Genomic DNA, 51,462 nt, shown 5'->3' on the forward strand with positions numbered 1-51,462 from the left:
GGCCGAAGGAAGACGGCGCCGGCTCACACCGAACGAAAGACCATGTTTGAACTATTATAACCTCTTGCGAAGCTTTTCCTTTTTTTTGACTGTGTGACTACCGGGTCGTTCGACGAATTACCCCATCACTGGCCGAGTGGGAGAGCCCTGCCTCTTTTCTCATTGGACTGCGCGGCCCGGCCAAGCTGTCAGCCCATTGGGCGTGGCTAGGCACAATGTGTGACATTTAAATTCATCCGAGGAAGAAAAAAAAAAAACCCAGCTCAAGTACGGATGCTGCAGTTAACCTCGTAGTCACACGCAGTCATTCCGTTTACATCGAACGGCACCGTCACCGGGCGGCGAAAGGGGCTGAGAAGGCAAACGCTAAGTGGCATATTTGCTAGCATCTCCTCGAGTGGATCGAGCTGTACACATTCGGGAAGAAGCCGGTGGAAGCAGCGCAGGTACGAAACGCTAATGCTAACCGTTGCTAGCCGGGGCTATGTCGTCACTGAAATGATGCATGTCGCGATGCCTTAAGCTAAACCGTCAAACGCAGTTTAAAGAAATGAATCGGCGTGTGACCTTTTTTTCTTAATTCTTATCGCTGCCTGCGCTCTTCGCTGTACATGGGGCTGTTCTCACTCATTTATGTGTTAAGGTGTTGATTCGGAACTTCCACCGATAAGGTACTGATAACGAGATGCAATAAAAGCACCTGGAAAGCTGCTAACCGGAGCTTGCGCCCCTTCCCATAAACTCACAAACACAAAAGGAATTGGAAAGTTCCTACGAAATGAACACGAATTGTGATTATTTTTTAAATATACACCATAATTGTTAAGGGTATACACTTTGCATACATCTTACACAATTGTATATTTCCAGACATTTTTAATTTTTTTTTTTTTTTTTTTTTTAAGAAAGGTGCCTGTCATGCTACCTCATTTTATGCATGGGGGGGGTTATGCAGGTTTAAAGTGCATTTTGTCATATTTACTGTCTGAAAACTTGTTCCTCTGTACGATTAAATTCTTATTTTGCTGTCCACAGTGAAGCCACATTGGTATCAAAACATGTTACACGTGTATGGAAACGTCTCCGAATTTTTTTTTGAATTATAGAAATAAAGCAATAAAATAAAGCATTCTAATGTTCAGTCATATGGAAATCTATTTTAAGTATGTCTCTCCATTACATGGCATGCCATAACTTGAGAAAAATTAAAATTGTTAAATGAGTGAATGTAAGAAACCACTCCCTTCAAAAAAAAAAGAAATTGAGTCAGACCAAAATCCTTCATATATCCCTGGACATTTTTTTAAATGATGTATAGCATGAATTTGTGCAATGTTTCCCCTCACATGCACCTAGCATAGTTCTTCAGAAATTTACACTGAAATTAAACAGTAGCATATCTAGCAATGTTTAAAAAGATACAAAAAATTTGCATTGCAACATGATGAACAGTAATTGTGATTTGGATTTTTTGAAAATATTCACCACATTAAATTTGCCTAGAAGTGATGGCAATGCAAAACAACTTTAAATCATGTTTTAAAAATGCAAGGTCATACTTTGACTGAGCATCTCACTAGAAATATTTCAGCGATTTTTGTTTCTTGCTATTATGCCAGCTAATATTCCTTGTGAAATGAATGAGCTTGTAAGCTATGAACTGTCGTGCAATTTTCAAATTCTACATTACACCTGAAAATATAATGTATCTTAGTATGGCTAATAACTTGAAAATAGATTGAAATTAATATTCATGTACTTTTTACTTGGTGACCTATAAAATGCTCTAATAGATGATTGATCTCCTAGTAGTTGCTAGAAGTTAGGAGATGCTCTTGTGCCTCCGGTGCATTACAATACCCCAGCATTTTCCTGGACTGAAGTATGCAACATTTGTGGAAGTGTTTTTGAGACAGGCCTTTTCTCGTGAATCCTATTCTTTCATCATATTTCTAGCATTTGTTCTTTATGGCTGTAGGGTCCCCTTTTTGTAATGCTGGTTTCCACTTGTTTCGATTATGGGTGACGTCCGGGATGACATTTGCAAATCGCATGTCTTCTTTAAGGTGATCAAGCCATCGTCTGTTGGGATTAGGCACAGGGCAGTCCTGCCTATTGGCATCTCGTCCCTTCAAAGCACGTGGCAATGTGACTCTATGTGGGCCACATGTATTTTTTGTGTTTAGTGACGTGATCTAACCGTATTAGGCCAAGTGCCCGCCGAATGATGCACGTCTTCATTGCCTTGTATTGTTCATGTATGGTAATTTGTTTTTCAAATGTTTTAAGAATTAGGTTTCTCTCAGTACAATCCAGTATATGTCAATAGTGTCCAAGTTAAAAATAAAAATCTTTGTCAACTAGATGAATTGGTACACAAGTTTAAATTCCCATTTACTTTCCAATCAGTGAAAAAAATTGTCCCAAGTTTCAACTGTATTGCACACTGCAATTGTTCACAGTCTTTGTAAACAGGTTTTTCTACCAATTTAGAAAAATAAGACCCCCATTCTCACGTTAAGACAATTCATTGTAGTTTTTGAATCCTTTTTCATTCACATGTTGTTGGTAATTATCGGCCATTTTAGTTTGTTTTGAGCGGTTTACTTGTTTGTTTCAACATCTTGTGATCTTAAGCGTTATGCATCCAAAAAATTGCCAGGTTTAGAAAGGAAAAAAAAGAAGCTTAACACTATGTTTTATGCTGGCTCTCTTGTCAGTTTCACCATCATCTGGTATGGAGTAAATGAGATGGAAGTGGTTTGTAATTATATAAAATGGTGGCTATGCTGTGTCATGCTGTTGGTTGAGCAGTGGAGTTGTTTGGCTGCTTGGGGGGGGAATGGTAATGAAAAGGCCTGTGTCCAGCATGGCACCCCACAGATCTCTGAGGTTGTTTACCCCTCATGTTCTAATCCCAAAATTCAGGTGCTCAGAGAGTGACTTGGGGATTAAAGAACAGTGGAGAGAGACACAGCAGAGCTACTTGATTTACATCTATTGGGGGAAGAGGGGATGAAATTCCCTCACTGTATGAGGTATGCGTTGTGTGCCACTGGAATTTGGGAGGTGGTAAAGGGGAGAGGAAAAAAAGCGTCTGGCAGCCCACCACCTTCCTCTGCAGCCACATGGCCAACTTTGCTCAGTAAGAGTCCAACTGTACTGGACTTAAGGAACCAATGTCGGCACGCTAAATAGAAAATTCTTTTTCACAATTAAAGTCTGTCATGTCAGTTTCATATTATGGGAATTAACAGAGACCACACAGACGACAGGACTATCCCCACAGTATCATAGAGAAATAATTCACTGCATAATGTTATTGCACATCTTTCAGTAATAAGGCAGTTGATTTCCAGCTACGGTAGTCTGATCCAACCAAAATTTCAAAGACACAAACATAGTTACAGAAAATGTATTTTACATGAAAAATATTAACCCTTGAAATTTTCTTTTTCTTACTATTACTGATTTGGATGTATCAGACTTATATCAGCAAAGATCAATCGTGCGTGTGTGCGTGTGTGCGTGCGTGCGCGCGTGCGTGTGTGCGCGCGCCTTCTTTACCTTTACAGAAGGCAAACCGGACATCTGCCCTTCCAGCAATGGCGGAATCCAAACATGAACTGGTTAGTCCTCCTCGGTAGGAACGAGAGCATCACAAACCCTGCTGGCTGATGATGCATTTTTGTTTGCACGTCAGTGACATGTTGTGTGGTTTTGTTAAATAAGCTAACACTGTCCTGGATGAGATGATAGAGCATAGGACATAAATGGTAATGCAATTTTTTTTAGAATACTCATATTCATGATAATACCCACCCAGGTGTGGAAAATCACATTAGCTGTGCTTATAAATAAAGTTTGCTTAAAGTCTTCCTTTAATATCAAGTTGATAATCTAAATCATGAATGACCTCCTGTGATAATCACATGATTCTTGCAAAGGCTTTATCCTATAACTCACAAATTACTTGTTGATCGTTATCTATTCTTTTAAAAGTAACACATTTTCAGCTCTCCCTTTTTTTTTTTTTTTTTAATAGCAAAATTTACATACATTTATATCTTTATTTCTAAAGTAGATTGCTGATTAATATTGATGAACAAAACCTTGAGATGTCAGAACCAAAGGCAATCATAATCAGCAATGATTATGATTATCAATATATAAGCACTTTTAACACAGAGAATTTCCTAAGAATTGACAAAAATTAAAGATAATTCTCTATGCCAGACAATGATTTGCCCTACTGTAGAAAAAGTATCACTTTTTTTTTGAGAAAGAGTTGTGATTGTTTTACAAACCTATGCAAAGAATTGACCGTGAAAGATTGAATTGTTAACTATAGTTAGGAACACAATACTATATGAAAATATTTTTGACATTTTGGAATGTATAAAAAAATCCACATAGCACTGTCTCAGCTCTTGATCTTTTATCCTTCTGGTGGTTATCTTCAAAGAGATTGCAAAATTTGGTCAGTGTTTGTTTAGTAACAATATTACCAAGTAATATGCTGCAAAAATTAAAACTGGTCTTTATCACGTGAACAGTGGCTCTCTCCTCAATGTGGACCTCGCCTGTAAATTGCTAACAAAGCATGGCTGAGACATGCATTGTTAGAGAGGCTAAGGCTGTTGGCTGGCAAAGCAAGAATGTTGTGGTTTTATTGACGAAAGATGGAAAAGATTTAGATTTACAGGAATTTTGTTTTTATGTTGATAAAGAAATACACTATCAATAAACATTAAAGCAAAAAAGTAATCAAAGCCCATTAAAGTTGGTTTTCAGTTCCACTTTGACTTCATTATGATTATAGGTCTTAAAGAATGTATTAATGAAGGATGAATCACTAAATTCAAGTAGTGTTTTTATATTGTAGTCTGCTGTGTTAGAATCTGATATAATTTACTTGTGAATGGCAAATATTGATTGACGGGCTAATTTTGGCTAATCTGTAATATTTCCAGATGCACATGATGACTTCCATTTTCAGTTGGCATTTCTTTATAGTGTGAATATTGTCAAAAATTAAATAATGATATGTAGGACTTTATAGGCAAGTCAAGGGTTTTAAAAAAAAAAGCAAGTTGCCTCTTATAGGTATCTGACTGAATATTATCATATCAAAATAGCTGAAGTAAAATAACAATCATCCCATGAGTGATATTGAATGTATTTATCTTGGTCTGTCTTTTAATGTTTCTGTTACTGTTTTGTGATTTTCATAGTTAACTACAGTCACATGTGTAAAGGTCTAGGAGGTTGTGAGGTTCCTCATTAGTGACAAAAGAATCCTTCAGTTCCTTTCAAAATAGTAATTTTCATCTGAGCTTTTTATTTCCATAGATTTTGTTCTTCATTTACTGCATTTAGTAGGTCATGCAACTATGATCTAAAATGGCTAATTTTAGGGTGGAGGATGTTGCTAGTATTGTTGTTTTTGGTGTGTTTTTATGATTTGTTTATCTGCATTGATTTTACATTTTCATTTGATTATGATTTTAATTTTCAAATAATTGAGTTATGAATTTTAAAACAATCAAGTCATCGCTTTTGAAGTTAGTATTAATATTGTAACTTTAAAGCATGCATTGGCCGTAATATTCCTAATGGAGAGAAAAAAAACGGAATATGGTTTTCAATAACACACGAAGCAGTTAAATTGCAATTAGAATAGAGTTTGATTATAAAAAGTGAAAGGCATGACACAGCAGTATAGCTTGCATCTGCAGTGAGCTCTGTGTGTTTCTACCCTGGTAGCTTGCCCTTCCTGCTGTAGTGTCTTGGGTGCTGGTTTGCGATCTAGGTCAGGGGAGGCTACATAAGGTCCTGAAGGTGTTCTTCTAATCCAATGCACAGCCTCCTGGAAGCTTAATCTCCTTGCAGAAGCACAAGACACCTGGATGCCTCTCTGCCCAATCATTACAAATCATGCCAAGTCATCGAGCAGTAATGTTCAGCACACGTCATCACTTTTCTTATGTGAAGAAGAGAAATTAATCATCTTGAGTGTTTAGCCTAAACACTCAAGATGCTAAATCAACCGTATCATAGATTTTATTTTTTCAAAGGGTCCACATTGAAATCATTGTAGTTCTTTATGTGAATTAATTTCAAATTCACCGGTGCAACTAGCCAAATTCTAAAATGCAAAACTTTTATTGGAAAGAAATCACCATAAAAATAAAGAAAGATACTAAAAGATGGCTAAAAATTCTCAAGAAATTGGCCAAGAACCACCATGGCATGATATCAAGTCTGGCCAAAAAAAATTAAGTTACCTTTAAATGCCTGATTCTAAACAACTGAGTTTCTTATTCTTATGTTTGTAACATTTATATATATTTACACACATGCTATATTGCACGACATAATTATACTAAGAGGGCACACTAAAACTGATTGCAACTCTGTGGTCAGGTCTCAAGCTGCTAGCTCATTGGTGGACCAAAGCACCTGGCCCTGCTGACACAAAAAGGCTTGGCCTAGAAATGAGGAACAAAGACCAAGACACACACACACAATGAGACATGGATTTGTGCGGTGGTGTAGACGGTCTACATTGTGTGCAGTAATTGTGCGTTCATGCGTGCCAGAGAGACTCATCATGTCCAAAGCTCCCTGTCACTGCTAACACCATTACACATGCTTAAACACTGGAATATCTCACTGTGTCCGTTCATTCATATCTACTGCCATCATTTAGAAATCAAGGTAAGTGATTGTTTTTGCATCAGCTGATCGCACAATATTTTTAAGCAAAAAAGAATGTAGCTATTTTGTTGGAGGACCTTTTGAGTGGCATTCAAAAGAACTGAAAAGTAGTCTTAATTCATCAGCAATGTACAAGGACATTGTTCTACAAAGTCATTTTGTAGAAACAATTAAAACTATCTGAGCTCTGCAAAAGATAAAACAAGTTGTTTGCATAGATTTAAATTTGTTCAACATCATCACCAATCAGGTACCCATTATACGGTGAGATAATGTGGGGGAAAATAAAACTATCGCACAACACTGAAAACATCTGCTTAACTCTGGAAAATCAAATGGCTTACAAAACACTAACGCTGCAGTCCTTAATTACATGCTGAGATTCACAGCTGACAACAGTTTAAGAATGTAGACAAATGTGCCATGACTTTTTTTCAGTCATCCCACATCCTCCTATATGTCCCAACTTTTCTAACCACGTATCAATGAGAATCATATGTGCACATTAAGTTTCAAGCAGAAATACAGGGAACTCTATAAATATATTATTTTAGCACAACCTGAGTGTTCACCGCTACCCCTCAATACTTTTGTTGCTGTTCAGTGTTCTCTTACTACAACCAGAAACATGTACTGTCTTCATCCAAATGTATACTGTCCTTTTCATTGGTATGATCACAGACACCCCATTTATTGGTTTGTTTTATTACTGCCATGTATCATTTTTGGTGCAGTTAAGTATGCATTGTGAGACCCTCTGTGCTGTCTGCCCCCTAATTCAACTTGTATCCTGATGTTGGAGATGATCTGAAAACTGCAGTGTCACACATAGTTACAAAAATACTGTTGCTTTTCAGTACAGCAAAAGGAGATGTGTATGGGTCACACTCATGTCAGTATTTTATTTAGTAATTGATTAATTCAATGAAAGCTTCATTCATATTTTTCTGTATTCTGACAAACTGAATTTGTCACTTTTCTATTTATTAGGATGCATCAGTCATTGTTCCTTTTTTCATTAAATTTCTGGTGAACTAGATGGACACTATTCGCAAATAGAAGCATGCTCGATAATTCGCATGTAGTGCAGGAGAGACAGATCTGGGCACATAAAAAGGACAGGCTTTATGTGTGAACTTCTGATTAAGATAACAGAGACTAATGAACCGTAAAACTATTTTACAGCATTGTTTGCTTACACAAGCCCCTTAGTTAACTTTGTGTTTGTTAAAACAGCCACGTGTTCCCAGTGCTGTGCATTCTGTTCGTATGTTTCACATCTAAGAACTGAGAAGGTAACTTGCTGAACATCATCAGTGTTAAAATGTCTTGTACTCTCCTGTCTCTGCCCTCAGTAAATCAACATGGAAGAAATAGTCATAGCAGGAATATCAGGCCGCTTTCCCGAGTCCAGCAACCTAGAGGAGTTCTGGGAAAACCTCATCAATGGCGTGGACATGGTGACAGAGGATGACCGCAGGTGGACTCCAGGTGAGGAAGCTGAATTAGTTTGTTTGTGGGTTAGGAGTACAACTAATGACTCAATTGTCCTCTATTTATTTATTCATTTATTTTTGGAAGATTTTTTTGTTACTCTATTTGGCGTTCATGCAAATTTTTTAGCTTGTTTCCTTGATCCTGTGGTTTGGTAATACAGTAAAACAAGTTGCAGTGCATTTTATTGCGCTAACACTAGTGGGCATCTGTGGTCTGCAGCTGGGCACTGCAGCCTCTACGGTGTGTTTCTACTTAACATCGCTGGAGAACAGGAAATGAAGGGGGAGAGAGAAATAAGGAATGGTTTCCTCGTGGACTACAGTAGGAGATGTTGCACTTCCTGGTTAGCATTTTGGGATTCTAGTCAGGCAGGGTTCCCTAGAGTGTTCCACTCAAAGGTACACTCCATTACAGTAATATAGTGTCAAATGTCCAGATGCTTACTAGACTGACCAGTATCTGTGCAGAGCTTAAGAAAGAAGAATATTTTTCAAAGAATAATTCTTTCTTTATTTCTTTAAATACATTATTAATCTTTCGCAGGAATTCTGTTTCTGCATTTTTACCCATCATGCATGAGTCATTTGCAGTGGGCAGACCCTTTGGTAGTGTCCAGTGTTTGCTTATCAACACTGGAACAGGGGACTAGGCACTTTGGTTAAGAGACAATGGCTCTTACCTCCTAGGCCTGCCCCTGCAGACCCTTTCTATGCCTCTTTCTAAAATTAGAGACCTGTACTAGTACAGCAGACCAAACACAAAGTTAATTGGCTTAATGATCTCAGGGACCAAAATTGGGCCTTAGGTTGTCATTTCCTCCACTTCAGTACTTGTGTCATTAGTTTGGTGCCCATCAAAATTATTTTAGTATTCGCAACTTACTAATGAAGCCAAGAAAAACACATGATTAATATTTGTTCATTGTCTGTACTGCGTATCCTGCACTTAATCATAGAGGTGCTGTAGCCAATCCCAGCTGTCATTGGCAACCCATTATAACGATCCTATTTTCAAAATATATAGGACATTGTCCTGTGATTCTCTGTTCTCTTTTCCCAGTTCGTCCAGATTCGTCATGTTTTGAAAACCGAATTCAGTCTCAAGTTTCTAAATGCTCCAAGTTTTTTGCCATACATTTAAAGGGAACAATCGGGAATGGAGAGAAGTCTCATCCCCTGTGCTCCCCTTGCAAAAATGTGAATTCTTTATTCAAATTTTGATTGCATTTTAGAAAAAATGGCAGCCACTCTGACCTTATTTGTGCAAAATAGCATACGGTAGCCTCTGCTCAGACAGGGTCCTGAAATTTCTCTATACACTTGAGACTGAAAGTACAGCACAGGAAGTTTAAAAACTTTTTTTTCTATTGCTTTACATGATTTTCATTTATATTGCATTGGCTGCCACATTGATCAGAGAATTCTTGTCAGTTTTATTTCATTGTGTGAATGAGCTTACTTTCTTGTTCTGCTATACAAGTTGTTTCGAAAAGATGGTACGTATCGGAAGTTATTGGTAATGCTGAATTAAACCCGGTTTAACCACTAGGAAATGTTGTGGAAAAAAAGGCATGATGACCTATTATTGGTGTTATCGGTCTCATTGATAAGATGAATCTCACTGATTTGACATGACAGTTGCCCCACTGTGGTTTATTAAGTCAACATGTCAGGCTGGAATGTATGACATTATGATTGGTCTTTACAATTCTGAGACTCAGCTTTTGCTTAGTTGCTCATATTTTTTTTGGCCCTCTGTAAATATCATGGGAAAAAGAAAGTGAATAATAAGCAGGAAAATTGCCCAAACATCTAGAAGTAAGTAAAAATGAGCTTAAATAGGCAAGAGCATTCAAATTTGCCAAACAATAGTAAACAAGACATTTGTAAATATTGAAATTGTGTAGACACTCAACACATCCATGCTGAATAACATGTTCAAGACCTTTACCAAGAGTTCTTTGTCAGATATTTATCTGACATATTTTAAATACCAAGCCCTTGTCATGATATTTTTTCATATTGTAGTTATTATTGAGATTTTATCTATATTTTTATACCATTCTAATCCTTATTTCAGCAATTTAAATGCTTTTTATTGCAGCTTCATTATTCATTCTTTATTATTGCAGCCAACACCTATCCTTTTTGTTTCTCTCTAGTCATTTTTTTTCCCTTGCTTTCTCTGAATAAAAGATGCGTCTCTGAATCACTGGCAGCCTTGTCAAGCTCACACTTGATAAGCTGAAAGGGTTGTTGAAGGTGACTGACACAGCAGAGACCACACACACCAGGCATCATGGGAAAGTAGGGAGACTGAATGGGAAAGCCTCAACGGGTTCATGTGAGGTCTAAGTGAGAAAAGAGACTAAGATCATTATTGGACATTGCTCCTTCAATAAGTTTTTTTTTTTTATAATCAAGGTTAACTAAGCTTTAATGGCTTCAGACTGGTACCCTTGTAGATTTGGCATTAGGTAGACATGTAACAGAATGACAAGCAGTGTTGAAGATGCTGAACACGCTGTTCATGATCCCTTCTTAATTCCATATATCCTACTTCCATGTCAGAAAAGCAAAACTAATGAGCTTGTATTTTTCAATAGAAAATATTGGGCTTTGAGGGAGTTCACTAGGAATCTATATCAGGTGAACATCCAAAAATGCAGGTTATTGCTGCCCCATTTTGGTTGGTCTCTATTCAAGCAGTGGCCTTTGAACAACTGCGACTCTGTCCAGTAGCCCAATGTCTGTGAATCTCACTGCATCTGTTATTTACAGTACTTTTTCCCAGCTGACAGAAAACCTGACCTCTTTCTTTTACCAGAAGGGGTTGGAAGAACTTGTCTTCATGTAGATTGCTGCATCTCCGTATCCGGGATTCATTTGGATCAATTTTTGGTTCAACCTGCCTCGAATACTTTCATCATGATGTTGCTTCTTTGTAAATACCAATTTTAAACAAGTATTTGTATCACCTTGCAAACAAACCAAGGTTTTCTTCCTGAGTCACCTGTGAGCTTATATTTTGGCGGCTAAAAAGAAGTAGCTTATGTAATGTTCTGCATGACAGGAGTAAAGGCTACTCAGCTCAATGTGTGATAGTCATGTTGTGAAGGTGGAAGTTATCACATGCACACTTGTTTAAAAAAGTGAGCTCTTTTGTATCATTTCTAGTATTATGTCAGGGCAAATTTTCTAGAATTGTGATTTTTTTTTGATATCACATTTTTTGTCTCTGAGGCTCATCATAAATACCAAAAGATATTGATAAATATGTCAAAGATTAAAACCTCATTTGGAATGATTGTTTCTGAGCCTCTCCTCCCACTCTCTATACTGCAGGCCTATATGGTCTTCCAAAAAGGAACGGTAAGCTGAAGGACATCAGCCACTTTGATGCAGCCTTCTTCGGGGTCCATCCAAAACAGGCCGACACCATGGACCCCCAGCTGCGCCTCATGCTCGAGATCAGCTATGAGGCCATTGTAGACGGAGGTGAGTAGCAGCATCACACCACTACGGTAGAGTGTCACCTTGTTATTGTTATTAAAACAATGCTGTTGTGATGCAGGACTGAACCCAACTGCTCTGCGTAGCAGCAAGACAGGGGTCTTCATCGGGGTCAGTGGCTCAGAGGCTGGCGAGGCATTCAGCAGAGACTCAGAGAAGCTGCTGGGCTACAGCATGACTGGCTGCCAGCGCGCCATGCTGGCCAACAGAATTTCTTACTTTTTTGACTTTAACGGTACTCCACACTCTACTTCATTCTTTTATGTTAATTTAATGATCCTTCATAGCAGTGCTGAAACATACGAATAGTTAGCCAGGAGATTAAGCTATTAGTATATTCAAACCTTTTCATACTGATATGGGAAAGCATTATGAGACTGAGAAGAACACACATTTTTAAACATTTCCTTCCTGTTTGACCTCTATATTGGGCTGTCCAGAATGCATTTATAGAACTGTTAAGCTATGCTATTCTCCATGAACACATGAACACAACCCTTTTAACTAGAGTAAGTCTAAGTGTTCAGCAAATAAATGATTCCTTAGGAGAAAGTTTAAAGATCCCATGTATATAGCCTGTGCTTGTCATGAATCAGAACATTATGAAAGGCATTTTCAAATCATAGCATGTACTAGCATGTAGGATTTTATTCTTGCTCACTATCACACGGCCACACCTAAATGTAGTGAAGATACATGTACTCTATGAAGCATCATCAGCCATATATGATATCATTATGCAACTCTATTTTTCCATACAATTCAGTTTGTAAAATTACAGCACTGTGGATAATGTGACCGAAGACTCAGTGTGATGTCAGTTAAGAGAATGCCTTCTCCAGTCACTTGACACTTTTGTGGTTGCAAAAAGTTTGAAAATTGCATTGAGATGATTGTGCAGCAGACTGAACCCTTTTAAAAATTGTCATTGGGTCTTCTTGTCCAGGCCCCAGCACTGCCATTGACACCGCCTGCTCCTCCAGCTTGTTGGCCTTGGAAAACGCCTTCCATTCAATTCGGCTGGGCCAATGTGATGCCGCCCTGGTGGGGGGAGTCAACCTGCTGCTGAAGCCAAATACCTCTGTTCAGTTCATGAAGCTGGGGATGCTTAGTCCTGAGGGGACCTGCAAGTCCTTTGACTCCTCAGGTAAAACAAAGATACATACATGAGTGACACATATGTAAACAAAAAATCTAAATGGGTCTGTGGCTCTAAAACTTCATAGTAGATTCATTGTTGTTTTTTATATCAGTGTTATTAAGATCTCATTTTTATTGTTGCTGTCTGCTACAATCATGCCTTCATATATATATATATATATAATTTTTTTTTGGATGCTGTATTTTGTTTGTTTTTTTATTTACTATTTTGTTATTTTTGTTAATTCTATTATGATGCCAATGTCTTTTATTCGACTCAGGAAACGGATACTGTCGCTCTGAAGCAGCAGTGGCGGTGCTACTAACTAAACAGTCCGTGGCTAAAAGGATCTATGCCACAGTGGTCAATGCTGGCAACAACACAGATGGATACAAAGAGCAGGGTGAGGGGGAATATTGCCATACACGTCCAGCTGAGATTGAGCAGATGATCCACTGTGATGACCCCTAATTGGGAAGAGGCTTAAAGATAATTACAATTTTTGATGCCATTGTGAAAAATCATAGTCATGGCATCTTTTGATTATAGCCTGTCCTGTTAACTTTGGAAGGGTCATTGAAGTATGAGTACCAGGGCAATTAATGAGTTTGGGTGTTTGTTTTCCCCAGTGCTGACTGACACACTTCTCTTTCACTGTCTGTGTTCCCCAATCCTTTCTCTTAGGTGTAACATTTCCATCAGGTGATATGCAAAGGATGCTGGTTCAATCTCTGTACAAGGAGGTGAACATTCGTCCAGAGGAGGTGGAGTATGTGGAAGCTCATGGTACAGGGACAAAGGTCAGTGCACCAAATAGTGTGTCACATTCTTTCTTTTGTATTGACAAATAATTTTTTTTCTGATTCCCTTGTGACTGCGGGGAGATTCCAGTCTGTTAAGTGCTCTAGTAGAGAGTGGGCACTAGTTTAGGTTGATTGGGGTTCATTATGTTAATGGCCATGTAATTGGGCAACAAATGGGTTCAATAGGGTTGCGTTATTGTAGGTGTCATTCTGTTTATCTTCAGTTGTTAAGAAGCAAAGGTAAGAATTAAGGCTGTTCATCTGAGTGGGATTTTGAATAGATACATCCCTTACGGTAACTCTTAAAGTATATACTGGAATCTCCCAATAGTGTCTTCAAACTGAAGAAGCCCCTTGGATAAGTGATGAAATGGCGTCAAGAATCTAATAAAGTCCAGATGCAATGACAAGCTTTGTTAACAATATTCCATCTAGATAGTGATTGCAGCACTTTCCAATTTAAAGTTTTTTTTTTTTGGTTTTTTTTTTCAAATTTGTTCTATTGCACCAGGATTATATTTAAGTTAGGATAGATATGCATATTTTGTATTGTACTTTTCTGTTTTGTTTGTTTGTTTGTTTCTGATTTCTACATGGTCAGGTTGTTTAGGCCAGCTCACTCTTTCATGTTGTTTCTGTTTTCTCAGTTATTTATAGATTTTTATTTTATTTTTTTTATTGCAATTTTTTTTTTACTTCCCAGCATCTTTGCATATCCATTTTGAATCAGTTGTGCATGTTGCTACTGTATTTATCTCCTTGGGAAAATTAGTTTCTGTAAAAATCTATCAAATGTATTCAACAGCCTCTTAGCATCATACCCTCTGTGTATCGATAATCCACCCCCATTGAAGTATTTTTGTAAACTGGAAAGAAATAGTAATACCCCCTTCATAAGCACATCCAGATGTCTCATTTCAGTTTCTCTGCTCTCCAACTGCAGGTTGGCGACCCTCAAGAAGTGAATGGCATTGTCAGTGTGTTCTGCCAATCGACCCGCAAGCCACTGCTTATAGGTTCTACTAAGTCAAACATGGGCCACCCAGAACCAGCCTCAGGTCTAGCTGCCATGGCAAAGGTGAGGGGCTGTAATCAAGTAATGTGCTGCTCAAATGAGAGAAGCTCATCTGTAAACAAAGGGTAGTATTTCATTCAAGCTGCTAAAATTGAGCTGTTCATCTCTTATAATGTAATCCTTTATGTAGGTGTTGCTCTCTCTGGAGAAAGGAACCTGGGCTCCCAACCTGCACTTCAACAATCCTAACCCAGATATTCCTGCCCTCACTGACGGACGGGTGCAAGTTGTTGATCGACCCACTCCAATACAAGGTGGAATCATAGGCATAAATTCCTTTGGGTTCGGAGGTTCAAATGTTCATGTGATCCTTCGTCCAGCTGAGAGAAGCTGCCCGAAAGCACCCGATACGTCTTCCCTACCCAGGCTGCTTCAGGCCTGTGGCCGTACGGAGGCCGCAGTGACCGAATTATTCAAAAAAGCGAAGGAACACAGTGATGATAACTTGTTTTCATTGCTAAACGAGGTGTCTGGAGCTCCCACTGCTGGCATGCCCTTCAGAGGGTACACTCTGGTTGGCTCTCAAACCGACATCGAAGAGGTGCAGCCGGTGCAGGCCAACCCAAGGCCGCTTTGGTACGTCTGCTCTGGTGAGTCAAATTAATCAATAAATTAATTCCCTGAAGTAAATTGAAAATGAAACCAGTGTCAACTTTTGATTATGGTTTTTGAGGACAATTGAATGTTTGGTGCCGCTTGATTTATTTATTTATAAATACTTTTTGTTTATTATCAGTGAAAAATTAAAAACCACAACCTTTCTTCTTTTCAATGAGTTCATCCATACTTTTAGCTTTGATACTCTAAGATACAGATATAAGGTTTTCACATTTTACTAATTTCTGTAAATTATAATAAAAATTATATCATTCATATAAGCAAAAATCTGTACTGCTAAATCCAGGTATGCTCGTGCTTTCAAAATACTAAAAGAGGTCTAAACGATGTTGGTGTATATGACCTTTCTTTTTTGCCCTCCTTCTTAAAACCCTTTTGTGTAATTGACTGATATTTTTGTCTTGGAAACTATTTGGTCGAAGTTTTTTTTTTTTTTTCATATATTCACCGGCAATACCCTCTCAGGTATGGGATCACAGTGGGAAGGAATGGGCCGCAGTCTGATGCAGTTGCCAGACTTCAGAGATTCCATCCTGAGATCAGACTCAGCCCTGAAGGAAACTGGTTTGGTTGTGTCTAGCCTGCTCATGGAGGCAGACAGCACGACATTCGAAGACACCGTTCACGCCTTTGTTGCACTTGCAGCCATTCAGGTACAGTCAAGATGGCATGCTAAATGTCTTGTTTTTTGTAATATTCTCATTGTTATAATAAGTTGTAATATTTAGTTATTATTTTCTAAAAAGTAGACCTATTAATTTTTTATATTGATTTATTTCAGCATACAAAATATATTCAGGCTCATATTCATTGTATTACAATGTAATCTCAATCAATTTTTGATAATTTCAGTCTCTAAACTGCAATCAAGAAAACAAACTAAACAAGCTAATGTACCCTACATTTCATTTATAACAAGCTATATCTCTGAATGAAAGAAGACGCAAGAACTCACAAACTTCACATGTAAATCTACAATAGAATTATGGGGGGGGTCACCTTTTTTTTTGGCGGGCGGGGAGGAAGTGATACGTTAACACCAATAACAAGGTGATTCTGGTCAGTAATGTCCCATTATTAAGTACTTTGCTTGTCATCTTGTGTTAGTATATATGTATCAAAGCAAGAACCGTCACCAACATTACATTGTTACAGCTGCACCCGGCATCTTTTCAACTAAGTTCCTGTGTAATTTGCTGTGAAAATTGCAATGTCTTTGAATTTAACAATTCTTATTTCATAATATAGTGAATGACACAACGTGAGCATTAGTTTTGGCAGGGAACCGGTACCATTGATTACCATTTATCAGTCTTTTAACTCCATGACGTAATACAAATCTAAATAATGAGATGAGCATTTTATGTGTATTGTTGGGCCCAATTTGTTCCAGATTGCTCAGATCGACATGCTCACCAAGATGGGCCTGAAACCTGATGGTATTGTAGGACACTCCGTGGGAGAGCTGGCCTGTGGCTATGCTGACGGTTCAATGAGCCACAGCGAGGCCATCCTGGCTGCCTACTGGAGGGGTCGTTGTATCAGAGAGGCCAACCTGCCCCCTGGGGGCATGGCTGTAGTGGGTGAGAAAGCACATTGTCTGTGGCACTTCAACTTAGCTTAATAAGAACACTTTCTACAAAAACAGTTATTTTTGCTGCTTCCATTTACTATAAAATCCAAGTGATGAGTTTTTTTTTGTTTTGTACAATTTCTCAGTGAATCAGATAGTATAGCAGCAATATGTAAGTATGAAATGTGTCGTGTACAAAATAAAGCGAGATTATTTATATTTGGATAACCACAAGCAAATGTGAACCACATCTTAAGCGCATAACAAATGTAGAAATAAGGTAATTTTCTATCAAAACAAAGGCTAAAATAGACTGACAATTTAAGATTCAAAGTGGTTGTTACATACACAGTGAGGAAATGGGTCTCCCTGTATAATGAAATTCTTTGTTGGCAGTCAATGCCTGATCGTAGTACATAAGTATTTGTAACTTAGTAACAGAAGTATAATGTATAATGAATAATAGTACAATCAATGCCAGAGTATGAAATATACAGAAGAAATGTGATCTTTACAGAAAGGTAAACCATGTAGTTTTGACTGTATTTCAGTCTCTTGGCTATTGTGTCAAGGTCAACACTGGTTGTGCAAAGGTAAACAGTCAAGTGCAAGTTGTACATGAAGATTCTGAGGATATGACAATGGTGCAAAGCATTCCATTTTGAATTTGTACTTTATTTAAAAGGACGAAGCATTTGATGAGTAAAACGAGAGAGGAGAGTCAAGAGACAACATGATTTGCTTTTACAATAACCAATGAATGGAAAGAACACATTTAGTATATAGAGATAAAAAGGTAAACTTTGCTAACAACCATAGCCATATCTATGACTATATCATTAAAATTGCATTTGATTGTTGAACATTGTCTTGAGATACCTAAACCGTGATTAGGAACCCCAACCTTGGTGACCAATGTATTGGTGAAGACAACACAGTTCTTTGGTTTAGAATAAAAATCTGTTTCAAATTTATTTGATAAATCCTTAAATCCTATTTGTCACGGTGTCGGGGAACAAAATGAAATTTTGGACCCAATACTTACAGCGTACAGTTCTCTGAAACCCCAATTCAGATATTGTGGATGTCAGTTTTATATGATAAGTATTTTAAAATATAGATGTCAGCAAACTACTCAATGTGAAGAACCTCCTGGATATCTTGTATCTGCAGGGCTCACCTGGAAAGAGTGCATGGCCCAGTGTCCACAAGGAGTGGTCCCAGCCTGCCATAATGCTAAGAACATTGTCACTGTCTCAGGCCCACGGGTAAGACACTAAGACTGTTGGCCAACAGAAGTTGGTTTGCAAACTGAACACTTAAATCTCTTCAGTAGATAGTCCTTTGGCCTCTGTTGTTTCCATGTTGTGATCTAAGCACATAAGACATTGGCATTGGTGACTGCCAATTGGTGGGGGAGCTTTGAATAGGAAAAACCTCAGCTGTAAACAATATTAATGTGAGACTTGTGTGAAGCATATGATAAATGCTAACTATTGCGTTTTTCTTCTCAGGATGCAGTCAGTAAGTATGTGTCTGAGTTAAAGGAGAAGGGAGTTTTTGTAAGGGAAGTTCGCAGTGCTGGTGTGGCTTTCCACTCGTACTACATGGCCTCCACCGCACCAGCCCTCCTTGCTGCCCTGAAGAAGGTGAGTCTTCTGTGTTTTAGTGACAGGTAGTACTAACAATACAATTGGGACCCATATAAATATTAATCATATTTGGGGAATTCAATTGTATTTTCACAGATACAAAACTCAACTGCCAATTTGTTTTCCAAACACTATTTTAAAGTGGGGTGTGCAACAGACAGGGCATGATGAAATGTTTTCTCTCAGGCAAATGCCCAAATCCCAGTATTCATAAAGCTCTCTTAAATTCTGTTTTGTGTGCAGGTGATCAAAGAGCCACGGAAACGTTCACCTCGCTGGGTTAGCACCAGTATCCCACAGTCTGAGTGGGACTCACCTTTGGCTCTGTACAGCTCGGCAGACTATCATGTTAACAACCTGGTGAGCCCTGTGCTCTTCCAAGAGTGCCTCAGCCTGGTACCTGACAACGCTGTGGTGGTTGAGATTGCACCTCATGCTTTGCTGCAGGTATGTTAAGCACCTTTTCGGTTCCCTTCTATATTGACATAAGCATGATCTGTCCAGTGTTCGTGGACAGTGTCCCCACAGCAATCTGGAAAATTGGCTGGAACATAAGGATGCCAGCTGGAGTTTATAAGAAAGCAAAATGCTGAGCTGTGCATTAATCTTATTCAAGAAGGAACAGAATAATTTATTCAAAAAAAAAAAAAGGACAGTAATCAATGTATCACTTTTAATCAATTTGTGTATGGTTGCATTTTTTATTTTTAATTGATTCATTTAAGTACATATGTATGAAATAATTAATAATATAGATGTTTTCTTCTGGTTCATTCAGCCCATCCTGATGCGAAACCTGAAGCAGACCTGCACTGTGGTACCCCTGATGAAGAGAGGCCACGCTAACAACCTGGAGTTTTTCCTCTCACACATTGGCAAAATCTACATGAATGGGTGCGTAAACGTTTCTCTGTGCACATTAGTCTTTTGTGCCCATTTAATCTGAGAGCATTATGTACTGGTGTTTTGTTATTAATTCCCTGTGCCCTTCTACAGAATCAATGTGGAAAGTAACGGCCTTTGCTCGGATGTAAAGTACCCTGTCCCAGTTGGAACCCCTATGATTTCCCCCTTGGTGCAGTGGGACCATAGCCAGACCTGGGATGTACCTAAGGTGGAGGATTTCGCTTCTGGCACTGGAGGATCCAATTCTGCAGCTGTCTACAATATCAGTAAAAAATGCATATCTTCTCTGCTGAGTTTCATAGTTCAAATGTAACTATTGTTTATAATTTAATTGACTGTGGACCCACCTGATTTACCATCAACAGACATAAACCCAGAGTCTCCAGACTACTATCTGCTGGGACACTGCATCGATGGGCGTGTCCTGTACCCTGCCACTGGCTACTTGGTGCTGGCCTGGCATACATTAACGAGAAGTCTTGGGGCTGTCATGGAAAGCACCCCTGTAACCTTTGAGGATGTCACCATTCACAGGGCAACCATCCTACCGAAGAATGGTGAGATGTGTGTTTGCATTTGTGCATCCTGAACACAAGTAGTAAAATTACCCATCTGGCATTTTTTAAAACAAGTTTTGAACAATCTGTTCATTCATAATGCCATTTCATTTGTCAATTATAATCTTTAATTGAGGAAATGGAAAGAAAATGTGAGCAGGACAGACACCTACTTTACTCATTCTTACTCTGGAGGGGAATCTGATATGTCATGAGACTTGGAACAGGGAAAACCTGCTCAGATGATTAGCCCAACCTAAGCAACCAGCATTCACAACAGCGAATGCTTTCTCTCCTCACAGGTTCAGTCCAGTTGGAGGTGCGACTCATGCCTGCCACCAGCAAGTTTGAGGTTTCAGAAAATGGGAACCTTGCTGTCAGTGGTAGGTGGTTCTGAATGCTGCTTTTTATATTAATCCAATCTGAGTTTTGTATCTACTCACAAATACCCACTCTTCAATCTTAAATCCATGAAATACCTGGAGTTGTCTTGGCATTGTGAAAAGCAGCTGCAGATGTTTTGAAACCTGTATGGAAATTTGCTTCACTAGCATAACACAGTTGCTCAATTTAAGCTTGACTAACAAAAGCTCCATCTTGCCTAATCCGGTTAATTTTGCATGAAACAACAGTTGCAGTGGAAAACTGCAGTATGACTTTTATATTTTTAATTTCATATTTAATATGAATTTTATATTTTAATTTCAGATAATGTTCAGTCAGCATATATGTGTGCTCCAAAGTCTGTATGTGTTTGATCAATGTTTCCAGGTAAAGTGAGCATTCTGGAGGATGTGGCCCTTGATGCCCTTCACAGTCAGGTTAAGCAACAACCTGCCTGTGACAATGGTGACCCTAAGATCAAGCTGATGACAAACGACATTTACAAGGAGCTGCGGCTGCGTGGCTATGATTATGCCAATACGTTCCGAGGCATCTTGGAGTCTAACAATGCAGGTAAAAAGAATCCTAACATTTATTACATTGCAAACACAAAATACTATGTGTTGCACCATTTTTATCATATTGATCTTGCTATAAATTCAGTACATAAGTTACCACATCACACATCACAAAACGAAATTCTGGACAGCGAAAACCAAGGAAGAATTGACTGAAGATGTCGGACGAAATTATTATTTAGTGATCGGAAGAAGAGACTGTCGCAGAGAAAATCGAAATGTTCATTTTCACTAAAGAGGATTATGGAATAGACAAAATCCGTTCCTTGCGGTCTCCCCAATAAATCCCACGAACTCGAGTTCCTCCAGAATTCTGAAACCCAAATCATAAGTCTGACCCCCTTCGGAGATCACATCACCCCAGTCCTTCTACTGCTCAACTGGCTGCCAATATAATCAAGGATCAACTTCAAAATGTAGAATATAATAGTCTTTATTGTCATTGCAGAGCACAAATTGTGAAATGTGATTTCGTTAACAGCTCTATAATATGGTCAGTATGAGAAGAAAAACAATATATACATTGAAACAGAACAAAATATAATATAAGTCTATCAGATTATTGAATATTGCTGTTACTTAACGTGCTCCCTTTGCCTGCCAAAGTCTGTCTGCCCCCCAGCTCTGGAACACATTCCGCGCTGACATTAGAAATTCTGACTTGCCTTCAGTTTAAGTCAAAACCTACTTGGTCTGTATAATCTTCCATTCCATTTGTTGCAGGTCCTTTTTTTCTTTTTACATTTTTTTTGATGAGATGAGATGAGAACAACTTTATTAATCCCGAAGGAAATTGTTTTGCCAGAGTTTCAAGTAAAAAACATAACAGTAATAGATAATAGTAGAAAGGAGGAAGAACAAGAAATATAATGAAATATGAATTGTCTTAACTGTTAGCAGTAACTACAAAGATTGAAGATTCCCTGCGGCTGAGGGAAGAAACATGATTTGGGGTTTTGGAAAGCAACCACAAATAACATTTATTATTATAATCTTATGCTCTTATTTTTCCAGGAGACAGTGGGAAACTGGAGTGGACAGGTAACTGGGTGACTTTTCTGGATACCATGCTGCAGATGATGGTGGTTGGGTTGTCGGGTCGCAGTCTGCGACTGCCCACTCGGATCCGCTCAGTTTGCGTTGATCCTGCTCTTCATCTGGAAAAGGTCTGCGAGTATGCTGATGGAAAGCAAGGTTTGTGTTACAGCTTTATTTCATGAAGAGTTTGTCGTGTTTCTATGTGGAAACTGATATGTCGCATACCAGATGTGTGTGTTGGCAAGTCTGTTAAATGATTATAAAAAAATTGAAGTAAAATTAGAAAAGTAAAAGTAAGCAATTAAACAAATCGAACACAGCATAACTGATCTGACGTTTCAGTTGCCTCTTAAAGAATTTTGGATTTCTACGTTTGTAATTGTAAACTTGCTGTTTTCTGCAAATTTTGCTTATTGTAAATATTTGCATTATTTATTTTTAATTTTAGGTGACTAATCACCTCATGGTAACGTCCTTTACAGTTTTATCAAGCAACTTATGTCTAAATATGAAAGCACTCTCATTTCTGCAGCCGTGCCTGTCCATGTCAACCGCTGCCTTGACAAGATTGTTGCGGGAGGTGTGCAAATCAGTGGTCTTCATGCAACTGTGGCACCCCGTCGCCAGCAGCAGCAGAGCCCCCCCACCCTTGAGGAGTTCCTCTTCGTTCCCTACATGCAGACAGACTGCCTAACAGACAGCGGGAAACTGGCAGAGGAACTCAGGCTCTGCAAAGGTATGAACTTAAGAAAGAGCCTTTCTCACGAAATTTCGGAAAGAGCCCAAGAGTCAAAGCATACTCATTAACTTTTAGCACTGACTATTCTCATTTATTATGTTATTTAATGGCTTATTTTGTAAAGAAGACATTAGGAACAAGGGTAGGAAAACCTCTCCTAAAATGCAAAGAATATGGAGTTTATTTTTGACCTGTGTTCCTCATCGTACCTGCATCTAAATGTTCTTCCCTTACAGGTTTAATCCACAGACTGCAACAAAAGTTAGCCTCCCATGGTGTCAAGCTTTCTATCCCTGGACTCCAGGGATTGTCAGATGGGCCTGTTCCCAGCCCCAAGGGGTCTGAGCCGGGTCTAGTGCGACTACTGGCCCTGCTATGTGACCTGGAGCTGAACGGGAACCTTCGCTCTGAGCTTGAGCAAACCGTGGAGAAGGAGCGGGCATGTCTGCTGCAAGATGGCCTGCTACAGGGTCTCCTTGATGGACAAGCGCTGCGGCACTGCTTGGACACGGCCATGGAAAATAGCAAGCCTGGCAAGATCAAAGTTCTGGAGGTGAGATGAGGAAAACAAGCATATATTATCCAGATCCAGAAATAGTAGGATTAGTCTTCAGTTTCCAATTGTTTGACTTCTCTCTTTGCAAGGCTCTCTCCAATGAAAGCCAGCTCTTCTCTCGGGTGGTAGAGTTCCTCAACATCCAGCCCATAATACATGTGGACTATATTGCCACATCAGCGAAACTGGATCTTCTGTCCCCCCATCATGCCAGATTAGAGGAACTGGCCATTTCCTCAGCTGAATGGGACCCTTTTGTAAACTCAGCTCCCGGTGGCTCAGTCGGAGGGGCAGACCTTGTGGTGTGTAACCATGCCTGGGGCCCTCTAAAGTGTGACGCCGGCCGACTGGTATCTAATCTGGCTTCTGGCGCCAGAGATGGAGGCTTTGTTCTCCTCCATACCCTGTTGAAGGGAGAGACACTGGGAGAAACACTTTCCTTCCTCTGTAGCACCTCTGAGAGCAGCTCCCAGCAAGGACTGCTGACCCAGGTGAGTGTCCACATTATTTTCTGATGACTCATCCCTTTCCTATTCATTTGTGTCATGGTTCTCACCATTTAACAAATCTGACAATTACTTCTTTGCTGAGTATTTTCACACTTTAAACGATACCATGCGATGACTGAATTCTTCATTTAATACAGGCTTGAGTGTCACCAGGCTACTTTATGTATTACCTTGCGAGATCCATCTTTTGGGTTTTAAGACCTATACAGTGTGTGTGTGTGTGTGTGTGTGTGTGTGTGTGTGTGTGTGTGTGTGTGTGTGTGTGTGTGTGTGTGTGTGTGTGTGTGTGTGTGTGTGTGTGTGTGTGTGTGTGTGTGTGTGTGTGTGGGGGGGGGGGGGGGGGGGGGGGGGGGGGGGGGAGCGGGAGCGGGAGCATTTTGATATAATAGACAGTCCTGATAACTATAATTGCTTATAGTTTTTATAGTGAAACTACCACATGAAAACCTGTTTGGAATAGCCTTAAAAGTTACTCAGCTCTTAGTAAAAGAAAAATCACCAAAAAGTGCAAAATTTGTTGTCAGGTACAGGAATATCACTGACAATATCTGAGAATTGAATTTAAAAATGATTTGTGTACTTAACACTTTTACACACAAGGAGAAAGATTCTGAAGATATTCCGTCAAGTAGAAACACTCTTCTTAGTGCTAGGGACAAACACAATTTTTGTTGTGCTACCTGACGTTGAATTTTCAGAACAGTTCAGAGTCCAGATGTCCTAAGTGGTTTTGTTGATATCGTGTCTTATTATCAAGGCTGAGTGGGAGAAGGTATTCTCTGAAGCATCCCTCAACCTGGTGGCTCTCAGGAAATCGTTCTATGGCTCCGCCCTCTTTCTTTGTCGTCGTCACACACATCCAAAACAGCCAGTGTTCCTTTCTGTGGACAACACTGACTACAAGTGGGTGGAGACGCTCAAGGTTTGTCCATTTAGCTTCTTTGTATTTGGGATGTCAATCAGTATCTTTTTTTAAAAGTGTAACAGTAAAAGAGACATGATGAGTGTTCACAGTATAGTGTGTTGTATATTTACTGCATGTATCTTCATGATTGTTTGCGGCAGACAACACTCGCAGATTCTTCAGACAGTCTAGTGTGGTTGACTGCCTCTCAGACCCACTGTGGAATTGTGGGAATGGTCAACTGTCTGCGCCAGGAACCAGGTGGCCACAGAATACGGTAGGATATATTCACAAACATATCTATGTTAATCAAACCTTAGAATCTCATACTGGATCATTTGAGGCCCGGGTTAACAACGGCCGCCATTCGTGGCAATAATCCTACAGGCTCCCAGTGGAAATTGGGCCACTGTGAGTCGAAGGAGAGGAGGATGGTATGTTCAGAAGCAGAGATAGAAGAGGAAAGGCAAGAGTCTGTGACAGAGAGTATGGACTTTGAATATTGGCATGATGACAGGAAAAGGTAGAGAGTTGGTTGGGATAATGCAGAGGAGGAGGGTGGATATACTGTATGCAGGAGTGTTGTATGGTTTTCAGGGAGGAATTGAAAAAGGCTTTGGGTGGTCAGGGAGAGCTTCCAGATGACTGGACAACTACAGCTAATTTTATCAGAGAGACATATAGGCGAGTGCTTGGTGTGCCATCTGGAAGGAAAGTAGACAATGTGACTTGTTCGTGGAATGAGGAAGTGCAGCAGTATATAAAGAGAAGGCGGTTAGCCAAGAAGTGGGACACTGGGGGGGACTGAACAAAACAGACAGGAGTTCAGGGAGATACAGCGTAAGGTAAAGCTAGAGGTAGCAAAGGCAAACAAAGGGCATACGATGACTTGTATGTTCAGTTGGACAGTAAGGAGGGAGAGTGTTTTATACAGGTTGTCAAAACTGTGCGATAGAGATGGAAAGGTGCACATCAGGTCCTGGTGATTTGGGATAGAGAGGGAAATGTATTGACAGATGGTAGAAGAGTGATGGAAAGAGTACTTTGAAGAGCTGATGAATAAGGAAAATGAAAGAGGGAATGGTAGAAGAGGGGACTATTGTAGACCACAAAGTACATACCCTTAACACATACCCTTAGCTGTGAGACAGTGGCGTGGTGTGCTGTGGGTATAACGGAGAAGTTCAAGTAGGAGGTGGGACTTCATCAGGGATCAGCTCTGACCCCCTTCTTGTTTGCCGTGGTAATGGACAGGTTGACCGATGAGGTTAGATAGTGGAGAAAAGTGTCAGGGATACTTCATGTTGTAATGTTCTTGTCTTTTGAATATTGGCTATTCGAAATATCTATATTTGGAAACAACCATATCGAATATCGATATTTGGAAGCTCCCCATAGGTCATTAGAACTGAAGAAGCCTCTCGGATGAGGAGTGAAACATCAGTGAAGAAATTCAAGTCCAGTTGACAAGATGAAGATGTTGACAAATATTCACCATGACCTGGATGGCTGAGAACTTCCAAAGACATGTCAGGGACACTGTGCAGTATAAGACTATCAGCCAAATGAAAGGAAAGGGATACAAGACAGTGGCGAGAAACACAGTGCTGTATGGCCCAGAAACTGTGACATTGACAGAAAGACAGGAGGCAGAGCTGGAGGCTGCTGAGAGGATGATGTTCAGGTTCTCTTTGGGAGTGACAAGGATGGATAGGAACAGGACTGAGTCCATCAGAGGAACAGCATATGTTCGATGTTTTGGAGAGGAGGTCAGGAAAGCCAGACTGCGATGGTTCGGTCGTATACAGAGGAGAGAGAATGAATATATTGGTAGACGGATGCTGGAATTGGAGCTTCCAGGCAGAAGGTCTTGAGGAAGACCAAGGAGAAGATGTATGGATGTTGTGAGAGAGGATATGAAGTTAGTTGGTGTGAAAGAGGATACAGAGTATAGGGTTAGATGGAGAGGGTTGATTCACTCTGGTGACCCCTCAAGAGAAAAGCTGAAAGGAAAAGAAGATATTCACAAACACATTTGTACAAGTACATGGCTCCATTAATGAAATTAACAGGGTAATGCTGGATAACTTCCTCTACACAAAACTTCATCTACAACCCTGTGTAACTGTTTGTAATTAGTGTTTAGTTTTTTTTGTTGATTTATTGTTTTGGGTTTTTTTTGTTTGTTTTTTTATATTTCTTCTGGTATCTGCTTCCATCTGACCAGGGCTGCATTTGTGTCCAATCTGAGCGAATCATCAGCTGCTCCAAATCTTCAAGTGGACAGTCCTTCACGGCAATCTGTGTTAAAGGGGGATCTCGTGATGAATGTGTTCAGAGACGGACACTGGGGTGTCTTCAGACACCAGCGCATCAGTCTGGGTACCTAAACCTCCATACACTCAGCTACAGCAGATACTATTGTAGTTAGTTAGTTAGTTAGTTAGTTAGTTAGTTAGTTAGTTAGTTAGTTAGTGTGTGTGTGTGTGTGTGTGTGTGTGTGTGTGTGTGTGTGTGTGTGTGTGTGTGTGTGTGTGTGTGTGTGTGTGTGTGTGTGTGTGTGTGTGTGTGTGTGTGTGTGTGTGTGTGTGTGTGTGTGTGTGTGTGTGTGTGTGTGTGTGTGTGTGTGTGTGTGTGTGTGTGTGTGTGTGCGCGCGCGCGTGCGCGCGTGCGTGCGCATTAAAAACTGAATATTTTTGATTTTGAAATAATGGCATGAATTGAAGGTTCAGTGAAAATCTTCTAGAATATATCTTTTAAAATCCATATGTGTAGAAATTACTTGCATTCAAAATTCTGTATTTAGATTTTGAATATTTAGAAATTATTTTGTTCTCCCTTTTATGACCCTTCTTTATTTAAATTTTCTGATCATTGTTCTGTTTTTATTAGTGTGTCTTGCTAGTTAAAGTTTGTTTCTGCTGCATTTTATTTATTTTCAGATTTAAAAATTTGTCATTGTCCATTTCCCCAGCTATCTTTTGCTTCTTATGCACAGCATCTTAACCTTTGACCACAACTACATTGGTTCAGTAATCCTCCTGTGCTACTGCAACTAGGCCTGTACTTTCTTTTACATGTTCTAAAACAGAGGTGGCCTATAGGCTGTGTTTTTAGAATGTAAAAGGTCACCTCACACTAAAGTGAGGGTTTCAAAATGAGCAGTATCATTTAAACCAGTATAAAGTGGTATAAAGTGGAATGGGAACATTGTTGTTCTATGAAGTTTGTGTGCATTTTACTTTTTCTAGAACAAAATGAAGAGTTGACACAGCAGGCTTATGTTAATGTGCTGACCCGAGGTGACCTCTCCTCTCTGCGCTGGATTGCCTCTCCACTCCGGCATTTTGTCGCCAACAATCCCAATGTGAAGCTGTGTCACGTCTATTACAGTTCACTCAACTTCAGGGACATAATGTTGGCCACAGGCAAGCTGCCACCAGATGCCATTCCAGGTAGATACCATGGTTGAACCCCCTTCCTCCACACACACAGACACACTCATACCCACCAGGGTAAATCACATCCTCTGATCATTGTGTACCTCCCAGGTGACCTAGCTCTCCAGCAGTGCATGCTGGGAATGGAGTTTTCTGGTCGTGACCCCTCGGGTAGGCGTGTGATGGGGCTGCTGCCCGCTAAAGGCTTGGCAACGGTTGTGGATGCTGACAAACGCTTCCTTTGGGATGTTCCCTCTACCTGGTCAGTGTCTTCTCATAAATGTGTTTGGATTATGTAGGTTTTATGATTATTGTTATTATTATTGTATGAATATATGAGTGTGTTTCACCATAGACATGCTGAAGCATGAGAAACTTTTAAATGCAAAGTGGGATTGCCATGTGATCTGAAAAACCTGGTAAAAGAGATGAACTTATCTCCAATAGTTAATGCCCATGAACCTGGAACTGGGTGTTGTGACTGAAAGTAAAGTAGTCAGGACTAAGAGTTAAAGGAGCCAACACCGAGACAAGACCATTATCAAACTAAATCTCGCAGTGCGAGTGTATATGGAAGTTAGATGTTTTCCCCACCGTCTGACTGAGCGCCTCCTTGCCGAACATTTACTCTGTGCAAGTAATAAGGAGCAATTTAACTCCTTTTGTTTTTGCATATATATATATATATATATATATATATATATATATTCATTCTCTGGTTCATAAAGCCAAACTTATTGAGTAAAGCTGGCGGAGCTGGTGGATATCTCTGCTGCTTCACCACAATCACTGCATTCCTATTTGTCTCACCTCCAAAGGTGGGCAGGAATGTATGGCAGCCATTTACACGAAAAATATGATAGGGCCCTCACCGACAGTTCAATGACAATTGTGATGATGAATACATCCATTTTGGTCTCAATCAGTCTGTATTAAAAATCCTGAGTCCACGATTCAAGTCAAGACCCAATCATGTTGCGTTTTGATTCTTCGATGAGGCAGACCTTCAAAGAGTGGCCTCAAGACCAATCTTAAGTACCACAACACAAGTGACTGAATCAAAAATAATGCTGTATTTTATCTTTTATTTTGCTTTTTCTCATGATATTATTCAAGAAAGTACAGGTTATTGGATATTCAGTATTCAGAAACATCTTGTGAGGTTATTTGAAGATTTTAATGGCCAAAATGTTTTTGCCCCAAGAAAGGATGATCTCTCAGCACATCCACTGACTGTGATATAGAGTTTAGAAGGTTTAGATTTTATAACCATAATCAGTCACCTAGAGAAGTCCAGAGAAGTAATTCAGAGAGAACAGCTGGGACAGTTGGACAGAAATGGCAGTATCATCACAATGAAAGGCTGCAGTTAAAATCTAACATCTTTTTGACTCCTGCAGGACATTGGAACAGGCAGCGTCTGTGCCGGTGGTTTACGCCACGGCCTTTTACTCCCTAGTGGTCCGCGGCAGGCTCCGTCCTGGTGAGAGCGTTCTCATTCATTCGGGATCCGGAGGGGTTGGCCAGGCTGCCATTGCTATCGCCCTCAGCAAGAACTGCAAAATCTTCACCACAGTTGGTTAGTATTTAACACTCACATGGACATCACACTCGCATGAGGAAAGGCTGGTGGAGATCTGATGTGTCCTTTAAAACCTATCCCTGGAAATCAGAAAGGGAATGGGACAGATAGATTCACATGTAGATGGATTGAATGTGTATGTATTTATACACAGTAGTGTTTCCAAAGGCCCCAAAAGAAACACAGCAATAGTTGATTAAAGATGTTCTTCTTTTTGTGTTGCTTTTGTAATCAGTAATTCAAGAGCAGACTACCATTATTGTTAGATGTGTTATTGGATGCGGAACATCTAACAACAGTTGTCTTGTTTCCAGGATCGGCGGAGAAGCGAGCATACTTGCAAGAGAGATTCCCTCAGCTCTCAGCCCAGTCCTTCGCCAATTCCAGAGACACCTCCTTCGAACAGCACGTTCTGCTCCACACAAATGGCAAAGGTCAGATCCTTCCTTCTGACATTAAACGTGCCAATGATTAGAGGTGATTAGATATGACCTCGTAGTCAAACAGTCCCATCTGTTATTTTCAATAAATTACCATGAAAATGAAAACTTTGACAAGTTCACTGAACATTTCAAAGAAATTTAACAAAATATTACCAGGGACGCACAAAAATATAAAGAACAATAAATAAATGTAAATTACAAACAAATGTTCTAATTATTGAAATGTGTTATTTCAAAGTCAGATTAGTGATGTTCCGTCTGGCTTTTTTACTTAAATGCCTGTGTATGTGGAACCTGTCAAATTGCTGTTTTAATATTACTAAAGTACCAGCCCCCCCCCCCCCCCAGAAAAAAACACTCCAGTATGATAGATTTTGTTTCCCTTGTTTCCCTAAGTATAATTTTAAAATATTGGAATACCAGACATTTTAAAACATGTGATCTTGTGGTTTCATGAATTTCAGGTGTGGATGTGGTGCTGAACTCTCTTGCTGAGGAGAAACTTCAGGCCAGTGTTCGCTGCCTTGCCAGACACGGCCGCTTCCTCGAGATAGGCAAATATGACCTGTCCAACAACTCTCCCCTGGGTGAGCAGTATGACACATGGCAGCTGTTCAGTGTGTGTTGCCTGACTTGGATTCTCCAGTGTGACAGATGTGTCGTTTGGGCCTCTGCAGGCATGGCCCTGTTCCTGAAGAATGTGGCATTCCACGGCATCCTGTTGGATGCTCTCTTCGAAGAAGGCAACCAAGAGTGGGAGGAGGTCTCCCAGCTGCTGAAGGACGGCATTAACAGAGGTGTTGTTCAGCCTCTAAAGACTACTGTGTTTGCAAGGGATCAAGTGGAGCAAGCTTTCAGATTCATGGCTCAGGGCAAACACATTGGCAAGGTCCTCCTACAGGTCAGTTTTATCTGGTGCTTAGCTGGAGCTACATGATCCTCTGATCTGAGTTCTTCCAAAAAGATTTTATATATATATATATATAAACACACACATACACACAGATGCATTCAGATGTATGTGAATGTTCAAAATCACAGAAAAAAAAATTGCAAGTCAACTTTAATCAGCAGATATCAAGAAAAAAAATGAAAACTGAAACCACATATTCACTGACGCAAGAAATTTAGAAAAAGAAAAATAATGAAATGTCTCGTAAGACTTATTTCAGAGGTTCTGATAATATGACATGATATTCATCTTTTTCCATCTTATCCTGCCCTGTATGTTTCTCAGCTGTTCTAGTTAGAGTATTAAATGGATACAATAGAAAATTTAAAAACATGCAACGTTCTACATTTGCAATACAATATGTGTTATTTTACTGATTGGCAGGTTTGCAGTGAGGAGGCCAGGGCCAAAGGAGCAGACCAGCCAGCTTCCCCTCTATCTATCCCAGCTCTTTCTCGTACTTACTGCCCGCCTTCTCACTCTTTTATCATCACTGGTGGACTGGGGGGCTTTGGCCTGGAGCTCGCTCAGTGGCTGACAGAAAAAGGAGCCCGCAAACTGGTACTGACTTCAAGATCGGGAATCCGAACCGGTGAGGCTAAATACTTACATACATTGAGACTTGTATTATAGACAATTTGAAGTGACACCAGTAATGTGCTTTTGGATGAAAAAAATAATAAATACCGGTAAGTAGAAAGTACAGCAAACCAGGTCACTATGTTTGGCATAAACAAGTTTAGAATTCTGTTATTTTCTGAAATTCCTCTCTATGCATGTCTATAGGTTACCAGGCAAAGCGAGTACGTGAATGGCAGAGTCAGAACATTGAGGTCCTCATTTCGACCAGTGATGTGAGCACACTGGAGGGAACGGAAAAGCTCATCTCTGAGGCCTGCAGGCTGGGTCCAGTAGGGGGCATCTTCCATCTCGCCATGGTAACATCGTCGTCAGTCACCCTCTTCCTTTCAGCATCATCAGATTTTTTTCTTTCTGATAAATGAGTCCGCAAGAGTTAAATAGTTATGTAAATATAAGATGGTTCTGAAAATTATGGAGATCACTTTGATCATAATATATGCATCCTTGCAAAATTCCTGCTTTATTTTGACTGATCGGTTCTTAGATTAATTTAACTAGGATGTTTTTTTTTTTTGTTGTTTTGTTTTTAGGTGTTGAGAGACGGCATGTTAGAGAATCTGACTCCTCAGGACTATATTGACGTTAACAAACCTAAATATGACGGCACCGTAAATCTGGACATGTAAGACCAGCTGTTCATCAGTTTGGATCGACAAGCTCTGTTTAATGTTTTTCCTCTGGATTTTGACTCACTTTTATCCCTGTACAGAGTGACCAGGAAGTCCTGCCCTGACCTCCGCTACTTCGTAGCTTTCTCTTCCGTCAGCTGTGGCCGAGGCAACGCTGGCCAAAGTAACTATGGTTACGCCAACTCAACAATGGAGCGGCTATGCGAGAAACGCCACCACGACGGCCTGGCAGGACTGGCAGTCCAGTGGGGGGCCATCGGCGATGTCGGTGTGGTACTGGATACCATGGGGGGCAACGAGACAGTGATCGGTGGCACGCTACCGCAGCGTATCAGCTCATGCTTAGAGGCGCTCGATCACTTCCTATGCCAGCGGAGGCCGGTGGTGTCCAGCTTCGTACTGGCAGAGCGGACAGTGGGGAAGACCCAGGCAGGAAGCCAGAAGGACCTGGTGGAGGCTGTTGCTCATATTCTGGGTAAGAGCGGAGTACTACGTTCAGAGCTGAACCATCTGTTTTTATACTTCTTGAGAAAATTGTGCTTCCTTTCTTGGTTGAATCCTTCCAAGACAATACATCCCTCACTCCCAATGAGACAACCACCTAAAAATGTGAAAGTTCCCTTGGCGTCACATACAGATGCATAAGAGCCCCCTTTTCACCATTTTCGACAAACCTGGGAAGTGTCGATTGAGGAACTCGATTTCTCATTTGCAACAGAAATGTGTGGAAAATACAAGCTCTGCTTTTATTTAGGCTAGGTTTAGAAATAGATACTGTTGGAGAGTAATTGAAATTCAGGCTGTTCTAAGTTGAAGCCTGTAAAGAGGAGACTGAGGTTGTCATAAGAAATAACACAGACAAGCAACTATTCTTTTGAGCTCTGCAGAGGGGGAGACTCAGCGCGCTCTTTGGAGGCAAGATCCAGAGAATCCCACTGAGTTCCTCCTTGCTCGGCCTTTTATTGTGTGAAAGTGTATTTGTGTTAAGATCATATACAAGGAGAGGGTAATTCCTGTTTACATTCAGGGGGGTAGGTTCCTCATCAGGGGGGTAGGTTCCCAGTTGCTTTGCAGTCATTTGGCAGACGCTTTCATCCAAAGGGACTTACAATGGAGGTGCCGGGGATTGAACCCAGGACCTCATGCATGCGCTCTACCACTGAGCTGCAACACCTTTATGCTTATTTGAATTTACGATCATGGGGGTAGGTTCCTGTTTAAGGACGAAGGCCATTTGTGCTCACACGTCCTGCTGTCTTCATGTGGGTAGTCGAAGTAACAGCTATGAGTATAGCAAGAAAACTCCAACAGATACTGATGTTGATTTAGACAGGTTCGTTGCAAAATGACAAAAAAAGGGTGTCTAATGCATCAGTATACCGTGACCCCAGGGGAACTCACTTTTGGTCAGCCGGTTGATGGGTTCTGGAGATGGTTTTCAAAAGTTGAGATCTAGCCAAAGAATGGTTCTCAGAGGGAATGTCATGAAACCTCACACTCAGCAGTTCTTTTAAGAAGTCAAGAGGCTCTTTTATAGCATGACTTTGAAGAGCCTGTTTGTTTTGAATAACAGTATAATTTTATGTAAGTATATGTACACAGGTAGATGAAGATAAGATAATGCATTATTTTACCTGGATAGCTCAAGAATTCAAATGACACCTGAAGACTGAGGCAAAACAATCTTAACTGATGACTGTTCACAAAAATGGCAAAACTGTTGGTCAGCTTACATGACATTAAAAATAAACAAGATAGACATGAGGAAATAATGACGTGGTGACCTTGAGCTCAATTTAAGGGGGGAGAAATGTTAAGTTTTGGAGCTTCTAGTGAAATTATGTTTGCAGAAAAGGGAAGTATTGGATCGGCATAATTGTTTCCATGCTGATACCTGAATAAGAACATTTGATTATTACATCAAAACGAATTTGAACTTTAAACCTTAGGCGTACGGGACGTCAAAAGCCTGAATGCTGACGCCTCATTGGCCGACCTGGGCCTGGACTCATTGATGGGTGTTGAAGTTCGTCAAACCCTGGAGCGCGACTATGACATCGTGATGGCCATGAGAGAGATCCGGCAGCTCACCATCAACAAGCTGCGAGAGCTGTCCAGCAGCAAACCAGGCGGCACCACGGGTATCGTCATTATTCACACACTCAAAATACAGCTGGTCAAAAACCTACACACTCTGTCACAGCCTTTAATGAGCCACATTGTCTCCACTAACAGTCAAGAAGGACGTTGTTCGCACACTGTCCGAATCCAACCTGAGCCAACTGCTAGTCAACCCTGATGGCCCTACAGTAACGCCGCTCAATAGCGTTCAGAGCCAGGAGAGACCCCTGTTCCTGGTCCATCCGATTGAGGGCTCCATCGCCGCCTTCAAGACCCTTGCCTCCAAACTCAGTGTGCCTTGCTATGGTCTTCAGTGCACCAAAGGTAGAGTGTTCAGTCTGAGCGCCTTGAGTAAAGGTAGCAAGAGCGGTGTCCTCACGAGCATATACAGCAGCCAAGCTCTGCACTCAGATCTATCAGCTCAGCTTTGATGACTCATGTATTTGCTTTGTAACCCAAATTAATTTTTCTTCTGTTTTGGAACAATGAAAAAAAAGGAAAAAAAAAAAATCATCCCTCACTAACCTTCATCCTTGGTTCCCTCCCCAGCTGCTCCCCTGGACAGCATCCACTCACTGGCATCCTACTACATTGATTGCATCAGACTCATCCAGCAAAACGGCCCGTACCGAATTGCCGGCTACTCATTTGGAGCATGTGTGGCGTTCGAGATCTGCTCTCAGCTGCAGCGGCGGAGCCTGCCGGTGGAGAACCTATTCCTGTTTGATGGCTCGCACTCATATGTGGCAGCATACACTCAGGTATGACACACGTCTACTACATCTGCAGACCTTTGACCTCTCTTAGCGTAATGTTGCAGAAAAGACCCACATACTGATGCTAGTCAAGTAATCAGCACAGGATTTTGCGTACCTTAAGGCACAGCGCATTATAAGCTGCAATATCAATGAATGGGTCTGTTTTCATAAGGCGCACCGCGTTATAAGGTAAGACATACAGCATATACACCAAGTAGGACCTCCTCGAATGTCATCAATCTTCATGTCGCGTGCCGGCTCTGTTGCGTTGAGTCGAATGGAGACTGTGGAGACGCTTTTACCTGCTGTTCACTGTTCATTTTTTTTTCCTCCTACTGTGGTCATCTCGCTTTGTTCCCTTGGAAACTCCGGTCTTCTTTACTTGGCGCAGTTCATCTACTTGCTCCCTCCACTGCCGTACCATTGATTCATTCATTCATTGTTGAATTCTTTCGCAGCTGCTCTATTCTCATGATCTCCTGACAGCCTTGTGTTTGAATTCTGCTTCGTAAGCATGACTCTTAACAGTTGCCGTTTTTGGGGGTCTTCATACACACAAATGAACAGTAATATTATGCTGAAGCACAGTGTGTATCAGTATCACAAAAAGTGGCAGAGATAAGCGTACTACATACTTTTCTCTCTGATCCGACAATCAATCAAGTTGAACAGCTTTGTCGCTTACCAGTCGCACTAAAACATTTTGACAGATTTGAGCGCAGTGTACCACATAAAAATTGGTTTGAAGTCAGTAAGCATAACAAGAATTCATACATAATATGGTGCACCGGATTATAAGGCACACGGCTAATTTTTGAGAAAATGTAAAGATTTTAAGTGCTCCTTGTAGTGCAAAAAATATAGTATGTCCTGTCTGTGTTGCAGAGCTACAGGGCCAAACTGACGCCTGGCAAGGAGTCGGAGGCTGAAACTGAAGCCTTGTGTGCCTTCATCCAGCAGTTCACAGGCATCGAGTACAACAAGGTGACACACTGTCTTTGTGTAGCTGTGATTTTGATATAAGGAAATGACAAAGCAGCATTTCCTGACATGAAATGTTGTCCAACATCATTTAGTTATCAGTTCTCTACTGAAATTTGGCAACAAAAAAAGAAGTCAATTTCTGGAAATCAAGAAATTAGCAAGTTTATTCTTTTTAAATGTAATTTCTCATTTCTTGCTCATTTAAGGTCATCTGTCCACCAAAACATGTTGTTATTTGGAAAGAATTGTCCATAAAGTCAAAGCCTATTTAACTGATATGATCCAGGGCCTGTTGGGGATGATTAGAAAACTGGTACAATGATTTTGATATTTTAAAGAAACCTCAATGGCATCACAGTGGGATGATTGTCAGTTCGATGATACATTTTTGAACCTTAATATCCATTCCATCTGACCTCCTCTCTCCCCCCAGCTCCTGGAGACACTCCTCCCACTGTCGGACCTTAAGGCCCGTGTCAGTATGGTGGTGGAGATCATCACCTCCACTCACAAGAACATCAGCCCGGATCTACTGCACTTCGCTGCCACAGCTTTCTACTACAAGCTGAAGGCAGCCGACTGTTACATCCCTGTGACGAAATACCATGGCAGTGTGATGCTGCTACGCGCCAAAACCAGCAGTGAATATGGACAGAACCTGGGGGCCGACTACATGCTGAACGAGGTAAAAGAGAAAGTTTTTTAATGGCTGATTTTTGTGTTGATTTGGTTTGTTTTTTTCTCCCCCGTCAAATTATTCACGTTGAGCATGAACTGAAACACTAAGCAAATTTGCATGTCCCTCTAGGTGTGTGACGGCAAGGTGACCATCCACGTCATTGAGGGAGACCACCACACCTTCCTGGAAGGCGAAGGGGCAGAGTCCATCAGCAGTCTCATTCACAGTACACTGGCCGAGTCCAGAGTCCTGGAGAGGGAAGGCTAGACATCCAACTGCAGCCTCCAACCAACTACTAATTCCACAACATTCCCACCATGTTCGTCATGTTAATCCAGGATGTATAGCTTGATCTTTGTTTTTTTTTTTGTTTTTTTTTTTAGTCGACTTTTCTGTGCCAATGTGCTCAGTGTGTCCCTCCATGTCACACCTTTTCACATGTCAGTATCATGAAGAGAAAATGCACATTTCCAAAATATGTCTTAACCTCCTGCTGGTTTTAAAAACAACAAAACAAAAAAAGGTATCGTCATTTCCACATGTACCATTTATTGATGTTGGTGTTAGTTTGTCTTTTTTTATTTTATTTTTTTTTTCCATATGAAGCCAAATAACCAGTTAACCTTTTGCGAAAGATGTAGTCTTTGTATACTTTTCACCTTGGCTGTTTCACACAATTAGAGAGAAATACAGCAAGTGTATAACAATTAACAATTGAAAGGTTTGAAAATCATGTGTACGGATTTCTGGCTAAAAACACTGCATGCACTATTTGTCAAAAAATTAGCATCCTCCTTCCTGACAAAGATAGTGTTGTATTTGACTCACAAAGACTAGTTTAAGAAATTGGAACCAACTAGCAGGTAAGCCAAGAAAGCTGTCATGCAGCGAGGAGTTGACTGGCTACATAGTTAGTGTCCTAAGACGGGCGAAAAAAGAGACTTTAGTTGTTAACACGAGGCGCACAGCGCCACTCTAGGGCTACAAGTAGAAACCCAAAACGAGTCAGTAGTGTGTGACGTCACTGCACTGAGGCTAAGCACGTTGAACGCTTCACTCCAAAACTGCCAGTAGGATGTACTGGAATCTCCTGAAAACCTTTGCTCTCCCAGCTGTCTCTGACTCACAGAACCTCACCAGGGTGACAAACTCCACACGGCTGCCAGCCTGACTCCTGAGACCTCTGACCTGGTCCATGAAGGGTCGACTGACTGGAGGCACGTGTAGTTCATCATGTTTAGAGGATGACGTGACAGTTCGTTCTTCTGTTGTATTATTTCTGCTGTGTATTGTTATGGCTAATAAATGCCTCACTAAATATTTGATGGATCTGACTTGTTTTCCTATAAATTCAACATAAAAAAAAAAAAAGCTTTCCCCAGATTGCAGTCACATTATTAAAATGTAAATCTGTTGAAAAAGGTAATATATGACATTTAACATGTACAATAATGAAAGTTAGTTCACTTTTCCTTCAACCAGATTTTAATGACAAATGAAGAAAAATGTCCAATAAAAACTCATAAATAAAATATCAAGTGCGTAAGACATTGCAGTGAAAAATAAAAAAGGAGGGCATATTCATCAACTTGTTCCTTCATCTTGCAGTTGCAATCCGTTCACACTAGAATGCACCCTTTAACAATAAGATTCTAACGGGGGTTCAGTGTTTTGCCAAAGTATAATAGTGAAACTATTGCACTAAGTAGTGTGTCTGAGGATGTGAGAGGGAAAGTAAAAAGTGACTGGATTATTGAATGCATGTCAAGTCACATTTTATTTATATGGCACCAAATCACAACACAGTTACTTTCCATGTAGAGCAGGTCTGGACCACAACCTTTAAAATCACTTACAAAACCACCAAATTTCCCTATGAGTAAGTACCTGGCTATAAGGAATAACAGCTTTTTACCAAACAGAAAACCCTGAACAGATCAATGCTGAATGCAGGAGTAGAAAATAGAGAAACCCATCAACAAGAACCAAAGAAGCCTCACGGACGATGGGTTGAACATCTTCAAAGAGAGAAACTCCAATTGCCAGCATAAGATTTGACAATAATTACACATTTACAAATGACTGTAAACATTCTGCAACACTGCTGCCCGCGGAGTGATAGTGATACCCAGACCCAAAAGGTTTGCAGTTGGAAACCCAGTGGACGGGTTGCACAAGGCAACAGGTGGTGTTGAGCAGTTGCTCGCTCGCGAATGTGTGAACTGCACATGCACATGAGAAAAAAGAAAAAAGACGGATTACGAAATATATAAGACCATTTAGACAACACTGCACCTGTTGTGGACGTTATTGTAATATGTTGTAGCAATTTAATTGCCACTGGTATTATGTTTTATGTATGTCAAGACCAGGCACACAGCTTATGTCGGACCTGGGCATTTTACGACCTGCAGGCCACATCAGGCCCGTTTTGCTTTTTTATCTGGCCCGCCAAACTAATTTCTTTGAATGTTTTCACAAGTATTTTCAATCAATATTGAATTTAGAAACGTATTTTTTCCTTTGATTTCTTTCCTAACTTATGTCAGTTGGTACATTTATATCGTTATTAATGATGTCAACATTGAAATAGAATGCCAAAAAATTTAAATATTTAAATTGATATTATCATTTTCTTCACGTTGTAAAAATTAGATAAGAAATGTGGCCGACCAGCTAAAATAATTGCCTACCCCTGGCCTATGTTTTGTTGGGATTACAAATTAGTGATGGGTCAGGAAAACAAGGGATAAATGGGGGAGGGAGGGGGCTCTATCATAGAATTAGCTTTAAATGTGTGTAAAACTGGAGAAGCTGTGCTCTTTGACTGTTTATGAATGCCGTTGTCACATAAAGAACATGCAACAAAAGATGGCTCGCCACGCGTGTGTGTCTGTGTATGTGTGTGTCTGTGTGTGCGTGAGCCTCAGTACAAGATCACAAGATTCAGGATTGTTTTGCGTTTAATGTAACATGTACAGTCTGATTTTCCCTGTCCAACGATATTCTTATTTTGCTTTGTGCTTTTTGCTTTCTTACTTTGTGGGCACCAATAAATAAATATTGAACATGCTGTTGCAGCCAGTTGTAAACAGTGCAAAGAAATGTGCAAAGAAATACAAGATGCACAATTTGGATTTAGTGTGACCAGCTTGATGTAGAAGGTGAAGCTGGGGTGTTACAGAATGTGGGGTGGCAGTAAAGATGCACAGGGCTGAGGAACCCTGAGGCATTTCCAGCTAGCGCTTGGTATAAAAATCCAGGAATCTATCTGTGCACGTGCTTCACAGAACCACAGCATCTACGATGTCACCATTGTGAAATTACAGCACATTTTAATCACATCTGTGAATATTCCCAGACATAACTAGGACTTTTGTGCATACATTTGTATGCTGTATATTGCATTATGAACCCTGCACCTATTTGTAAGTCTCCAACTATGCAGGAATCTGCAAGCGTGTGTTGGTGTTCACATGTTTGTTCACCATCCCGGGCTTATGTGAATGCATAAGACTTCATCTCTCCATCGAGGCCGTCTTCCACTCGTCGAAGAAGGACCTGACATTACAGCTTCCCTTCTACCTGTGAATCCCGCTGTGAGTTCACAGTGCGCTCCTGCCCATAACAGTGAATACTGGAGGCTCCTTCAAGGAGCTGCTGTGTAGTGGCGCATCTCTGGAGGCATCGCTGTGTTGTCACACAGGATCGTTCATCATATTTGGCTCTGGTCGCCGGACTTCACTCAACTTGTTTTGACTGACTGACTGGAGAAAGCGATGCTGGGTCTGTGGCGTCCGTTTTCCGGGACATTTCCTTCTCGGGCTGATCGCTGCTGGTTGAGGGCACCCTAAAGGTGACCGCGTCGTGCCGGATCCTGCAGGCATGGGTTGCCGGACCATTCGAGCCCCGGGTGCGGTCGACCTACCGCCGGGCGGTTGTTTACCCGCCTCAGTGGATACACCTCAGAGGGATTTCTTGAAGACTTTGCTGGATATGCCTGTGAACTGAAGTAGAAACCTACGTTTGAGTGCCGGGTTCACAAGTGTATAGGTCAGAAGTGAAACCTTGGCCTGAAAACAATGTGTAAATGTAACTTTTCCTGTCACTTTACAAAAACATCACAGAAGTCTGATGTGAGTCCATCCGTAATCTTCAAGGATATTTTGATTTGGCATTAGAGAAAAGTAGATTATGACACAACTCCAGATCCAATCCTCATCTTTCATTTTGCCTTTCGACGGTCTGTCTTTGACGCGGGGGGACGGCGCTCGAGGCCCCTGCAAAACCATCGGCTGCTGTGAAATGACCTCATTTTTCACACCTCTACCTCCGATCATGGCGAGCAGATTTCCCTACCCTCCTCTGGACCTCATGCATTCATTTGGCTTTTTTTTTCTCTTGGGAATTCTCAGACCTGGCGGCGAGGTGACACGTCTGATATTTTCGTCGGACAGTAAAAACATCTCCGCCGTGGTAACTTCGCTGACCATTTTCATAGAGAACGCGCACCTGCTGCCGGCGCCCTGTGGTCAAATAACAGTCACCAAACACGAGGCGCCGTCACACCTTGCGCACCTGTGCGTTCCCGCCACATTCATTCACTAGGCATCATCATAATGACATCATTACATCACAGCGTGTGACGTCGCCGTCCTATGACATGGCCTGTAAACATTATAGCGCTCCGTGACTTTTAAGGACTCATAGCAGACTTTGTTGCCAGTGGTAGTAATGCAACTCCATGGATCCCAACCGCTGCAAAGCCTCACAGAAGAAGAAGAAGAGAAAGAAACAATTTCTTGCGGACTCAAATTAATACTTTATAATTGGCAGTAATGCAATCCAATGGATGCCGACCGACGTAAAACCTCACAGGAGAAGAAGAGGGATAATCCATAATACCGGACAGTAATTCAGCACAAGGAAGGCAAAATGGCATACACAGGCACAAGAAAAAACCACCTTGAGCCAAACACGGTGCTTGGTAAAGTTCTTTTGCACGCTGGGAATCAACTGCTACTTAAAGGAAAGCGTGAGGAGGCGCTGAAGTCTTACACAAAAGTATTGAGCTTGATGCCTAATGATAAGCACGCCTTGGCGGCACGATCCAAATTGTACTGTGAATTGGGGAAGTTTGACAAAGCATTAGTCGACGCAAATGCCTCTCTCGTGTGTGATGAATTATTTTTGGAAGGATTGTACCAGAAGGCCCAGGCTTTATATTTTTTAGGAAAATTTGAAAAGGCACTTATGTATTACCAAAAACTTTATAGGCTGAATCCCCATTCGGACAGGTATCGACTGGGTATCGTGAGAGCGGAAGAGGCTATAACAAGCAGTATTCCTGAAAAACTGGAGAATAAGGGAGATCTGACATTTCTTCAAGAAGACGTGAAGACCTTACTGGCAAAAATACATGAAGAATCCAAATTGCAAAGGAAAGAGACGGATCTGCTGGAGGAGTTGTACAGCCAGTGTTTGGAGAGTTTCCCTGCAGAACCAGAAACAATTACCAAAGACCTCGCAAAAGCGAAACGAAAAGATAAGGGTGAACAGCCCAAACCTACGAAGCAACACATCAAGATACAGTACAGTTACAGACACCTCTCCATGTTAAAACTTCGGCCAAGTCTGAAAGACACCTCCAAAGTCGATGGTGAAGATAAGGATGCAAATAAAGACAAGGTTGACGAATCACGATTGACAGAGCGACATTCGGACTACAACAAGCTGCGCTTTGAGGATCTCTTGAGCGACGAGGCTAAAGAACAGAAAAGCAAAGCTCAGGAAACTCGTGAAGACAAGAGTGTGTTAGATATCCTGACAAGTTTGGAAGATCTCTCGAAAGACGAAGGAAAAGATGAGGGTGAGGGTGAGGGTGAGGGTGAGGGTGAGGGTGAGGGTGACGGTGATGGTGATGGTGACGGTGAGGGTGAGGGTGAGGGTGAAGATGAAAATGAAGGTGAAGGTGAAAATGAAGGTAAAGCTGGAGGTGAAGTTAAAAAGGAGAAAGACGAGAATGAACGTAAGGAAGATGAAGAGGATGAGTATTACAAAAAACAGGCACTAGAGGCTGGATCCATACGTCATTGTTTGGAAAGAAACAAGCTTCACCTCGACTGGGTGTGTAAAGAAGTGAAAGACAAAGAAAAAAGTGAATATAAACACGACGATCAAAATAAGCTAATCGGAAAATCTACTGAGCAGAGCTTGGAACAAATCAAGTTTGAGCCAGAACCTTTTTCAGACGATGAGGATGAGAGTAAAGACGAAGACGAGGCTGAAAAGAAAGATGCCGATAAAAGCGAGGGAAACCTGAAAGACAGAGTCACAATCCTCGACTCTTACGCCGAGCACTGGTACGAGGATGACCAAAGGTCGTCCGACCAATCGCGGCTGACCTCGACGGACGTCCCCATTGGTATTAAATACCATCCTCAAGAGATACGCCCGACATTGCAAAGAACCGCCACTGATTTGACTCCAAGCAAACGGGAAACTGGCATGGACAGCATAAAGGCCAGTCTCCGTGCGAGGCGTAGATGCTTGAGGCATCTGACTGTCAAGGAATGTCCCCGTTTCCTCCTCCACCATCCGTCCGAGTTAGCCAACTTGGTCGCCGGCAAGTCCAAATCCAAGAAGCACTCCAAACGAAAGAAGCTACAGAAAAGTCACAAACACGGCAGAAAGGTGAACCGTGCACTTCCCGCTTGCACGGAGGAAGCCCCTTCCTGACAGTGTACCCCTTCAACGTTGCCCTCAAGATAAACAAGAGTTGTTGCCGTGATTGGTCACTGACAAGAAGCCCTGACTGGTTGAGGAAATGCTGCCGCCAGAGTAACAAAGAGCTGCGTAAATCAGCGCCAGGGTGAGCAGGAACACCGCGCCCTTCCAAGGACAGCGAGGATCGGATTCCCGATGGATTTCTGTCGGGGAGTGTGGAGGCCGTACGTCAAAACCTACATCTGGGAGAAACAGGCGCGAGAGGGATGGCTGTTGGTCTACATTCGACCTTGACCATCGTGGTTTATGATCTACATTTCACGTAGTTCACCGGGTCCAGGAGGTTTCGGGGCTCTAGAATGGATCCGGAATGAGTCTAGTCAGAATGCACAAGTGCTTGCCACGGCGAGGGATCACAGGTCAAATTTGCCTCAGTGAGTGCAAGTGTACACAACTTAGCGACGCCATTCTTTGCACCTGCAGAAATGCAAATAATGCATGGGTCCAGTTTGGAAGGTTGTACATTTTGGGGTCTTTCAGGGTCAGAAGTGCAGAATTTTAGACCCATGAAACCCGGTGGTGTGCTTTGTTGTTTTGTTTTTTTTTGTTTCTATTAAGTGATGAAACTTTGCTTAAGACAAATTGCTTAGGGGGGTGTAATAATGAAAATAAAGAATTTAAAAAAAATTACAGGAGCAAAGGAAAGTGCATGCTTTTTCTTTTGTGAATTGAGAATGGTATTGAAAGGACATGATGTAAACTGGCAATTTAGATGGTCAAACTCATCTTTAAGACATGAACAGTAAATAATTTAATCCTGATGGCTACAGAAGTGAATACAGCATGTGCCAATAACATAATTGAAAAATATCTTGTGTTATCTTGTGGTATCTTTATAAAACTACAGATAAGCAATATGGCCGGAGAGCAAATTAAAATTTTCATTAAAAATATTTCTTGCATGAATCCATCAGGCCTTATCAGAGTAAGGCCAGATCAAGATCAAGTCAGATAAAATGTGAATAAATACAGTCCATACAACTGCAATTCAGACACTATGCATTCAGTTTGGAAGTATAATTCCGGGCCCTTTGGTGTTTTGACTTTACAAAAATATATAATTTAGTGAGTTAGGCAGACAGGAGCAATCAGAAATACAGCTGCGAAGGCTTCTGAAAAGGAAAAACCCCATCGGTCTATTTGAGAAATAATAAAGTAAGTAGTGCCTGGTTATGTCTTAATGGTTCATATTCCAGAACTGGACATTATGTAATCTTTCTTGAAATAAATGTTTAAATGTCTGGATTTTCCTCTTCAGAACCTTTCATATCGGTGATTTGCTGTGGTCATCTCAAACCAATGCGTGACTGTTTAAAACCAGATGGCAGCGACGTTTTGTAAAATCATAGCACTCTCAGTGTGTGACACACACCGAACAGACACAGTCAGAGAAGAGGTGGGTTCTTAAATGTGATATGAATTATAAACATGCAAACTTCACAGTGAGGATCTATGAGGCGCCTTCGGAAACTGTGAAGCTGTGGTGTCATTTCACAGTTCTGACTTTACAGCTGGTAATATTAACCACATTTACAAAAATTTATGCAAATAAACATATCATTCAAAAACCAAAAATACCCTTTGTTTACTTTTCCTTCCAGTGGTTTAACTGGATATTACACCTTAATACATCTTGACCAATTATCACAACGTATCATGCTGATTGATGGGAACAAGGTCACACTGAAAAAAAAGTAATCTTATTAAAAAATACTTTTATAAAATTACATGGAGGAAATTGACAGGTACTTTGCACTCAGAGGACAGAAATAAGTGTTAGTACATTGAGAGTAATGGAGATCATGATTATCTTACACCAATAAGGCTTTTTTTTTCCGACAAGATGTTTTTGTTTACTTAAAAATGCATAGTGATTAAAAGAAACAAACTTTAAAAAATGACAGATATTAGAACTAAATATCTGTGAATATCAGTGAATCCATTGCTGAGGGTTTGGACTGAGGTCGCTCCTAATGTTAAAAGGTTCACACTCCACAGCTTCAGCTCAATAACCTGAGATTGAGGTTGATACCATATCACTAATGTCATTAAATTATATGGAATAAAGCATATCATTCAGCCGTTCGGTTGCTTAGGGAACCTGCTGCCATGATTATTATTGAGGGAAATCAAATCAGCCCTCAAATCGGCCATTTTTTTCAAGGATATTTGAATCCAAAATAACCTACTTTTTTGGAATTTCCAAAATATTCCTCATGATGGTGTTGAATTGGATGTTGTTTCTGTTATGGTGCACACAGTGCCAAAAAGTGGCATAAAAATCTCCAAAAATAGTTGGCCAAAATAGTTGTAAATATTGATGGAGTAAAAATGGGACTTTTCGTGCACACTTGTGTGTCACTGAGTCTCAGTGAAGGCAGGTCTGAGAACAACAAATCAAACGACACACTTGAAAAATAGATTCTATTCAATGGCAGTTCAAAAAGGACTCTTTAGAACAACTGGAAATACATTTTTAACACATACCCTTAGCTGTAAGACAGTGGTGCGGGGTGCTGTGGGTGTAACGGAGAAGTTCAAGGTGGAGGTAGGACTCCATCAGGGATCAGCTCTGAGTCCCCTCTTGTTTGCAGTGGTGATGGACAGGCTGACAGATGGGGTTAGACAGGAATCTCCATGGACCATGATGTTTGCAGATGACATTGTGATCTGTAGTGAGAGCAGAGAAGAGGTTGAGGAAAATCTAGAGAGGTGGAGGTATGCTCTGGAAAGGAGAGAAATGAAAGTCGTAGCAAGACAGAACATATGTGTGTGAATAAGAGGAACCCAGGTGATCAAGAAGTTGGAGGATTTCAGATACTTAGGGTCAACTGTCCAGAGCAATGGAGAGTATGGAAAAGAGATGAAGAGACGGGTTCAAGCAGGTTGGAATGGGTGGAGAAAAGTGTCAAAGGTACTATAAGATAGAAGACTATCAGCCAGAATGAAAGGAAAGGTGTACAAGACAGTGGTGAGACCTGCGATGCTGTATGGACTAGAAACAGTGGCAATGAAGAAAAGACGAGGCAATGCTGGAGGTCACGGAGATGAAGATGTTGAAGGAGGATACACAGAATAGGGTTAGATGGACATGGTTGATTCACTGTGGTGACCCCTGAAGGGAAAAGCTGAAAGGAAAAGAAAGGGGAACCCTTTACCCAAATCCAACAGTGGGCTAGCCTTGGTGGGCAATGTTTTGTGTAAAAAAATAAACTCTGGAGGTCAATGAATTTCAGGACCCATGATCTAGAGCGATTCCCTTAGTTGACAGCAAGCTTTTACTGAGCAGTCATGGGGCATTATTCATGGTTGAAAAGGACAGGGATTTAGCCTCTTACTTCTGACTGATTCAGAATAAGCAACAAAAAGTAAGTACACGAAAAAAGGCCCCCAGCATAATAATGAAGCAACTGAAATTCCATCCACGTGAATTGCTCAGCTAGTTTAAATTACAAAGGAGAAGGAAAACAGACAGTATCGAGGGTCTTTATGAAAAAGAGTCCCAGTCTTTAAATTGTTAAAGTCACACAGCAGCACATATCTCCAGTCAGCTTTCTTCACAATGTCCAGCCCAGTGTTCTATGTTCCATGACTGGTTTTGTTTGTTGATCTTTTCCTGGGAATGTACGTTTACAGTTACTTTGTTATGACATGTGCCCCTAATCTATTTAGAAATGGGGACGGGCTCTGGTATTAGAGAAGCTGTCTTGAGTAATTTAAGGGGTTTTGTTTGAATCCCTAGCTGTCCAGGTATGAGAATGAAGCAATGGACAATACAAACCCCTTTGGCCACCACTAAGATACACTAAGACCAGTGACCACCTGAATGCACTATAGTCATCAGTAATGCTACCAAATCCTCTGTTTACTGCTATGTTATTTTAAATAAATGACTTTGAGGAGGGTCTAAAGAGCAGCTTTTTGCACCCCAAGAAAGGCTGAGCAAGTATGAGCTTGAAAAATTAGATTAAAGCAGGCAATTTGTTACCTCCTTCTTCCATTGTCTGTGTGTGTGTGTGTGTGTGTGTGTGTGTGTGTGTGTGTGTGTGTGTGCGTGTGTGTTTTTGCCACATGGCAAAATTGACCTCTTTTGCCCCACATTTCCTGTCACTCAAATGGTCCAATTCGACCCTTTTGTCAATTGGTGCATTGGGAAAGTTAGTCATTATTTGTTTTAACATTGTTTATTTTTTAGTATTCATTCATTAAACGATTAGTTTAATGAGGTGTTACTTTACATAATTCATGATGCAGGGCTGGTTTCTTCTGGTTTCCTTAGCCCATTTGATATGGGTGGTTTGCACCTTTGACATCGGATCAGCCAGGACTGGTTTTATTTTTTTTATATTTATTTTTATTTAGTGTTAGGCACAGGAATTGGCAAGTTTAAGAGAATTCCGGCTTGACTTTTACACCAGTTTAGACAAAACATCAAAATCTATTTTATCTATCGACTCTACTTACAATGTGTTTCAGCCACCGCTTGATGGCGGTAATGCGCCATTTTCGTTGTTCGTCGACTAATTTCATAAAGACCGTAGAGGAGAAAGTAGTATTTACGAAGAAATATTTGAGAAGGACTGGTGTTCAAAGGTGGTATTAATGTAGGCAAAACAGGCCCAATCAATGTAAGATGTGTAAATGCTTTCTTAGTGGTGTCTAAAGACATATTGCAATTAGAGCCAGAGTATTAGAATCAGATCATTGGAATAAAACATAAACCCAAATATGTGGAAATATCACAGGCGCCCCCCTGTGACTGAAATTGTGTATTGCAGATAAAAATATTGATGAACGACATTGCCTGAAATTATGAATACTTTTTGGACACCCAACAAAAACATCCTGTGGCCCACAACCCAGTCTATGGGAAATACTACTATTTTGTGAGCGCGTGTGTGCAAGCAGGGAGAATTGTTGGTGAAAGGGATGCGGACCTATTTCTTACCTGCCATTAGTTGCTGTCAACAACCTGATTTAAACATTGGAGCAGCACCTTGTGTGGCTTAACCAATGACACTTTTCTGTTGCACAGTTCCAGCATGGTGGTTTTCTATTATTTCACAGCTCAGCAACACGCCAGCTTAGAACTGCTGCAGTGTAGTCGAAGGACGATGAGGACATGTACTCGCTGCATGGTCTATGGATTTTTGGCACACACAAAAGCCAGAGACGGGAGCCAGAGACTGCTATAGGCTCTAATAGTAGCCAGGCTAACCTCTTGGGCTCTTGTAGGCTTTTATTTATTTTTTTAATTACAGGTTTGAAGGTCGCACATTGGTTAGCACTTTGGCCTCACAGCACAAAGGACCCCCACAGATGAAGGACCATTAAAGTTTACATGTTCGCCCCGTGTCTGCGTGGGTTTTCTCCGGTTTCCTTCCATAGTCCAAAAACACGCATTTATGGAAAATTTGGAAAATCACCCAGATTTGTGAATGAGAGTGAATGGTTGTCTGTCTGTATATGTGGCCCCATGATTGACTGGTGACCAGTCCAAGGTGCGCCCTGCTTCTCGCCCCATGGCAGCTGGGATAGGCTCCAGTATCTGCCTCAACCCTGAGTAGGATAAGCAGTGGAGATGGATGGATGGATTGCAGGTTTGATCCTTGTGTGGATTGCTGCACTCAGTGACAACATTCTCTGGCCAGTAAGTGGCTGGCAGACTGATGCCATATTTTCATATTGGCTCGGTTTGTTTGGAACCTCACCAGAGGGGGTACTAAAAAGTTCCAGGTACTATCCCTAATCGATATTCAACAAGCAAGTAGAGTCATGCTGTACTATGAAGTGGAACACAGCAAGACCCCTGCTATGCAACCTCATGGCCTTACAATTCAAACAGAGAATTTGAAGCCCTCTCCAAACACTAACTGGTTCTTAGAGCAGAGCAGTCCCTAGAGGTGCAACGGAAGCCACTTAATCCACCAGCCACCACCCCTCTTCCCTAGGACTGGAGTCCCGGAAGACAATGACAAAGTGAGTAAATGCTTTGAGAAACCCAATATATGGGTGTTCTGGCATCCCCTAGCAGCTGCAAAAGGTTGCGAGCAGCCCTCTTATCTGTTGACTTTATCCCTTAAAACCTAGCAAAGTGGTCACTCTTAGGATGTGGGTGTCGTCTGGCTTGCAAAGACCCTTATTAAGCAAGTTTTCTCCTCATTGGAGACTCCAACAAAAGCAAGCTCAAAGACTTCAGGACTTTGCATTGCAGAATGAACATCTGCATCACAGAGTGAGGGGTATAATTTGGAAGTGTGTGTGTGTGTGTGTGTGTCAGACTCCGCAGGGGTCAGTATTGGATATCTGTCACAGGTTAGCAAGCATCAAATAAAAACGCTGCTCTTGGTTTGTGCTTCAGTTGTTAGAGTTAATAAGACTGTTCATTATTTCATAGGCTTCAACTTAACATTAAATTTTATTCCAACAACAGCATGGAAATACACTGCCCGCCTGCATTCTGTTCATGTCTTTCCTGCTTGACACTTAAACTGCGCCGAAATATACATTCACGCCATCTAAAAATGTCTCTCGCTCTGTATTATTCCCCTTTGCATTAGAGTGCTGGGTATAGACGAGTGGCAGCAGTGCGGGTTCCAGTACGACGTAATTAGCTGCCTGAATCTCCTGGATCGCTGTGATGACCCCCTCCGCCTGCTTCGTGATATCAGACGGTCGCTTGTTCCACTCACAGGTCGCCTCATCTTGGCTGTAGTGCTTCCCTTCCAGCCCTCTGTGGAAGTTGGTCAGTCTGGAATCGGCGGGGCCTTGTGGGCTGAGGCTCCTCTTAAAGTTATAATTCCTCCTCGGTGAATGAGGGGGCTAATAAAGCTCTATTTTTGTTTCTCAGGTGGGGGATGGCAACTCCCAAAAGAGCATCTGAAAATAAAAGGCAAGACATGGGAAGAGCAAGTCACTAACTTCTCCCAAGAGATTTTCCAAAAAGCTGGATTTGAGGTGGAGGCTGTTACTCGGCTGCCATATCTCTGTGAAGGGGACATGTACAATGATTACTATGTCCTTGACGATGCAGTTTTTGTTCTCAAGGCCTCTGACAGTACAAACGCAGCAGATGAAGTAACAAGTGCAACTAATGGACACTAGAGTGTCCTATTTTGCCATATGGCAATGTATCTTTATAGGGTGGATGTTTTCTATCATACTTTGTAAACTAATATTTCTGAAACATATTTTACGACCAGACACTTGTAATAAGAGTAAATAGAAGAGTAAGTTCAGCACATACACCCTAGTCAAAATTGTTGTAAGAATGAGTAAAAACATTAAGAGGCCTCTCAAACAGTGATAGAACAACCAAATTACTTTAAAAAGTACCATAACATCCTATTCCACATGCAAGTATCACATTACATGCTGGAAAATACATTTGAAAGAAATCTACTATATACATTCAAATTTTTACATTAGTTCAAAGAGAATATCATAAATAACTATCTCAGTATCAAGTACAGATATATTACAGAAAACGTTCACGTCATGAGACAACAGGGTTTTAATATCAATAATGATCCCTGCTGGGAAGGAGTCATTTTACATGACACAGAATAGGGGCAAGAAATGGGAGAAATGACCTAAATGCAACATTAAATAGCTACATTTGGCTGAAATATAAGCTAGAGTTTCCATAACATTTGTCAATCATCTAATTTTACTGTGACAATTG

General features: G+C 40.9%; 1 protein-coding gene across 1 annotated transcript; it reads left to right on the forward strand.

Moving 5' to 3' along the window:
* Positions 1 to 296: 296 nt before the first annotated feature.
* On the forward strand, positions 297 to 38,314 carry fasn (fatty acid synthase). The gene is made up of 42 exons (XM_086140273.1): positions 297 to 446; positions 8,076 to 8,211; positions 11,562 to 11,714; positions 11,791 to 11,964; positions 12,676 to 12,876; positions 13,151 to 13,273; positions 13,555 to 13,670; positions 14,617 to 14,751; positions 14,879 to 15,338; positions 15,832 to 16,019; positions 16,760 to 16,949; positions 18,113 to 18,207; positions 18,454 to 18,588; positions 18,835 to 19,038; positions 19,370 to 19,485; positions 19,588 to 19,763; positions 19,863 to 20,054; positions 20,357 to 20,437; positions 20,826 to 21,011; positions 22,031 to 22,210; positions 22,587 to 22,790; positions 23,030 to 23,346; positions 23,439 to 23,840; positions 24,616 to 24,780; positions 24,924 to 25,039; positions 26,990 to 27,144; positions 28,014 to 28,217; positions 28,314 to 28,464; positions 29,603 to 29,781; positions 30,099 to 30,218; positions 30,692 to 30,814; positions 30,905 to 31,128; positions 31,564 to 31,771; positions 31,966 to 32,117; positions 32,352 to 32,443; positions 32,531 to 32,925; positions 34,400 to 34,591; positions 34,686 to 34,895; positions 35,121 to 35,332; positions 36,215 to 36,313; positions 36,747 to 36,998; positions 37,122 to 38,314. Exons 2-42 carry the CDS (start codon positions 8,085 to 8,087, stop codon positions 37,257 to 37,259), a joined length of 7,542 nt encoding a protein of 2,513 aa, XP_085996399.1. The 5' UTR covers positions 297 to 446; positions 8,076 to 8,084; the 3' UTR covers positions 37,260 to 38,314.
* Positions 38,315 to 51,462: the final 13,148 nt, after the last annotated feature.

Source organism: Fistularia commersonii, chromosome 33 (assembly GCF_037954325.1).
Source record: "Fistularia commersonii isolate RoL2024-O1a breed Wild chromosome 33, RoL_Fcom_v1.0, whole genome shotgun sequence".
NCBI classification, from domain to species: domain Eukaryota; kingdom Metazoa; phylum Chordata; class Actinopteri; order Syngnathiformes; family Fistulariidae; genus Fistularia; species Fistularia commersonii.

What these genes read in the sequence shown, in the direction of transcription:
- fasn (XM_086140273.1), top strand. Translation starts at nt 8,085, where the DNA reads ATGGAAGAAATAGTCATAGCAGGAATATCAGGCCGCTTTCCCGAGTCC. An exon ending in GTCTAGCTGCCATGGCAAAG is followed by an intron (nt 14,752 to 14,878) that starts GTGAGGGGCTGT and finishes TCCTTTATGTAG; the next exon opens with GTGTTGCTCTCTCTGGAGAA. An exon ending in GCAAGATCAAAGTTCTGGAG is followed by an intron (nt 23,347 to 23,438) that starts GTGAGATGAGGA and finishes TCTCTTTGCAAG; the next exon opens with GCTCTCTCCAATGAAAGCCA.